This window comes from Nyctereutes procyonoides, unplaced genomic scaffold (genome assembly GCF_905146905.1).
Source record: "Nyctereutes procyonoides isolate TBG_1078 unplaced genomic scaffold, NYPRO_anot_genome, whole genome shotgun sequence".
Classification (NCBI taxonomy): domain Eukaryota; kingdom Metazoa; phylum Chordata; class Mammalia; order Carnivora; family Canidae; genus Nyctereutes; species Nyctereutes procyonoides.
Window position 1 is genome coordinate 10,139,516 of NW_026575048.1, and position 72,089 is coordinate 10,211,604.

Sequence of the window (72,089 nt, forward strand, 5' to 3'; positions counted from 1 at the left end):
CTGCCCTGCCTCCTTGATGATAAATCCACTTCATAATTTATCTCTCTTGGTAATCCTTGATCCTCATAAACCATTAATGCTAAAATTCTGCTTATCTCAACTTCCTTCTCCTTCTTCTTTATTTATTGGTTTGCTTACTTCTCATTTTAGGGCTAAAATGAGATAAAATATGTAAACTTATAGAGTTTACTTACTTATAAAAGGTGTTTAATAACTATTAGCGTGGTCATTACTTTCATGTGTCAACTTGGTTGGGCTCAGATGCCTTGTGGGCAGATAGTCAAATATTATTCTGGATGTTTATCTGAGGGTATTTTTGGATGAGATTAACATTTAATAGACTTTGAGTAAAGAATATTGTCCTAAAAATTTCCCTATAGCCTTCAGTTGAAAGACTGAACAGAAGACCAACTTTCCCCAGCAAGAGAATTCACCAGCAGATGATTTTAAGACTTGAACTGTAGGTCAACACTTGCTTTTCCCCTGGGCACCTGGGTAGCTAAGTTGGTTGGGCACATAACTCTTAGTTTTGGCTCAGGTTATGATCTCAGGGTCATCACATACAGTCTTGGGTTGGGCTCCACTATCAGTGCAGAGTCTGCTTGAGATTTTCACCCCCTGCCTCTCCACTCACTTGAGTTTGCTTCTCTCTCTCAAAAAAAACAAACACACAACATTTTTTTTAATTGCTTTTCCCTAATTCCCATCCTACTGGCTCACCCTACAGATTTTGAACTTGTCATTCCCCTAATCACATAAGCCGATTCCTTAAAATACATCTCTCCCCTCAACACACACACACACACACACACACACACACACACACACACACACACACCCTATTGCTTCTGTTCTTCTGGAGAACTCCAAATACAATTATTTTTCATTTCCATTGGAAAAACTTGGAGATGATAAGCATTGTTTTGTTCTTCTGGCTTATCTGTCTTTTATTTTAGTTTTAGATTTACGGTAGAGATAGAAAATGGAAATGATTGGTCAAGCTTGTGAAATAATGTTTGATTTTTAAGAGATTAAAAAATATAATTAGCCCAAGTACTACTGTATTTCTGCTTGTAGAAATAATATTTCATTTCTTGGTCAAATGTTTACTCTAATTTGATAAAAGTCAGTGAATTTTAGGAGGAAGATGCATTATAGCTTCCTTAATTGTAACGTAAATTCTTAAGCAGTTGAAATTAATGATTTCTCATCTCTTTAGTATAAAATTCAAAATCTACTGGGGCCCATGATACCTATATAATTTGAAATCTTCTTAATATTTTTAATTTCACCTGCCAACACTTTACTTGGTCATTAATTGAAGTCACATGGAATTCTTTGATGTCTTAGGCCATTCTAAGTCAGTTCTTATCTTGAGCTTTTGTGCTGGCTTTGTTCCTATCTAGAGCATTCTTCCCCCAATATCTGCAAGAGTTACTTTTTCACCTGCTTCAGGTCATAAATATCTTAATAAGCATCCCTATTCACATATGGTTTATCTAGGAATCGTTTCTAAAATGACAACTCACCCTATTTCATTCTTCTCTGGTTCCATACTTAGCTTTCCTCAAGACATCTTTCACTGTATCATATTATACATCAAACTGTACATTTTAAAAAATTATCCAGATGAATTGTATCTCCTTTTCTCCACTAGAAATACTCTTCACATGTTTTATTCACATTTGTATCCTTAACACATTGAAAAATAAGTGTTGGTGTTTAATAAATATTTTATAATTTAATTCAATAACAATCTTCCTCTTACTACCACCCTATTACTCAGGGACCATCATGCCTCATGATTTTAAGTGATATTTCATTGTGCACTATTTTTAGGTATACATATTATTTTTTTAAAACTGAATTTTCTATTTCTGGGACTATGCTGTACAATATGGTAGCCACTAATCACAGGTAGCTATTTAAATTTAAATTAACTAAAAAACATTTTAAATGCAGTTTCTCATGTGACTAGTGGTTACTATGTCAAACAACACAGACCATCCCAGAAAGGTCTACTGGATAATGGTGTTCTAGACACAGGGTATCCTCCACTAGAGCTAGCATAAGGTGAGATTTACATTTAACTAGAATACATTCATTGTCTACTGTGTGTCAACTTGTACGAATTTAAATCTTATCTCTTAAGTGTGATCAACTTCAAAGCCTTGCTTTGCTTGCATTATACATTCTTACAAGCAAAGCAACATTAAAAAAATAAATGCATGAGCAAAACATTCCTAAATTGTTACTTCAGAACATCCTCCCTTAACAAATTGCTATTTTAACCTTGAACATAACATGGTAAATAAATAAAGAGGATGCATACAGAGCATTTTTTAGCACTCCATTTTTCATTTTCTTTCTATACTGGCTTTTGTTTAAGGCACATAAATATGCTGCTGTTCCTATGTCTGGCCAATATCCATCTAACCCACTTTGGCTTTTGGCATTAATACATAGATATAGATGATAGATAGATAGACAGAGATAAATATAGATATATATAGATGATATAGATAGATATCTCAGGTGTGAGATCATTTCTATATTAGGTCTGAAAGCAAGGACCTAAATATTACAATCATCTCATCAGTATTAAAACAGAGTGCTTAAAATAAGTTTGTAACAACAGTAAAACGTAGTTCACACGCAATGATCTTAATCTATGATTTGAAAACATTCAAATTGCACCATAGTGTAAATTAAAACTACCTGCTAGTTTCTATTACGTTCTGTGCAATGCTTCAAAAACTTTTGTTGAACATTCCTTCTGTCTATGTCAGTAGTGAAATGACAATTCCATTGCAGTGGTTAAGAGCTTGGCACTAGACTGAGTGGAATCAACTCAGAGTCTTGCCACTTACCAGCTGGGTGAACGTGACCCTAAGATACTTAACCTCTCTGCAAAATGAGGATAAATCTTTTGTATCATAGGATTGTTACAATAAATAAATTGGTTAAGTCCTATAGAGAAATAAGAATGATACATGAGCATAGGAAACAAATGTTAGTTAATAGTTTCATTACTAATAATGGCAATACTATTATCATTATAACTTTAATTATAATTTTTATCTGTTAAGGTGTATCCATTCACTGGCATCCAGATCATTCTTCCCTCATGACACATTTTGAAATCTTCCCACTCCCAGTAATTGCCTCCTATTCTGTACTCCCTCAGCCCATAGTAATTCTTACACATCACTTCTCACAATTAAATAATTATCTCCTTTTATAAATAGTAATTCTTTTTAGATTGTTCTGTACCATCTCCACTGGTTGCTATGGTGGCAAAATTTTTTTTCCTGTTTATATAACGCTGGATGACACTTCTGGACCCGAGGAAGAGAGGGGTCTCACCCAGAGACTACACACTTTGAGTTGGACATAGTAACTGGAAGAGACCACAGGGATATTTTCTTAGGAAAGCAGAAAGGATATCTTCTATTTATGAGAAGAAAGATGTATAGAGATCTTGAGTTTGTAAAAGTGGGAGACTGTCGTAGACATAGCCAGTTGACTAAAAAGCATTTTTTTCCTTTTATTTCTTTAGTAACACACACCCAAACTTTGGGGAAGAACATTGCCTTCTAGAATAATTAATGTTTTTGTCTGTTCTTCTGGGAGCTGGATGGGGCCATCATATAGTCTAAGTTTCATCCAAAAAATTATAAGCAGCAACATTTTGTGCATCTCTCAAGAGAGCTTTTAAAAAAAGAGAGGATGAGATCTTCCCTTCTTTCCTTCCTGATTCTTGGAATTTGGACATAAAGACTGGATCTTCAGCATCACTTATGCCCCATGAGGTCAACCTTGAGGACAGTAGCCAAACATTAGGATAGTAGAGCAGCAAGACATAAGGATGCTAGTGTCCTGAAGACAATGAGCCACATGTTGACCCTAGACTGCCTGTAACTGGAGAGATTTTATGGGAGAGAGTATTAAATCTCCATTTTATTTAATCCACTCTCCCTGCCATATTTGGCTAAGTAAACCAGACCTAATCCCTTTGATAAACATACCTTCCAACACCAGGCACAAGTCCTGCCTCTTTCTTGAGTGCTTCTGTGAGTGCATAGATTTACAGAACTGTTTTCCTTTTAGGCCAGAGAACTATCATTGTTCAAAAAAAAAATTGGCACAGGAAAAGACTTGCTGCGTGCTGATACTCTTTATATATGATTTTCCCCCCTAGTTACATGCTAATCTCCAAATGTTTCAAGTCTGTCTTTTCACAACAGTGAATTCCCTATGATGGTTGAAATGGGCTCGAATATAACCTATTTCATTCCAAGGCAGTACTTTCTTTCAGTTTTATTCTCTGTATGAGAACATGCATGTGTGTCACTTGCATATGCATACATGTGTGCATATATAACATACAAATATGTTCAGAGCTTCATGTTCTGTATTTAGTATTATAAGTCAGTGTTCCTCAACTTTTTTTTATCAATATCTTCCTCTTGAGACTTTATAAATGACTTTTTCCTAATGACCATCTGATGGAATTTTAATGTGACAGACACATCGTTTATCTGCTTATGTTCTATATGTAGATTTATGCTTTCCTCCAAAACCAATTTTCAACCCCTGAATGGTGATACTGCACCTGCTAGACATGTGTGTTGCAAACATATGCCTATGTTCATAAGATATTCTAAATATTTTAATGCTGATAAATATGCTGCATATTTAATATCTGAAACACATTTGTTTAACCTGCATGTGACATAATTTATTTAAGTATTTCTTGATTGCTGAACATGTGCATTGAAGCAATAGTGCTCCTTATTTTGTTACTTGCTCCAAAAATAAACTTTTCTATAGATAAGGGATATCTGCAAGCTGCAATCCTGTAATATTTCATGTAGAATATACGTAAAACAGGGACGCCTGGGTGGATCAGTGGTAAGCATGTCTGCCTTCGGCTCAGGGTGTGATCGCGGAGTCCCGGGATTGAGTCCCACATCAGGCTCCCTGCATGAAGCCTGTTTCTCCCTCTGCCTATGTCTCTACCTCTCTCTTTCTGTGTCTCTCATGAATAAATAAATAAAATCTTAAAAAAAAGAATATACATCAAACATAGTAAAACAGAGAAGAAAATTTTAAAAGTTAAATTATATTTAAATAAGTGAATAGAAAGAAATGCTTCTTTGTGTTCATGTACATAAACTTGATATACTTCTGCTTATTTGCTCAGAGTCTATAGTTAAAATTATTATTGTTATTTATTTTTGAGAGAGAGAGAGTGCGCATGCACATGCACCAGAACGGCAGCAAAAAGCAAGAGAGAGTATTTCAAGCACGTTCAGTGTGGAACATGATCCGGGGCTCCATCTCACAATCCTGAGATCATGGTCTAAGCCTAAATCTAGAGTTGGTCTTTTAACTGACTGAGCCACCCATGTGCCTCGACAGTTGAAACTATTAATTAAATGATAAAACAAAAATACCAAATGTAATTAATATGTTTTGCCAAAATACAATTTAATAAATAAAATTAATTTAATTTCAAGCAGCCAATATTATATGACATTTACCAAAATCCACTAGTATCAAAAATAAAAATAAGATGTATTCATTTGTGATACATTTGAGAGGTGATATTTCATTGTTTCTTTATTTTTTTAAGATTTTATTTATTTATTCATGAGAGACAGAGAAAGAGAGAGAGAGAGAGAGGCAGAAATATAGGCAGAGGGAGAAGCAGGCTCCATGCAAGGAGCCTGATGTGGGACTAGATCCCAGGACTCCAGCATCATGCTCTGGGCTGAAGGGCAGATGCTTAACTGCTGAGCCACCCAGTCATCCCTCATCGTTTCATTAATGTGCATATTGTGAGACTGATATTTTTCATGTGTTTATATCTGCTATGAAATGTTGGTTCTTGACCTTTGCACAATTAAGCAAGTAAATCCCTGGTAAGATAAATACATAGTCAAAAGCAATGAGATAATAAAAGTAAAGAAATCTCTTAATCATCTTAGTGACTAGCAAAAGCAAGAAGAGAATTTTCAGAAAAATCACGAAATATAAATGAAATATTTCTAGAATTACAACCATACTTAATCTTAATTAGTTTTATTAATGCATCGCCTTCTTTACTTTAAAGTGATACTTTAGCTATTTCCTTAGTTTACTCTAAATAGCTTACACTTTAGAATTAAAAATAACAGGGATCCCTGGGTGGCTCAGCAGATGGCGCCTGCCTTCGGCTCAGGACGTGATCCTGGGGTCCGGGGATCAAGTCTTGCATCCAGCTCCCTGCATGGGCCTGCTTCTCCCTCTGCCTGTGTTTCTGCCTCTCTCTGTGTGTCTTTCATGAATAAATAAATAAAAATCTTTAAAAAAAAAGAATTAAAAATAACAAATATATCCTAATTGAATTGTCAATTGTAAGGCCATGGGCATATTAAAGACAGCAGATACAAACAGTAATAATTCCTTTTTATTGAGATCTAATTTCTGACATTAAGTGCAAAAACAAAACTGGAGGAACTCCTGGGTGGCTCAGCAGTTAAGCATCTGCCTTTGGCCCAGGGCGTGATCCTGGGGTCCCGGGATCAAATCCCACATAAGGCTCCCTGCATGGAGCCTGCTCCTTCTGCCTGTGTCTCTGCCCCTCTCTCTGTGTCTCTCATGAATAAATAAACAAAATCTTTTAAAAAACTGGATAATGTATATATTTGGTTTTTATCTACATGAGAAACTTCTAATATGGGTAGAAAACACTTACCATTTTACAGAAAAGGCAACTGTGAGTTCCTAAAGCACATGAAACAGTTGACCTGAAACCCAGTATGTGTGAACCGAAGTGGTAAGTTCTTTTCTCTACTGTCTGGAGCCTGTGGTCATATGAGTAACAGAGTGATATATACCCATCAGAGCATCTGTGCTGGCATGTTAAGAAAGCATGATGAATGAACATGTTAAGAAATGCAGGGCCGTCATATGAATACAGCGTTACAGACTAAACCATAAAACTCTGGAAACCGAAAGTAACTCAAGAGATCACATAACTTAAATCCTTCATTTTATATAGAAAGAAATTAAAAGTGCAAGGGTGGTATCTGCCAAAATTTATACAAACATTGAATAACAAAGTCCAGATTAGAATCCAGTTCCTTAAACTCTGCAAACATGCTTTACCTTATTTCATTCAATGTCTCCCATCTAATCTTGGGCTGGGTTGCAAAGATGTCTTTGAAGACTCCAGAAAACTCGGAGTACTTGTATGCCCTATTTATTTCTTTGTCCTTCTTCTCAAAGCTGTTTGATTACTTCTCTTAAAATTAGACTGTCTGAAATCATTTCTTCTGTTTTCCATACAACCCATCCATTGAGCTATATTCAAATCTACAGGATATAATGTGCTGTAAATAAAACCAGGTCACTGACACTTAGAATTCTCTCTAAGTTGAGAGTGAATGGGACTCCTCTTTTCCTCTCACAGACATTCTTTCACAACACTTGGCTCAACGTTATGCTCTGCAATAGTAGAGAGAGCCCAGAGAAACAACCTTGAAAAGAACAGTATCTCACTCTAAAGATAGATTGACCTTAAAAAAATAACTATCAGAAATAGATAATGTCCAGAGATGATTCAGTTGCAAGAAAATTCGTGGTCATCTCCTTAACCTTAGAAAGCATGTAAATATTGGCCAGAACATTAAAACTAAATTCTCTAAAGGATTTCACAACTTCTAAAGTAATTTATACTGATCTGTTAATCTTTTTCCTCCAACATATTAAATTTAGAATTAAGTTTCTGAGGATAAGTTTTAATAGAGCAAAATTATTCTTTCTTGATGACTAAAGCTATATTTAGAAAATTTCATAAACAGATTTCTTTTCAAACTGCCAACACCAATGACTATTCAGCTGGATGCATACCTCTCATCCCATTCATCAGTTATTAAGTATTTTTTGAGAACCTAGATATGCCTGGCATCATCTTAGATTCAGAATATATGAAGATTAATGAGACACAATGCTTGTCTTTGTGCATTACTTCATTTTATCCTTAGAATGACCCTATGAAGTAGGAAGAACATTTATTTTTAACATAATACAGATAAAACAACCTGTGTCTAGACACGTCTGTAACCCAAGTGAGTAGGCCAAAGTCCTACATCTCTCCTCCTAAGTCACAAAATTCAGTACGAATCCTAATATCTGACTCCTGATTTATGCTTTCTTTTGACTACAACAAAAGTTGATGTTCTTTAACATCCATTGAGCTACAATTCTCAAACTGGGTTTCTGTGTTTCAGAATGTATTCAGAAGGATTCCTGAGCAACCAGAGAAACCACCAGACTATTTTCCAGTATAGTGCTATCTGGTAGATCTTTCTGTGATAATACAAATGCCCTCTTTTGGGGTGCCTTGGTGGCTCAGTCAGTTAAGCATCTGCCTTTGGCCCAGGTCATGCCAGAATCCTGGGATCGAGTCCCACAGGGACTCTGCTTCTCTCTCTCCCTCTGCTGTTCCCTGTGCTTGTGCTCTCTCTCTCTGTCAAACCAATAAATAAAATAAAATAAAAAAATGTCCTTTATCTACATTGCCCAACACAGTGTATACAAGCTGGTTATGGCTATTGAGCATTGTATTGGTTTGAGTATTGTATGGCTAGTCCCCCTGAGAAACTGAAGTCTTAATAGCCTCAAATGTCTAGTGGATGCTCTAAAGGGCAGTACACTCTGAGCATCATTTTTACTTAAAGAACTTTAGCAGAATGGGAAAACCACATAATTGTATACAAAACAACTGCATGAATCATGACACAGATGAAACACCTCGAATCAATATTTAACTTTAAAATCAAGGCACACTTGAAATAGACTTCATATTGCTGAGGATTCTCCTTTAACCTTTTGGGTATTTGATAAAAATATTTGAGAACATTTGAGTGAAATGAGACTTATGTCTTTATTGACAAATTTTTGTTCCTGATTTTCCACAATAGAAGACAGACGTTTATTCAGAAATCAGAATTTGAGATTAATGAAGTCAAAGTAAGTGGGTCCAGAGCAAAATTTACATGTTCTCTATGTCAGTGACCTTATAGCTTGGAAGTAGTCAGAGAAGTTATTGACTTCTTCATATCTAAATTGCTAGTAAGATGCAAAGTCAGGAGGCTGGGTGAGGTCTTCAAGCATTCAGAACTCTTTAGATTATCCCCAGAACTCTACTGACCTTCAGGTTTGTCAAACCTAGGTAGATTTCTTGTCAATATTTCCTTCAAATAATGGAAAGGCCCTTTCTTCAGTCCTTAAAAAGGAAGGAATTTCTGACATATGTTACAAACACAGATGCACTTCGAGGACATTATGCTAAGTGAAATAAGCCATCACAAAAAGACAAACACTGCATGATTCCATATATAGGAGGTACTTAGAGTAGTGAGAATAACAGACAGAAAGCATGATGATGGCCAGGGCTAGAGGGAGAGGGACCTGGGGAGTTGTTGTCTATTGGGTGTAGAATTTTAGTTTGAAAAGATGAAAAGAGTTCTGGGGATGGGCTGTGATGGTTGTGCAATATTATGCATATATTTAATACGACTGAGCTGTATACTTAAAAGTAGTTCAGAGAGTAAATTTTATATTATGTATATTTTACAATTTAAAAAATGAAAAAGAAAGAAAAGAAAAGAAAAGAAAAAAGAAAAAGAAAAGAAAAGAAAAGAGAACCCAGAAGCACAGTTAGGAACAATTTGCATCGAAAACTGTAAAATGTGCACATCCTTTGACTTTGTTATTCTACATCTAGCACATATAGCAAAGAAATTACTAAGGATGCATGCAATATTTAGCTTCAGTTATGATCACTTGATCAATGAGAAACAGTATAATATAACAAGCCTGTGGATAAGATCCTTGTCTGCCTCGATTTTAATCAGGCTCCACCACTTATCTCAGTAGCTGTGTGACCTTAGACAAGTCACTCATTCCCTTTGTGCTTAATTTCCTAATTTATAAAATGAGAAGGTAATAGTATCAAATTCATAAAGTTTTAGTAGAGATTACATTTAAGTAATGTAAAGTGTTTAAAAGAGTACAATGGCAAGCACCATATAAATATTTATTTAAAAAAAATGGAAAAGCCCAAATATACATTAGGGACTTTTCTATGGAACATTCTAAAAATAGAGTACCATACAAATATTAAAAATCTCGACATTTTTGGAAGAATTTTTATCCACAATATCATTAAGTGAAAAGAAAAATAAAGCTGGTTAACAAACAAGAGGGAAGCAGGGGCGCCTGGGTGGCTCAGTTGGTTAAGTATCTGCCTTTGACTCAGGTCATGTCTTAGGTCCTGGGATCCAGCTCCCTGCTCAGTGGGGAGCTTGCTTCTCCCTCTCCCCTGCCACTGCTCCTGTTCTCTCTCAATGTTTCTCTCTCTCATATAAATAAATAAAATATTTAAAAAGTAGGAGGGGGGAGAAGCAAAGGATTTCAATAGATATTTCTCCAAAGAAGACATACAAGTGAAAAGATGCTCAACATTATAAATTATCAGGAAAATGCAAATAAAAACAACAATAAGGTATCACCTCACACCTGTAGGAGAGCTCTTATCAAAAAGAAGAAAGCTATAGGTGTTAGCAAGGGTGTGGGGAAATAGGAATACTTATCCACTGTAGGTGGAGTGTAACATGGGATAGCAGCTATGGTAAACGATATGGAGGTTCCTTGAAAAATTAAAAGTAGAATTGCCACATGATCCAGCAATCTCACTCATGGGTATATACCCAAAAGAACAGAAATCAGAATCTCAAAGAAATATCTGCACTCCCATGTTCATTTTAACATTATTCATAACTTCCAAGATACAGAAACAACCAAAATGCCCATTAACATAGGAATGGATAGCAAAAATTGGAATATACATATAACATGATGTTATTCAGCCTTAAAAAAAGAAGGAAATTCTGCCATTTTGACAACACAGATGAAGCTGAAGGACATTATCCTAAGTGAAACGAGCCAGTCACAGAAGGACAAGTGATTCCAATTTTATGAGGTATCTAAAATAGACAAACATATAGAAACAGGATAAAACAGGGCTGGAGGGAGATAAAATTAGCAGTTGCTGATTAAGGAGTATGAAGTTTTAGTTAAGGAATATGAAAAAGCTCTAGAAATCTGCTGTACAGCCTTGTACCTATAGTTAACCATACTATATTGCACAGTTAAAAATGTGTTTAAAAGTAGATCTCATGCTAAGTGTTCCTAGTGCAATCAAAAATAAGTATGCAAAAAAAAATGATATTTAAAATACTCTTTACCACCAAGAAGGATGATGGATGATTCATCAGCAGGAACTTCCCTGATTCCGTTTGTAACTGTGGAAAGTTTAGAAGTCTCATTAGGACCTAGAGAAGACTTGTGAGATTTGCTGATAGACTATTTTATGGGATCTCTACAGACCTATTATGAAATAGAAGTGAACATTAGCAGATGTGATTTAGCTAATTTGGAAACAGTCACCAAATTGTTTATGTTGCTCACGCTGATTGGCATGAATCTCAGGAGCATTGCTTTGGATTCCTGAGGTGATATTCCTCCTCAGGATTACCATAGTAGCTGTTCCGGGAATGGAAGACATAAACGTAAGGGCATAGTTCCATGAAAGATAGGCAGGTTTTTAAAAATGAAACTGTTATCAGAACAGATGCTATAGTGTTAATCTCATAAGAGATTATTAACACCTTGTGTCACCACAAATTATTCCCTTTTGATATATAAAACCAAGTCTGCATGTAAGAAGTCAGGGAATGATGTGGTCCAACATACACAAGCTAATTGTTCCACTGACGTTTAAAAAAAAATATTTTTAATCAGCCTAGGGCACTGATGTTTATAATTTCTGACCATTGGGGTAAAATTAAGTATTGCCCTCTTTACCATTTCCAGCCTACCTCTTTAAAAACTGGTAAACCAAAATGCCCCAAATACTAATTTCTATGTGAGTTAACACAAATGATAGGATTGTTAAATCAGGCTCAAGCCCATCAGAGATCTTATCTAGCATCAAATTCTACTAACAATCCCAAAGATTCAGGCAATAAATAGGCTGAGGCAAAGCATAGAGAGGTCTGAGTTACCAAAGCAGCTTTCCAGCTTTGTCTTCCCATATCAGGGTTGCACTCACTAGCCCAGAATAAGAGATGGATTCTCCAAGTGCGGATTTAAAGGTCATTACCTAACACAATGAAGAGCATTTAAGTTATAAGACATCCCCATTGTATACCCCAGACCGCTGTAGCACTTATATGACTTTCTCCAGATGAGCCATGCCTCATCAGTTCCAAGTTTATTCCCTATTAGTAATCCTTTATCCAGGAAAGATCCTGCTATGGGCATTTACAAGATGAAGCCTCTTCCCTCAAGCAAATATTATTAATCCACTTAACTAGAGGTCTGATTGACAAAGACACTAGACTGGGCAGGTCACCTGCTTTCTTTTTCCTTACCTGTTCCAGAGATGGACAGCTCCTAAAGAAAGTGAGTCGATCACAGGTCATTTGTTTTAACTTCTCTCTTCTAGTCACCAAGGAAAACAAGCTGCATGAAATAAGATGGTCAATATTTTTAACCAGATGCATATTTTAGAATCACCTTAAGTAGGTTTTTAAAATCCAATAAGCAATGCCTAATATCCAGAGATTTTGATTAGCTAGGTCATTGATGTAATCAGCTTTTTGTTTGTTTGTTTAACTTAATGCGCTCGCTGACAATTGAAAACCATTATAAAATCTACGGGGTGGGGACATCTGGGTGGCTCATTGGTTGAGTGTCTGCCTTTGGCTCAGAGTATGATCTGGAGTCTGGGGATGGAGTCTGACATCAGGATCCTTGTGAGGAGCCTGTTTCTCCCTCTGCCTGTGTCTCTGCCTCTCTCTGTGTATCTCTCATGAATAAAATAAATTAAATCTTTAAAAAAAAATCTAGGGGTAAAATCAGATCTCACTCATTTTTTTTTGATTCCTAATTAGATTTTAATGTGTTCTAAGTTGACCATCATCACTATAAATCTTTCCCTGGAAGGCATTGTCTTGAGAAAACTATGTGGACATGAAAGCAGTCATTGTCCTAGTACAGTAAGGGCATCACAAAACTCAGCCTAAGTCGGAGGACAAATACCTGGGCCTTTCTTCTATGAATCAGCATTGTCTGGTGATGCACTTGATTATGTCCCAGGTAGACAGAAACTGGAAACCTCAAATAGAGGCCAAAGGTTGAGCTCCTTGGATTGGAGAATGTGTTCCTAGGATTATCAATATATTCCTAAAATATGGTCTTTATGGACAACAACAAAGAGGTGGGGGAGCCACCTACACAGAGAAATCTTGTGAGCTCTTCATCCTGATTCAACCATAAGGCAGCCATGATTTAATTTTTATACTTGGTGTTTATCAGGGTTTATTTAAGTATTTCCAACTATATGTTTTAGACAGGCAGTACTTTAAGCACTAAATATGCTACCTCTCGTATTAATTAGGATTCCCTAGAGACTCAGAAGTAGAAGCAACAGCATGTGCATGTGTATATAGGTAGACATTTAGAAGGTTAAAAAATGGCACACTTATTTTAAAGAACCAATTCACATGATTATAGTGGTTGGCAAATTTGACATCTTCAGACCTGACTGGAAGTATGGAAATTCCAGCAGGAGCAGTCTTAAGATAGAATTCCTTTCTCTTTGGGGACCACAATTTTTTCTCCTAAGACCTTGAACTGATCAGGGGCACCTGGGTGCCTCAGTCAACTGGGTTACTGATTCTTGGTTTTGGCTCAGGTCATGATTTCATGGTGGTGGGATCGAGCCCCATGTTGTGCAGTGTAGGGCCCCACACTCAGTGGGGAGTCTGCTTGGGGATTCTCTCCCTCTCTCCTCCCCCAATTTCTGTGTGTGTGTGTGTGCGTGCGTGCGTACAAAGCACACGTGCACTCCCTCTCTTAAGCAGGTAAATAAATCTTAAAAATAAAATAAGACCTTGAGCTGATAAAATGAGGTTCTCCCACATTGTGGAAGGTGATCTGCTTTACTCAATCTACTGATTTAAATGTTTTTCACATCTGAAACATGCCTCCTCCACAACAACATCTAGACTTGTGCTTGACCAAATGGGCACCATGGTCTAGCCAAGTCGACACAGAAAAGTGGCCAACATACTTCCCTTAATCCTTCCAGCAACTCCTTGTTCTTAGTATCATTATTTAATATCATTATCATTTATAGCTAGAAATAGGGAAATTGGAGCAGGCAAATTACTATAGAGGAGGGCACAAGGTATCCTGTGAATACATAGGACTTTAACTGAGGAGTGAATCCTGGCAGTAAATATAGACTATACATATATGACAAAAATGATAGAAGATAATCAGTTTTTGAAATCTTGCTTTATAATAATGCCATGAGAAAAGAGAGAATTAAATTCTGCATAAATGAGTCAGGAACCACTAACTGAATTCACTATGGATGCACTGGATCTGCATATCAATATCCAGAGGCCACCACATCTGCTACACTTTGTCTAGCAGGAGAATTAAGATTTCAGTGACAGGAAAATAGGCCAATACACTCAATGTCCCCTGGCTTGTTTTAACCTTTTTGCTAACATATTTGCATTGTCTTTTTGTAGACACACCAGAACAAAATTTCCTGAAAGAGACAAAAAGAGGGGTGCCTGGGTGGCTTAGTTGGTTAAGTCTATGACTCTTGGTTTCTGCTCAAGTCAAATCTTAAATAAATAAATAAATAAATAAATAAATAAATAAATAAATAAAATCTTTTAAGAAGAGAGAGACAGAAAGAGAGAAAAGTAAAGAAATCTCTGGGGGGGGGGAATATTACGAGCCACATATTTATAGCATAAGAGGTAAAAGAACCAAGCTATTAGAATTAGAGAAAAGATAATGATTATTAGGATACACTGGGGAGCTTCCATGTTCCATGCTATGAAACAGTCTATGTCGTAGGAACATATTAGGCTCTAAGCTATTTCCCTAATTAAATCTCTTACTCTTCATAACAGTGAGATGATCTGTTTATCCCCATTTCACAGATGTGGATGATGGGGGCACAGAGAAGTGAAGTCTACCAAGTTCATCCAACTACTAATCACCGGGGTAGGATGATGCTTTATCATGACATGTGACTGACTCCTGGAGAAGAAGCACTACTTGTGGACTCAACCTTTATTAGCTCTTGATTAACACTAGAGATGGTGAAATGGAAAACTGTGAAAGGAGACGATGTCAGCTGCATCCCAGCTGGGCTATGTGCCACTATGTGACTGGATTAACTACCCCATTGAGCCTCAAAGTCCTCATTTCTAAAATATATTGGCACTTCTATGAGATGCTATACATTAAGTAGCATATGTTATCAATGTAGTGCTTGATACACATTTATTCCTTTCCTATCGTCTTATAAAACAGACACTCTGATCTGTGATCCCCGGATATATTTTGTGCACACCATGAAATTATGTGTAAAAATGCATGCATGGGCATATATTTGCACTTATCTGATGAAAAGCATCATTTTGGGCAAAAGAATCTTTATATTCATAAGATTACAAAGGAAGAAGGGGGGGGGAAGCTACCACCCTGTAGCATTTATTAAAATTACGGGACAAAGTACTCTGAGATGTTTTAAAGTGCCAAAAAAACTTAAAATATTTAACTTTTCCTTCATGGGAAATAATTTTAGATGCCAATTTTATATGACATAGATAATGATGATGGATTCTAAGCTTTGGTTATTCATTTGGTAAAATTTTTGTAAGTTTGTGAGTATATGTATCAGAGAGAGAGAGAGAGAGAGCTAGAGAGAGAGAGAGCACTCCATCAGGAATGTTTTTCAAGTTTTTCGACTACAGGAAAAGTATTCAATTTCAAACCTAATTGGTAGAGTCCTGTATTGTTCAGAGAGTTTTATGTTCTGCGTTTGATTCTGTACACGCATGAAGAAATATATGCAATTGTCATTTCTATTATAAATCAGAAGTAATAAAAATGGTCCTGTTTTATGGGAAATGAGTGCAGTGTGTGCTGTTTCTTTATGGCCTTTATATTTCTGGCTGGCCAAAAGCACCCCTTATTTCATGCTATCCAGCTGTCAGCCTAGAAAGAACTGAGAAGAAGAATGACAGAATAAATGTGCATTGCATCTAGCATTTGTGTCCTTTTGCTAGAAAAGGTGAAGCTGGGTTAAGATCTCGTCTCTTTTTGTTATGAAGAGATCAGAATGAGGTCCTTTTACAACAAAATACCCTAGACATCCACCTCAGCGAAGAGCCAAATCTTCCTGGGAGCCTCTATCCTTGAGAGGATGCAAAAACCATTGAAAAAACTACGTGTGGGAAATGAGTCAGGTAAAAACAAGCTAGAGATAAATCAGATAAAACTTTGACCAAATTGAGAAAAATTCCAAAAAGGACAGAAGAGCCAAGGTTGAAGACCTGCTCTGCCCATACTTGTTTTCTAATCCGAAGTGTCCTTGGGTAGTAAAATGAAGGTCAAAGATGCCTGAGGGTTTGGCAGTCCAGTGGCTTACAAACTGAGGCTGTAAACGTTGTTTTACAAAATTTTTTGAACTGTGCATTTCTTTTTTTTTTATTTATCTTAGAGAGAGAGAGAGTGAGGGAAGGGGAAGAATGAGAGGATCTTCAAGCAGACTCCCTGGTGAGCATGGAGCCCATCATGGGGCTCTATCTCAAGACCCTGACATCATAATCTGAATGGAAACCAAGAGTTGGAGGCTCAACTGAATGAGCCACCCAAGTACCCCTAAATTGTGTATTTCTAAAAAACTGTTCTATGTGCAACATGTGCAGCATAACATGAGGTATTCAATAGAATAAAAAGTTGTTTCCTTAAAACAAGAAAATATGACCCATCTCACATGCACATGCACACACACACACACACACACACACACACAGCAGGCAACAAAACCAGCCCATGAGAACCAACCAATTTACCACGATTTCAAAATAGCCATTATACATATAATAGAACTATAGTCAGAACTAAAGAAGTCAGAACTAAAAGAAACCACGATTACAGAAGTATAAGTGTGATGAAACTGTTGACTCAAATAGAAAATAAAAATAAAAATAAATTATTAGAAAAGATCTAAGAGAAAATTCTCGAGTTGAAATACATAACAGCTGAAGTAAAAAATTTATTACAGGGGCTGAACAGTAAATCTGAACAGAGAGGAAGAATCAATAAACTTGAATATAGACTGACAAAGATGATGTGATCCAAAGAGCAGAGAAAAAAAGAATGAAGAAAAATGAACAGAGCCTCAGAGAAACGTGGGACGCCAAGACTATGCCAACACATGCGTAATGAATCTGACAGGAAAAGATGAAAGGGAAAAAATATTTGAAAAAGTAATGGCTGAAAACTTTCTGGATTTATTGGAAAACACTAATTTAAAAACCCAGGAAGCTCAACATACTCTAACAGGAAAAACACAATGGGATCCACAGAGACTCACTGTGGTAGAAATTAAAAATGTTAAAGAGAAGGGAAAATCTTGAAAGCAAGAAAACGCAGACTTGTCCTTTAGGTTATGGAATAACGTATTCAATGTGCCTGAAGGGAAGAAACAACTGTCAACGGAGTTCTACATCCAGCAAAAGCTATTCTTCATCCAAAAGACTTTCTTAAACAGAAAGATTTTTTCCTCAAGTAAAAAATTGAGACATAATCTCACTTGCCTATTTTGCTTCTGTTGCCTGTGGTTCTGGGGTCACATCAGGGGGAAAAAATATCAATGACGAATGTTAAGAGGCTTCTTATGTATATTTTTCTAATACTTTTACAATTGTAGGTTTCATGTGACTCTCTTCTGAGTTGTTGATTTTTGTATACAGTGTGAGTGTGAGACAAGGGTCCAATGTCATTCTTCTGTATGTGGATACCTAGTTTTTCCTACAGCATTTAATGAAGAGATTATCCTTTCCACATTGTGTATTTTTGGTACCCTTGTTGAGGATGAGTTGACTGTATATGTGTAGGCTTATTTCTGGGCCTTCTATTTTTTTCTGTTGGTTTATATGTCTGTCTTTATGCCAGGAGTGCTTTAATGACTATAGGTTTGTAATATATTGTGAAACCAGGAAAAGTGATGTCTCCAGCTTTTTTTTTTTTTTTCTCAAGATTATTTTGGTGTCAGGGTCTTTTGTGGCTCCATATGAATTTTAAAAATGTTTTTGATAGCTTTTTAATTTATGTTTTTTTTCTTTTTAATTGAGGTAAAATTGACATTGAACATTCTATTAGTTTCAGGTGACAAGATGATTTCATGTTTGCATACACAGTGAAATGATCACCACCATAAGTTTAGTTGTCAGCCATACATAGTTATCTACAGACATACATCACACTTATATCACCATACAAAGTTACAAGAAGATTGGTTTTCCTGTGATGAGAACTTTAAGGATTTATTCTCAGCAACTTTCAAGTCTGCACTACAATATTATTAACTATAGTCACCATTCTCTGCATTATAACCCCATGACTTATTTATTTTATAAATTTTAAGATTTTTTTTCTCTATGTCTATAGAAAATATCCTTGGAATTTTGATAGAGACTGTACTGAATCTATATTGCTTTGGGTTGTATGGATATTTTAGCACTATTAATTTCTCCAATTTATGAACATGGCATAGCTTTCCATTTATTTGTGTTTGAATGTTGTTCATGGTTGTTTTATAGTTTGCAGTGTACTGATTTTTCACCTCCTTGGTTGCATTTATTCCTAGGTATTTTTCAATGCTATGATAAATGGTATTGTTTTATTAGTTTCTTTTTAGATAATTTACTGCAAAAAGCTCCTCACAGCAAAAGAAATAATCAACAGAATGAAGATATAACCTACAGAATGGGAGAAAATATTTGTAAACCATGCATCTGATAAGGAATCAATATCCAAAATATATAAGGAACTCAAACAACAGAACAGCAAAAGCATATAAATAAATTAAACAATTGAAAAACATGGTCGAAGGATCCAAATAGGTAATTCTCAAAGAAGACATACAAATGGGCAAGAGATACATATTAAAGTGCGCTATGTCACTAGCAATCAGGTAAACAAATCAAAACTACAATCAGGGGTCACTGCTTAGAAGGGCTATTATCAAGAAGACAAGAGATAACAAGTGTTGGCAAGGATATGAGGGAAAGGGAATCCTTGCCCACTGTTGGTGGGAAGGTAAATTGCTACACCCATTATGGAAAACAGTACAGCGGTTTCTCAAAAAATTAAAATAGAACTATAAGATCCATCAAGCTCACATCTGGGTATGTGTTCAAAGGAAATAAAATCTGAATCTTGAAGAGTATTTGCACTCTTGTGTGCCCTATAACACTATTCACAAAAGTCACGATACGGAAACAATCTAAGTGTCAATGGACAGATGAATGGATAGAGAAATGTGGTACCTATATGATGGAATATTACTCACTCTTAAAATAGAAGGAACCCTTGCCACTTTGACAGCATGGATTAACCTGGAGGACATATGTCAAATGGAATAAGCTAGACACAGCAAGTTAAATGCTGTATGATCTCACTTATATATGAAACCTAAAACTGTGGAACTCTTAAAAGCAGAGAATAGAAAGGCAGGTAGGTGCCAGGGCCTGAGGTGTGAAGAAATGGAAAGATGCTGGTCAAAGTGCACAAAACTTCAATTATGTATGCTGAATAAATCTCAGAGATCTAAAAGCATGGTAACTAGAGGTAATAATGCTGTATTGTATACATGAAATCTGCCATAAGAATAGATCTTAAGTGTTCTTGTAACACTCTCTAAGAAATGATAACCATGTGCGGTGATAGATATGTTAATTAGGTTGATTGCGGTAAAGATTTCATAATGAGTATATATCTATCAAACATCACACTGCACATTTTAAACATATATAATTTTTATATGTCAATTATACCTCAGTAAAGCTGGAAAAAATAGGATAATTTGTTGCTATGAGACCCACTTTACAAGAAATACTAAGACTAGTCAGAGTAATTGTGTCATTATAAGAGACATGTAAATGCATATTTTTCTCATTCTTCTAAATTTATTTTAAAAGTAATTATAGACAATGAAATGCATACAATGTGATTTTTGGCCCTATAACATGCATAAATGTAATATACTTGTAATATATTTTCCAGAAAGAACACAAAAAAAGATGAGAAGAATTAAAGTTGTATTGGTTTAAGGAAGTGACTCCAGATTTTATCAAATCCATGAGAACAAATGAAGAAAACCAAAAATGATAAATAAGGAAGTTAATGGAACAAAACTATAAACAAATCCTTGTTCTTCTTTATTCTTTCAAGTTTTTTTCAAAGATGTAACATTTTATAAAGTCATGAATATCACAAAGTATTGTTGGTTTCTGCCATATATGAAGTCAATATAAATAATAATAATGAAATAAAAATGGAAACAGGAATAGAGCTATAGAAGAGTAACATTTACATATATCTTTAACTTGGAACACCACTATAAGCCAATTCAACCTGATGGATATCTGTAGAATACTTCACTCAATAACAGCAGAATATACATTCTTACCTCTTTCATATTTTCTGTCTTTATCAAAAGATGTAGGAACTTTATCCCAGTCCCTTGTTTCATTCAGTGATCCTAGATTCATTTTCCCAAAATATATGGTGAAGCAGCAGTATTTCTTACCCCAGAGCATTGAACTTCCAGCTACCTGTGTCTGCCATTGGATCCAAGTTCCAGCTGTCTTCTGACATGAGCCCCAGTTACCAGAGATTTTCTAGGTACATTCATCTTATCTCCAATAAAGGGTACATTAAAAAAAAAGATTTTTATTTATTCATGAGAGACACAGAGAGAGAAGCAGAGACATAGGCAGAGGGAGAAGCAGGTTTGCTAGGGGAACCCTGATGTGGGACTCCATCCCAGGACCCCGGGATCCCCACCTGAACCAAAGGCAGACACTCAACCACTGAGCCACCCAGGCATTCCAAGGGGTACATTTTTATTGATTTTTATTGATTTTATAATTTTAACTGTTTTTATAATGATTGAACAGTAAGTTGGGGTTCAAATCTAAATTTTGAAAACTTACCCTTCCATCTTTTCTAGAACGGTCCTCTACAAATTAATCCCCCTTAAAACACAGTTTCATGTTTAGCAGATACAGTTTACATTTCTTTTATTTTCTTCATAAAATTCCAAGTTGAAATAAACATTCCACTTCTTTTTTTTTTTTAAGTTTCACATACCAAATAGATTCAACAAAGTTTATATTCTTCCCTGATTCTATATTGAAATAGGCCATGGAAACAATACTAGTTCAGTATAGAAAGCTTATCCACACTTGGGTTGAGTAATGTATTAAACATATTTTGTATAAGAAAACTTGCCTTCCCAGGTTTGGAATGAGTGTATAGAGACATCGCTTGTCAGATGCAAGTGACCCAGACTTTGAATAAGGAGTTATTGACACAAAGGAGGAGAAATTGCAGAGTAGCTTTGGGATAGTTCAATAATACGGAGCTTACAGGGCAGCAGGGCAGTTATGCCAATGTAGTGAGTGCGCAGCACCCAGTATAAGTGTGTAAGTGGTGCCATCAGTGCAAAATGAAGCAGTGATTGCTCGGTGTCATAGCCCTGGCTCTGTGGATGAGTGATATCTTAACTAACTGCCCACTCTCCAAGTCAAGCTTTCAAGCCCTCCTGTTGACCCTGCATACTATCCAGTACCTTACATCCTTTTCATGAGTTCATTGTCTGCCTAACTTAGCCAGACTAACACCCTGACTGATAATGAGGGCCACTATTTCTGATTTTATAGAACTGCAATTGGCTGCATGACTGTGTCCTCTTGAATTCATATGTTGAAATCTTAACTCCCAAGGTGATGGTACTAAGAGAAGGGGTCTTCAGGAGGTGACTGGGCTCTACTTTCAGAGTGGAATTACTGCCCTTGCAAAAGAGGCCTCAGAGTGCTCTCTCAGCCCTTTCATCATGCAAGGACACTGTGAGAAGACGGCCCTCTGTGAACCCAGAAGTGAGCCTCACCAGATACTGCATCTGCCAGGGTTGGACTTCCAGCCTCCAGAACTGGGAAAAATAAATGTTTATCATTTTAAGTTACCAGTTAATGGTATTTTTGTTATAGCTGCCCGAATGAACTAAGATATGAACCTTGACAAAGGAGCTCAAAGTATTTGAAGAAGGACTGTAGGAGATACTCTGCAGTTTATATTAATATCCTAGCAAGGCTCACTTAAGATATGTTATTTATGTAATATTGGTGGTACTTTTGGTGTACGTAACGAGTCGTGGAGTTTAATAAATACAATGAGCACTGTGATAATAAGTTGAAAGATATATCAATTTGAAAGAAATATAGGGGAATCCCTGGGTGGCTCAGCAGTTTGGCACCTGCCTTTGGCCCAGGGCGTGACCCTGGAGTCCTGGGATCGAGTCCCACATCCGGCTCCCTGCATGGAGGCTGCTTCTCTCTCTGCCTCTGTCTCTGCCTCTCTCTCTCTCTCTCTCTCTCTCTCTCTCTCTCTCTGTCTCTCATGAATGGATAAATAAAATCTTAAAATAAAGAAATATAAATAGGGATCCCTGGGTGGCGCAGCGGTTTGGCACCTGCCTTTGGCCCGGGGCGCGATCCTGGGGACCCGGGATCGAGTCCCATATCGGGCTCCCGGTGCATGGAGCCTGCTTCTCCCTCTGCCTGTGTCTCTGCCTCTCTCTCTCTCTCTCTCTCTCTCTCTCTCTCTCTGTGACTATCATAAATAAATAAATTAAAAAAAAAGAAATATAAATAATTAGGACTGGGCTTTATTCACATAGGAATTAAGTTGTTTGAGGAAAGGAAATATTTTGCATTTCTTAGCTGTCAGGCTTCCTTACTGTGTCTTCAAGGTAACTACCTTGCCCATCCCTTCCACTCTTTTCTCAAGGCATCCACTCATTTCTCTAAGGTATTCACTCAAGGGTCACTTCTGCCAAGAGTCTTTTCTTGTTTTCTATAATGTTTCATCAATTCCTTGTTCACTGTGTCGCTCCTCCAACTTGCCCACTGATCATGGCACCATGATCTATTGCATGAATTTATGTGTCTGCCTCTCTATTAGAATGTGAGGCCCCAGAGGACTGGGAATGTATCTTATTTGAATCCATAGAGAATCCATAACTTAATGCTATGCCTAATTTGACTTGTTTAACTACCTGTAAATGTATCCAAAAAAGGATGGTTATATATACATTATAATGCCAGAAAAAATGCTGATGGATAGAAATCTTAGCATTCTGTGAATAGACTGTTCTGGAAAGGGAAGTCATTAATTGGTTAGGTATTTGGAACTTTTAATTTTTTTCTAACTTTCTAGAATCATCAAGATGGCCAATGAGACCTCCAGGCTACTCAGCAAAGTCCACAGTGCTTCTGTGAAACCCATGGTCGTGGAAATGCATTGATAGAATTCCTTAACCTCCACAAAGACAGTGTGCACACAGGTAACATCTTCCATGAGAAACTTGAGCATTCACAAGTCCTTTGCTCTATTTCTGTAAAACTCTATGATCAGTGTAATAATAATAATAAGTTGGTCAACAGATATTAATGAAATTGAACAGAATAGTTTCTGAGACTAACTTTTTTACATAATTTGTCTACAATGTTATGAGAAGATACTCTGAGTCTACAGGTGTGTGTATGGGTGTGCATACACAGGGGTGTATAGACACAGGGATGACACCATAAATAAACATATGAAGCCATGAGCTGTACCCACTGTCATCTATTTTCTATGTTATATTACACTAGTCACATTTCATCTTACATTGGTCATTGTAATTTGACCATAACTGTTAGGATTATTTATAACATCATAAGGAAACAATTTGGATACACACAAAGCTGATTTCGATGCTTGAATTTTGATGCAATTGTCAGAAAGACAGCCCCATTACACTGAAGCCATATTTCAAAGGTCTACACTGCATCAGCCTGTCAGATGCAATTACAAACTTTAGAAAAAACAACTGGAAAGATTTTCAAGACAAAGCAGGGTAAACTCAAATTAGTCACACCAACTTTTTATGGGTTCATAGTACCCATCTGTGAAAAATCACGGCCCATTAGAAGTGAAAATGGGTACGTTACAGAGTAAAGGAGTGCTAATAAAATATTCTAAAAATGAAAGCAAAATCTCTGAGCATTAATTTATTTACAGCATGAATAATTTAATATCCACCTCAAATTTAATTACAAGCCATGGTCAATTAACTAATTTAGTAACAATGTGTAAATAATGGATAATTTCTATGCAGTAGATGAAACTTTAAAAATTGTTATAATATCAAAAGGATTGTAAGGTATGGGATTGTCTTCTCAAACATTTCTGACAATGAAACAGAATATCATGAGGATTTAGAACAGATTTTTTTGTTTTGTTTTAACTTTACAACTGGGATTGAATATGAATATTATCCATGTAATTTATTTACACATTCTGGAAAAAGTCAGAAAAATATCAGTGAATCCACTGTCTAAATTACATTTTTGTTGTAACAACCTAGAAACATAATAGAAGGCAATATTTGACTTACAATATGAAAAACACTGTTCTGAGAGCTTTTCAGTTCTAAAGTCATTAAATTCCTACAATAATACTTTAAGGTAGATACTATTCTAATCTTTGGCTTGCAATTCAGAAACCAAGGCACAGAGATTATACGAACATACCCAGCTTCACAGAATAAATAGCAGAGCTGGGGTCATCTAAAAAATTCTGGTTCTAGAGTCTGTCCTCAAAACTGACGGTCATTTACACAGAGGAATTCAACATCCTTACTTAAAATAGAAATAATAACAAAGAAATGATAATATATTCTGATCAACATTAAAAGATACTTTTAAGGTAGGCAGTTATTATCACTCTAATAGAAACGTAATTATCACTCTAATAGAAAACTAATCTGTCAATTTAGAAGCTTCATTATTTCCCAGGTGGAACACTGGGCTCCTGGGAAAGATGTCTGCTTACTTGGGTATGAATCTCTGAACTCTAAGCAACTCAAGTGCTAATTTTCGTGTTTCTTTATGCCCAGCAGAAATTAGCAATGTGTCAATTGGAGCAAGCAATGTTTTAGAAAGTTTGTAAGGTCTGCATTTGAATCCTGCCTTTTCACTTACTAACTTTGAGATTTAGGTAGACTTCCTTTGGTGTTTGACATAATTTAGTTTGCTTCCCACACAGTGGACATATTTGGAGGAGATAAACACTAAATATTCTTTGCTCTGCTCTTTCAATCTTGCAATTATGAGAGTTTAAAAATGCAATTATTTGCCATAACACAACAGGGAAGTTGTAGTTGACTTTTTAACACTGTTTTGATTTCCAATATGTTTTTGGTTACACAGTTTATACAATAATTTAAAATGAGCAAAACAAGGTTTTTATTTGTTGGTTTAGTCTTTATCCTTTTAAAATGAATATTTAATCTCATTCAGAAAGAAATCAATGAGTTGCCACTGGAAAAAAAATGCTTCTTAAATGCTCATTCGAATCAAAGCTTTGAAGCAGAATTTAGTTACCTTGCTAGTTAATTTTTTTTTTTCATTTATACCCCCCTGCAGGGCACTTTATAACCAGGAACTCAGTATTTTGTGGAACATTTTTGTCCTTACTAAGTAAAAATATCTCTTATGCTCTCAATATAGCTATTGCTAAGAGCAGTTTGCCCAGCCATTCCCTCTAATACCTTTTGTCTAAATAAACTAATCCCCAAAAGTCTCTCTGTGGCATCACTGAGCCCCAGGGGAATTCTGAGTCAGGATGTTTCTGGCTCCTGCTAAGAATACCTGTTTCCTCCATAGAGTAAAATTACAAGGCCTCTCAAGAAATGTGCTACATGTTAGATTGGATTTCTCCATCAATGTGTAGATATCTAACTGATGTCTTTGCCAGGATGGCAAGCAGAAAATTTAGCCATAAAAACATTCTACTTTGGGCAAGACCATGGATAAGGACTCTCTCTCGTTCAAGTAAATTCAACTAAAAATTTACACATACACGTTATAGATACAGAGTAGCTACACAGAATGAAAACTACAGTATTTGTTCTTGTTTGTACAGAATATGTTTTGGGTTCTTATCCTTTCCCCAAAGGGGACATGACTAATATCCAGGTCAACTGTTACATACAATAAGAAACCTAAGTAGACTCTGGTACATGTTATTAAAGTGGTTCACAACAACAGAGATCAGAAAATGTATAATTGCAATTAATAATTGAACTTAAGAACCTGGGTTTTGGAGTAGAAACGATTGGGTATAAATACCACTCTTTCATATAGAAAATGTTTAAACCTAGCAAGGTTTTCAACCTACACAAATCTCAACTTCATGATATACAAAATGAGCATACCGATAGCTAATAGTTTGTTGTAAAAACAAACAAGATGCTTAGTAATTACTGGAGTGCCTTTCACACAATAAACATTCAATAAATATTAGCTATTCAATCTTGGAAGGAAGGGGAATAGGAAAACTTCTTTAGAGGTTAAAGCATCTTAATTAATTGGGTCGGAATGGGCATGTAAAAATATTGGGAGGGGCTTTCAAGAGAAAGGAACAGTATTGACAAGGACTAGGAGGAAGGTTTATGCTGACTTTATGCAATAAAGGAAGAGTTCAATCAGGCTAGATAGGAGGCCACCCAAATACATGCTGAAAGAAATTTGTGGCACATCGTTCCATCAGTTACCAAAAGCTGTATTAAAACCTTCCTTCTTAACAGTAAGATTTTATGATTCTATATGGCAGGTAAACACTCAAATAGGTAACCAAGTAGAGAGACAAGAATAGGATGACAAGCACCAAAAAAGGTTGAATTGGTCCCATGGGGATAATAACCAAGAATATTGCATAGACCAGTATCCTTAAAAAACATTCATATTGCTAGAAACCATTAAAATTCCAGATCGGCATTCAATAATGGAATAAAGTGTAACTAAGCATCCAAGCTCAGAAAATGGTGATGGGGGACAGCCGTATTTATTTTATTGCCCACAGAAAATTCACTTATTTCTTGGAGGAGTCATGCTGACAACAGATACTTTCATTAGAACAATTGTAGTACTGTGCAAAAGTGTGTGAGACAAACATTTATAAATAAATCATGAAACAGAATCTCTACATTTCCAACAACTGATATGCATAGAAAAAATATTTCTGAGTGAGATATCTACATATTTTCACCATGCCTTGCTTCTTTCTATAAAATTGGGAAAGCAAAAATTGGCAGAAGATTTCCTTAATCTGGCATACATTTCATTAGAGAGTCTAACAGGCTCATATATGATTCACTGGAAATGTTGAAGTCAATGTGCGAAAGATTCTGACTTGGGTTAATATGATCTTTGTTCTTTCAACATGGCTTTTCAAGAAATTCTATCTATATCTGTTATGAGGATATGAACTTAACTCTTTAAAATTATCATTTCTGTGCATTTAGATGTCCTTTACTGGTGCCAAAACACCTCGTAAAAAAAAAAAAAAAAAAAAAAAAAAACTCCTCCAAAAAGCCAACCACTGAATTTAATCCTCTTTTTTCTTGTTTGCTTTCCATAAGTAATAAACATTTCTCCAGATATGTCTACCGAACAATTTTAGCATGTATACATCTTTTTCACTGAACATAATCACACCATCTCCTTACTCACAGAGAAACTTCTAATAAGCCCCATCTCACTGATCAGAATTTCTGACTTCAATTCATTAAAAAAAATCTCATTTTGAAGCAGCCTGTGTCCAAAAGGAGTTTTACATTTAGAATTACGACAGAGCCACTGCTTCACTTTCTGATAGAAAAATCTGTAGGTTAACCATCATTTAATTTTTTATTTATAATATCTGCTTTATAAATATCATAATTTAATCAAATCTTTTGATCACAAGGCTATAAAAGGCCTTGAAAATCTAGAAACCTATTTTTATTGTGAGGTTGATTCATTGAAAAGTGCATGTTAGAAGACAGAACACTGTATAGCTATAATTTGATTATAGCAACAAATAAAACATGGCACAATTTTTAAGAAGCTTACACACTGGAAGAGAAGATATGCCAATAACTTAGCACTATTTGTAGGGATGAAAAAGTAGACAGTAGAGTCCTATTTAAACTTTTGCGTTTGACTTATGAAGCCAGAAGACTTCAGAACAGTCATTCTTTTCACTATGTATGTCTATTAAATTAAACCTTTGAGTATAACAGTTAGAAATATATTTAGAATATATGCCCCATTAGTTGAAATTTCACATAATTTTAACAGATTTATACATTACAAATAAAAGACAATGTGTATATACTTCATTTATTGCCACTGTGATAACTTATCTTTAAACTGTATCTTTAGGTATGAGTATGTGTATATGTGTGTATGTTCACTTCTTCCTAGTTTTGAATTTTAGATGGCATGTAGAAATATTATGAAAAAATATTTAAAGATACTGAAGTAATGGATGCCTCAGTGGCTCAGCAGTGGAGCATCTGCCTTCTGCTCAGGGCGTGATCCCGGAGTCCCAGGATCGAGTCCAACATTGGGCTCTCCTTGAGGAGCCTGCTTCTACCTCTACCTATGCCTCTGCCTCTCTCTCTGTGTCTCTAATGAATAAATAAATAAAATCTTAAAAAAAAAAGATACTGAAGTAAAAGAGAAAGACTGGTGGAAAAATAAAATAAAGGTGACATAAATAAATGAATGTCATAAAAATCTTATATAGTACAAAGGCAGGGTAAAATAACTTCCCTTATAGCCACATCATGTGATCATTTAAAAGAACTGCAATGTCTAAAAGGAACACAGGACAGAATAAAGGAAATAACACTTTCTGTTGTTCAGAAAAAGTACACATGCACTTTCATAATGCTGTACATAAAATTATTTGATAAAATAGTCAAATGAGGGCCGCCCGGGTGGCTCAGCGGTTTAGCGCCGCCTTCAGTCCAGGGTGTGATCCTGGAGGCCTGCAGTCGAGTCCCACATTGGACTCCCTACATGGAGCCTGCTTCTCCCTCTGCCTGTGTCTCTGCCTCTCTCTTTCTCTGTGTCTCTCATGAATAAATAAATGAAATAACAACAACAACAACAACAACAACAAAAAAGTCAAATGATAAATCTTAACAAAATTCACTGATACAAATGTATTTGTATATACTAATGCAAGGATTTCCTTATTCATGCCTTACATCATAAATAAAAATATTTATTAATATATTCAACCATTCATTCAAGAAATCTTGATTGAATGAATGCCTACCATGGTACCAGATGCTTTTCTAAGCACTGAAGATACGGCGACTGCTCTTACAGACTGCTCAGTGGGGGAGGGAGGGGAGAGAGAATGACAACAAACAATCAGATCCCTATATATCAGATAGCAGGACAAATCAGATTAAATGGGAAGAGAATAGAAGGGGAAGAAGTGTGTGGCTGGGCATACCAGGTAACTGGATTGCTTGGGATTATCTTGCTGATAAGAGAACATTTAAACTAGCATCATTTGAGAGAAAGAGGCATATAAATATTTGGGGTAAGCTCTTTGGGGCAGAGTTAAAAGTAAATGCCAAGTAACCAGAGTACAGTTTGAATTTTGAAGAAACTACCAGGAGCCCAGCATGGTGGAGGGACGTGGAGAAGAGTAAAAGTAGCAGGAGGAAATGTCAAGGTAGGCACTCTAATATGTGGATCCCAAAGTGCATGTCAAAAATGTGGAGATTTACTCTGCCTGAGATGTCATGCCCTTGGAGTTCTGAGTACAGTAGTGACATGAGGTGACTTATCTTTAAAAGAATTAGTTCAATGATTTTGTGACAAAGAAAGGCAGTTAAAGAAGGAGAGAGGTGGAGTAAGGGTTACAACACTGAACCAGAGAGAGATGATGAACTCAGGTGAGAGAGAGGGAGAAAGGTTTATCCAATTCAGGATCTATTTTAAAGTTAGAGACAAGATTGAGCAAGGCCGGGATCCCTGGGTGGCGCAGCGGTTTGGTGCCTGCCTTTGGCCCAGGGCGCGATCCTGGAGACCCGGGATCGAACCCCACATCGGGCTCCCGGTGCATGGAGCCTGCTTCTCCCTCTGCCTGTGTCTCTGCCTCTCTCTCTCTCTCTCTCTCTCTCTCTCTCTCTGTGACTATCATAAATAAATAAAATTAAAAAAAAAAAAAAAGATTGAGCAAGGCCTGAGTGTCAAGTGTGAGAGGAATGGAGAAGTTAAAGATGTCTCTTTTTGAACAGAAAGATGGGTGCTGTGACTAACTCCAGGGGCAAGTTGGGAATTAGAAAAGCAAGTGTCAGGGTCAAGGTGCACTTTGGGCCATGCTAAGTTAAGGTCAATTAGACATTTTTCTTCAGAGTCTAGATTTCAGGGAAAAGTTGATCTTGGAGATACAACTGAGCATCATCAGAATATACTGGAAGTCTAATGGGCTGGATGAATGTGTGAGGAAATAGATCAGCATATGAAGGTAACTAAAAGTAGGAGAATATCATCCAAAAGTTAAGGGAAACAAAAATCCCAAGGAGGGATAATTCAGTATTGCTAATAGTTTTAATAAAATGAAAACTTGCTATCATCTCTTCTCATCTGGAGAAAATTGGTGACATTCCAATAGGGTCTCAACTGGAGTTGTGACAAAACCCTTAAGTGGTGTGCAAGTCCAGGGAAGAATGAGAATATTGACCCCTTCAGTGCAGTTAATCAAATCAGGTCTTGTTTCATTGACTTGTTCATTCAAAAACTCGTGCCATATTTATATTATTCATTGTGTTGCATTGACTTCCATGCTTCACAATTTTAAGTACTTTGCCTATTTGTTTTTACATTTACTTTATTCTGGTAGTCATATTTTTTAAAAATAGAACACTAATCAGAAAGATGCCAAGATAATGCTTGTTTTTAAACTGAATGTGTTGGGACGCCTGGATGGATTTGGGTCAGGTAGTGGTCCTGGGATCCGGGATTGAGTCCTGCATCAGGCTCCTGCGAAGAGACTGCTTCTCCCTCTGCCTATGTCTCTGCCTCTCTCTCTCTCTCTCATGAAAAGTACGTAAATCTTAAAATAAATAAATAGCTAAATAAATAAATAAATAAATAAATAAATAAATAAATAAATAAATAAAATGTGTTGAGTCAGCTTGTTATGACTGTCTAATATTTGTTTTAGTTCTTGTCCTTAATTCTAAAATTTGTCCTTTAAATGGCCAGAATCTGTTTTGTTTTGTTTTTTTCTTCAAGGAATACCTTTCAGGTAATATTAATCTTTGATATTCAAATAGGAGCATATTATTTGTCTACTGCACAAGTGGCACAATTGAGTCCAAGTGAACAATCCATGGTGTGTTTTATCTTCTTCCAGGCCAATGTACTGGTTGCCATTGTATTCCCCCCCAAAAAAAAAATTTTCAACACACAAACATGAAAAAGGAAATCTTTCTGAAATCATATAATAAAATTTTGTAAAATAATAAAAATGTCAAGCCTATATGAATAACAGTAAAAAGCACTGAATAGGAAGACTTTTAATACATATTAATGTCTATAATTTGAATCTCATATACAGTTGATTTTATGTAGCTTTTTTTCCTCATTTTAAAAATGAACATTCTATGTATCTGGTTCCACATGCTAGAAAGCGCATCCTCGAAACATTCCCTCTAGGATTTATAAGAGAAGTGAGGACTCAGGGCAAACAAATGGTGTTCCCCTAAATTAGAGAGAGAGAGAGAGAAGCACATATAGGGAAGGAATCAAGGATTACTGGAGCAAAGAGGTACCAGCAGAGACTTAACTGGAGCCAGTATACTGGGGTAGGAAAACCTGAGCTATCATTCATGAATTGCTGGAGGCTCCATGTGGACAACTCTGAGAGTGAAGGTCTCCAGGGAGACCCAGTCATGAGGAGCACCCACAGTTTTGTGAGAACTACTTTCTGGATCTCAACCACTCTCTCACAGTAAATATTGGAGAAAAATCCACTCATGCTTCCACAGGGGGAGGGAAGAATGAACCATTTTGAAATAGATCACAGCATTCTTTTCTTAACAAGATCTGCACTCAAGAGAAACTAGTTAACCAGGCTCTAACCTACTGGATAGGTTATCAGAGCCTTAGTGGCCTGGAAGAAAGGAAATACCCAACTCCAGCCCTCTTAGCCTTCCAACCTCAATTAACAGGGTGGAGTGAGGGGTCCTGAGAACATGAAGTTCACAGTTTAGAGGCACAGTCTCACTAAAAGCCTGATTCTCAATCATAGGACTGTAGAACTCATCCCTTCTCCCAAAAAATCACCACTACTCTCTTAAAGGTCAATTTACACAGTTTCTTTTGGGCAGTACATCATGTCTGGCTCTCATATATATATATATATATATATATATATATATAGCTTCTCTCTACTGAAACCAATTCAAAATTCCCCTAATTATTCTGAGAGATTTCCTTTTAATTTTTTTTCACGAGATAACTCTTACAGAAATTTTATTTGATATAAAGTGACAGATTGAAATATTCATATGTTTGTTATACAAGCAATTCCCTTCCCCAACCAATTTACTATGAAGTGAGTTTAACAGTAAGGAATTGTTGATACAGAATTTTGGCGTTCTCAGGAAGCACATTTGTAATAATTCACATATTTTCTGTACATGTTCTCACACGACCAGACGTTATTCACCTTTTAAAATTACCCTTTTTGTTTTCTCACGAGATGGACATTTTTCCACAAAGAGCCAACATTTAGAACACTTCCCAGTCGATGAAAAGACAGCAACAAAGCACTTTTCAAATGAGACCAGATTTCTAAATGATCGGCCGCCTCACAAAGCTTTGTTCAAATTCATATCTCAGAATAATTGCAAATTACTACATGGCATGAACTGTCGGCGTATAGGAGAGAGATCATTAGGGCATGAATTAAGACTGTGGTTGAGGGGAAAAGAGGGGAGGAGCTGGATTCAAAAGATATTAGAATATTCTGAACCCTTCTCCCTCTAGAGATCTGCATATGAAATCCCTGTGTTCCTATTCTGTGCCCTCAACAGGCCTGACAATTTCTCCAGCATTATTATCACCCTGTGTGAGCTGCTGTGGTTAATGGTGCCACCCACCTTAAGTCAAGGTTTCTTCCTCCATACTTCTGTGTTTCAAAATTTATAGGCTTTATTTTTCTTTCCCTTCCCACAGCGAAAAACATTCATGAGGGATTTTTGTTTTCAGGACTAAAGCTCTCCCTCCATTCACCTCCAGTAATGCTGGCTACACTTTTATGGGGTGTTTTGGAATTTGGACATTAGTTTGGGAAGTACTGATACCTTTAGAATTGCTATCCAATGTTAAAATATGACTCTTAGTCTATATTTTTGTAGTTTGTTTCCAGAAATGCCTGCCTAAAACATTCAAGGCTGGATACCTTTCTAATTTATGGTTGTTTTTGATAGTAGAAAATATTTAGTATATGTTTTGCCATATAGTTGTTTTTTAGTATTATAAAAGCAACTGTTTTTCAGAGTAAAACATTGCAAAATACTGAAAATATAAAACAATAAAAATGGCATCTCAAAGAAAACCACTGAAATCACTATGAAGTGAATATTTCCAATTTTTAATACGTTTCTGTGGTTTCTTATTTTTAACTATTATAAGTGAAAATGTTGACAATAAAACATTTACTTAAATCTATGTCTATATCTTTAATTACTTTCTTATTTCTAATTCTCCCAAATGGAATTACTAGTTCAAAGATATACACATATTAGAGCCCTTGGTTCATATTTCTGAATCATTAACTGCAAAGGTAGTGAGTGTCCGACTTCCTAGATCCTTGCCCAAACTGGTTATTACCATTAAATTTTTTTGCCCATCCATAGTAAAAACTAATAGATTCTCTTAATTTAAATTTTGTTGGTTGGGCAGTCTGGGTGGTTCAGGGGTTTAGCGCCACCTTCAGCCCAGGGCCTGATCCTGGAGACCTAGGATGGAGTCCCAGGTCGTGCTCCCTGCATGGAGCCTGCTTCTCCCTCTGCCTGTGTCTCTGCCTCTCTCTCTCTCAATCTCTCTCTCTCTCTCTCTCTCTCTCTCTCTCTGTGTGTGTGTGTGTGTGTCTCATGAATAAATAAATAAAATCTTAAAAAAATAAATTTTGCTGCTTAATCAGATTGAGTATCCATCATATCAACTTTCCATTTATCTTTCTTGTTAATCAATTTCCAACTTATATGTAGAAAGGGGAATTTGTAGCTTGAAAAAAGCCCTCAAAGGAGAAGTTTGTGTAGCAGAAACTGAATTTATCTACAGGTGAGTGTCCTACCAGCTTATGCAGTGTAGAGGTGATTTACCCCGCAAATATCCTCGGACCCAACCTCTTCACTCCTCCTGGGTTATCTGAGTGAGAAGCAGTGAAGCAGACAGGCACTGATTATCCAGGGACAGCCGATCCGTGGTGCAGAGCTGACATTTTCAGTTCTGTGGGAGAGGGCGGCTTGTGCTCACAGTGATCTAGATGTGCACTTTCCTTGAGATGTGCAGATGAATTTTGCAACAAGGGTTCTATAATAGAATCTGAAGTTCTTAATTGCCAATTATAGCCTGGTCTTCATTTCACTCCAGCAAGGGAATAGGAGAGATGGGGTTGAGGATCCCAGCCTGTTCAATTTAAGAAGTGGAAGAAATTTAATTTGTTTAAATCACATTTCTCCTAAGGATAGGCCAGACACAGCCTCATCAATGACAGAGCTCATCTTTGCAAAAATGCGTGTCTTCAGTAGAGAAGGACTTAAGTCAAAACAGGAATGAATATGCCGAAGTGGAACTTCTGCGGTTCCAATCCTCCTTGTAATTTCATTTCCAAGTTCATTTACCACCTGCATGCATCCTGTTTAGATCAGGGAGTTTTATCTTCCGATACTAAATTAATTCATTTCCTCACAGGACCATGGTTTACAATACAATAAGTTTTACATACTTCTCTCTTTATGTTACGTCCGGTGACATTAATCGTGATCATAACAACAAAGAATTGCACGACAGCAAGTGATTCTACAGCTGACTTGACTCGTTGCCTGGATTTGCAGGTACCAAAAGAAATCCTGAATCAGATGCATTGAGATGGTGACTTGCCTGTGTTCCACAATAAGCACTGCTGCTTCTTAGAAACTACTGTGTCACATTTGTCTGTATGTCCCTAAGGCTTAACATGGCACCTGTCACCCACCTAGAAGGAGTTAATAAACAGCTACAGAATATGAGAGTTTCTCAAAGTTGAATAGAACTTCCTGGATTGTATCAAAATTAGAGTAGTATAACAGCAGATATTTTATTACTATGACAAAAGCAATTTCTGTTTATAGTTAAGAAAAAACTATTAGATACTGAATGGAGTTAGATACTGAATGGAGTTCAACATAATAGGCACATACAAGAATCCGGCTTTTTACAGAAAACTACTGAAATCATCCTGAAATATTCCCCGTTTTGGTTGATATCTTAATGGTTGTATCATTTTCCTTCTTGGGAATATAAAGGTATTAAATTAAAATCATCCTGATTCTACCCCTGGAAAACTCGTTCACATTTGAAATTTATTTGTTTATCAAAAACATGTGGAATTTCAGTATGTAAAAAGGAGAAGGAGGGGAGTTAGTTTAAATTAATTATGCAAAAAATAATAATTATGCAGTTTCATGCTTTTCATATAATGTTTGGCTTGCAAGATAAATTGCAGAACAATTCCAGAAGAATGTTACAGATTAATCAACAGATCAAGGCCTGGTGGAGTAAAATATCTTAGCTTTTCTCATCTTGCCTAGTAGATCTTACTGTCATTCCTTGTTAAATGAATAGTAATTTTTATACATAGATACATTCATTTATTCAACTAATGTTAACTGAGCACTTACTAGGTGCCAAAGATTCCTGAGATACTATAGCTAGAGAAGTGAATAAAGCACATTTAGTGACTTCAAGAAGGCTAGAGTATTTTGGCAGCAGGTAAGCATTTTAAAAGATAATTACATGGTGTCTGGTAAGTGCCGGAATAGCAAGGAGTAGCTGATGTTATGGCAGCACCTAATCCAGCTTGAATACATTAATAAAGTCTTCTCAGAAGAACTACTGCTCAGCCAAGTCTTGCAGGAGATGAAATGGCCGTTAATTGAACCGTAAGTGGGTTCGCATCATATGCTCACACTCTGTGATACAGTGTGATTCAGCCGTGGAATGAAAACAAAACCAAACAAATTACAAAACAATCACAACTTGTTCAAAAGTGTTAAGCTGCAATCAGACCGAATTCTAGAACTGGTAATGAGACCTTGGGCAAGTCACAGACTCTCCGAGCCAAGGTTCCTGACTGGCAAATGTAGATAATATTATATATCTCACAAGACTGTTTTGTGGATTGAAAAAAATAGCAAAACTGAAGATGACTAGCACAATTTCCTCTTCTCGGAAAATGGGATCAACTGAATAAAACTTAAACTGAGCTAAATCATATAAGTAAGATGCAAGATACAACAGATGTATAAGGCACGGAGGACTCTTTCTTGTGAGTACATAGAGGCTAGGTCAAAAGATATTTAGTGACATAATAAAAATACATAAAACACAGTATTTCCTACGATACATAAATGGAGTATGTTAATATATAACATTTGTAATGCAATTTGACATTAGGTATATACCACACACTATATGTTTAATACTAAATATACTTCATCTTCTGTAATTGAGTGCTGTCATGTAATAGTGAAAATATTACTTTAAGAAATCAACAATATCACTAACATCAAAAACAAGAAAACCAATTGCTAGTGTTTATTGAAAACTTAATATATATCAGAAACTGAGTTTGAGAATTTTACACAGTGTCTTCACTTGTTATCACACAAACCCTGTGAAATAGATGTTACCTCCATTTTACAGATAAGGATATTGAAGGTCAGTGAATTAAAATACAACTCTAAAAACTTGTTAAATTTCAGAGCCAGAATTAAAACCCAGGCCATACCCTTAACTATTCTGCCAAGTTAAAACAAAGGCAAAAACAAACAAAAAACCAAATGGAAAAAGGAAATCATAATCGGCTGGCAGAAGAGGTGGGATTCTGCCCTCAGCTTCGGGGAAAATGGTTTCCTCCTTCCTCTCTGACTGCCTATGCTCCTCCCTCTTCCTTCCTTCCTTCCTTCTCCTTCCTTCCTTCCTTCCTTCCCTCCTTCCTTCCTTCCTTCCTTGATACAGTGTCATTGTTCATATTCAAGGGCTGTGATTTAGAAATTTATTCAGCATTTTTAAATTTAATCTGGGGTCCAAATATCAAAAACCCAGAATTAAGATGAAGCAAGTGAAGTCTTCGTTTTGGAGGCAATGTCAAAACAACAACAACAACAACAACAACAACAACAATAAAACAAAAAGACACCTCAGTAACAAATTGATATTTATTGCAATATTTTACAATATAAAAAAAAATAATAGAGTAGGTATGGTTTCTTCTATAAACATTTAATAGAATTCCCCTGGGAAGCCATCTGGCCCTAGACTTTGTGTCTTGGGAAGTTTTTGATGATTGCTTCAATTTCTTCCCTGGTTATCAGCTTGTTCAGGTTTTCTATTTCTTCCTGTTCCAGTTTTGGTAGTTTGTGGTTTTCCAGAAGTGCGTCCATTTTTTCTATATTGCCTAATTTATTGTCATATAGCTGCTCATAATAAATTTTTAAAATCGTTTGTATTTCCTTTGTATTGGTGGTGATCTCTCCTTTTTCATTCATGATTCTATTAATTTGAGCCTTTTATATTTTGTTTTTAATAAACATGGTTAATGGTTTATCTATCTTATTAATTCTTTCAGAGAACCACCCCCTGGTTTTGTTGATCTGTTCCACAGTTCTTCTAGTCTATTTCATTGAGTTCTGCTCAAATCTTTATTAACTCTCTTCTTCTGCTGGGTGTAGGTTTTATTTGCTGTTCTTTCTCCAGTTCCTTTAGGTGCAAGGTTAGCTTTTGTATTTGAGTTCTTTCCAGTTTTTTGAGGGATGCTTATATTGCGATGTATTTCCCTCCCAGGACTGTTTTTGCTGTGTCCCAAAGATTTTGAGCTGTTGCATATTCATTCTCATTAGTTTCCATGAATCTTTTTAATTCTTCCCTAATTTCCTGGTTGACTCTTTCATCTTTTAGCAGGATGGTCTTTAACGAACAGGGAGTAGTGTAAAGGGAGGTGGGCAGGGGGTTGGGGTGACTGGGTGACAGGCACTGAGGGGGTCACTTGATGGGATGATCACTGGGTGATATACTATATGTTGGCAAATTGAACTCAAATATAAATAAATAAATAAATAAATAAATAAATAAATAAATAAATAATCCATATTCCATGATGAACAAATTGTCAAAATTTTAAATAAAGGTAGGACCAACACTGTATTTGTATGATCTTACCTCACTCATGCTAATGATGGCCACAGTTTCAATAAAATTTTTTTAACAAAACAGGTGGCTACTCTGTAAGTCATAGGTATCCTATTGATTACCTTTTTTTTTTTAACAATTGCATTAAATATTCCTTATGTCAATTACTGGGTTTTTTGGCATCCCCTTCAACCGTGTGCCCAGGGCAAATGCCTCACTCATTTCATCCTTGTCCTAGCTCAATAATTTTAAAAGAAAGACCAATGATAACACTGGTGCAAATGTAGTGATTTGAGTTAAAGTGGGGTGGGGGACCCAAAAGCTTCACCAGTGGAACTTGGCTCTCTTTTTTTTTGCCCTTTTCTATTCCCTTTACCATGACACCACTCCAGCAGCAGCTGATGTCCTCAGACCCTAAGATTGAGGAACTTCAGGGAATATCTAAACCAGGATAGCATTCAATCTGGGGAAATGGAGCTCTTTCATTAGAATTTAAATACCTAATTATGAAAAAAAGTATATTATGAGAGTAGTTTAATTCCTTCCTTATTACTCCAATATGGCAGAGATGAAATTTAACCCCTAGGTAAAGAGTTGCTTTCCAGATACATCTTGAGTCTCAAATTGCACTTCTTTTTGTCCTGCTGGCATTTTTGCTTTGTTTTGTCATGGTGTTATGTTACATTTTTATTTCAAATGTAATAACTGGTGCATGTGTGCATGCACGCAGGCGGTCTGAAACTAAGATTTGTGTAATCTCCTTAAGGTTGTCATTTACTTAAAGTTTAAAGAAATATTAGAATTATGAGTGTATTTTCTCCTCAACAATCCCTTCTTGAGAAGAAAGAACAGCAGCTCCAAGAATAGGCCAGAGGTGAGCATGCCTGAGCTTTTTGGGCGACCCTTGCACTTTTATCCCTGACACTCAGCAGAGCACTTGGTCTTTACTGCTTCTCTCTGGGACTGGCTGATACTCACCTTTCTTTTGTTGAGTAGATGTTTCCACGCGACACACATAGGCCCTATCCCTTTCCTAACCGCAACAACCCACATATGCACCTAGAGAGAACTGCAAAGATGAGATCTTTAGGTGAAAGACTCTCAGCATTTTTTTTTTTTTTTTTTTTTGCCTAAATGCAGTTTTCTCAGCCAAGAGTTACCTATTCTGGTCCTAAAACCCCTAAACTCCAATCCTTGGAACCTTGGCAACGCAATTTCCATAATTAGGACATGCTCTCCCATTCGTAAGGGTCCTGTTACAAGAAAATGATACCACGCCCTCTTAAATAGAACTATAATAACTTTAGGGAGTTTCATTTCCGATGTACTACACACCACAAGTTATCTCAGTTTCATAGGCAATTTGGTGATTTTTTTTCCCCTTGAGCCAAGATCAGCCTGCTAAATCTCTAGTGTGCAAAGCATGTGTATCTATCCTCTAATACAAGTAGAAGAAACACCACAGCTCAGTTTGTAAATAGTATATAGAGTGACACAATCTATGCTCTGGTTCATCTCTTAAAAGCTATGTAAACTTTGAGAATTTTCTCAGAAAGAAAAAAGCCAAGGATGTTATTATACTTCCCACAAATGATTATTATGAGTATAAATTGAGTTCACATGAATGATTTAAGGGCTGAACCAATATACTTGGGGATATTTAATTTTGTAATGACCCTATCTTCAAGGGGCACGGGGGGACGAGTTGCTGAGTGTGTGTGATGTCGTCTTGAAGCAATGAGATCACAGTCTAATCCTTTTCCCCATGGAGAGGGCTTTTGATAGTTAATACTGAATGTACAGTTAGTACAGAGAGTAAAGCTGGCAACAACCAGGAGTAATTCCTAACCACTGAGTGTCATGACCCTTTAGGTTATTTTAGTCTTCACATTTTGGGGAGAGGGTAAAGTTATTATTCTGAAGTGTACACACGTACTTCATGTGTATAAATGGGAAGCTATGGAGCAAGAAAAAAAAAAAAACATCTGCAGGTGTGGATCTCCCTGGGTGTGGCAAAAGATGCTCTTAACCTCACTGCCATGCTTAGTATTTAAAATGTGTATGCCTCATAGTAAACAGGATCCTCTTTTCCGGTGGGGAGTTGGAGGAAATATAACTTCTTATTTATTGTCTGTATTCATGTAATAACCATTTTTTGAGCTTCTCTACCCCTCAGGCTGTTAAATAGGCAGTAGGGACATAAAAGCTGTGAGTTTCTTATCCTCAATGAACTAATAATGCAATAATGATAAATGACTTGTAAGTGCAGTAAAGATAAAATTGAATCAGGGAATGATGAATAATAATGCAAAAATTTATCTTTTTCAAAGGACACCCGACACTATGAGGTGTACCATGCACATTCACTCATTCTCTGTGGTGGCCATTTGCTCTACTTTTTAGCTGTCTCACAACTTTGAATATCCTCTCACATTTGGGAAGCATTCCTGTCCTGGTTTATATTTTCATTTTTCTTCTCAAAGGTTTGAGTTAGGTGTCATGGTGAATCTAAAATATTGATTGATGTCTTTGTGTGTTTGTTTTGTTTTTCAAAATGAGGTTTCATAAAAATTCTTTTTGTAAAAGTATTTTATTTTCTTTCTCCCCAAGTTAACCTATATTTGCAGCTTTACTGAAATATGATGGGCAAATGAAAATTGAGTGTAATTGTGTGGTCTATTTATAGACCACTTTGTATACCTTAAATATATGATTAGCACAATGAAACTAATTAACATATCTATCCCCTCCCATAGTTATCTTTCTGTGTGTGGTGAGAACTCCTGAGATCTATTCTGTTAGCAAATTTCAAGTATATAATATAATACATTAGGTCTCTAACACTTATTCATCCTATAATTGAAACTTTATACCCTTTAGTTCACATCCTTCTTCTCCCCTGCTCCCCACCTCCACAACCCTGGTACCACCACCACTCTCTATTACTATGAGTTCGACTTTTTCTTTTGTTTTTAAGATGCCACGTAGAAATGAGAATGTGATATTTTCTGTATCTGACATTTCATTAGGCATGATTCATTTCTTCATTAAATCATCAGAAATTTGTTGAACACTTACTCTGTGCTGAACACTGAGAGCCTTAGAAAGAAATTCAGCGTGAATGTGGCCTTCCCATCTGTCCTTACTATCCATGTGACCTTGAGAAAAGTTATTGAATCCCCAGATTCCATGTCTTAGCTTACTAACATCCTTATTGCTCTCAAAAGTGTTTATATATATAGTTTATATGTTTAAAAAATAAAGATGGTTTCTAAGGATAAGTGCTCCACAAATTTCTGTTAATAAAGAAATAGAGACAGATTATGAGTATCCCCAACATTTAACTCAATCCTTTGGGAAAGAAAGGACTAGGGATAAGTAGAAGCAAAATCAACAGGGAATTCCTCACCTGAGGAGGGTTTTTTTCAGTAAACTATGTTTTCTGTAAATGAGGTATTTTTTCCTGCCCAGTGTAACATCCTTGGTATGCTGTGTTATAGGTTGTTTCTAGAACTATCACAAATATACCTACACACTCTCTTCAAACCTAAAAATGAGTAATCTTTTCAGCATCTTCACTCCAAAATCAGATACTCAAACTATTTGCTATTTGTTTATCAAAAGGAAAACTTTTGGGGAGAAAAAAATGGAAAACTTTTGTTAAAAATCCTTGATTTGCACATTTATAATTGACTTTAAAACTTAATGATATATTTCCCACTTTGTCTTCAAAGTGTGTCAGTCAAAAGTAATAGTAATTTGTATACAGTGCAATTATATTTTGACAAATAAATTAATAATGAATCATCCAAGTTTTTTGTAAACAGAAATTTCTTATTTTTTCCATAAATAACTGGAAACTCTGTCTTAACATGTCCATGTGTTTTTTTTCTGTTAGGATGTCACAGAAATCTCACAAAGAAATATCTTTTTTTTTTTAAGTCTGAGAATGAGCAAATAGACTAAAATAAAGGAGATTTAAATAAAATTAATGCAAAATCCAAATTGACTTAAATTTGTGTCTTTATTCAGGTTAATATGCTAAAAAAGAATGGCTTTACTTTCTCATGCCAAAATACTCTCTCTAGATTCACAAGTTGCTCAATTGCTTTGAGTTCTACTCTATGTTTATGATTTATGTCTTGACTGCTTCCAAACTAGACGAGAGGCAGCTTGCCACAGATATAAGTGTAAATGTAGTTGTAGAAACACATAGAAATGTAGTTATCAATGTAGATATCTATATATCCACACAAAAGTTAAAATGAAAGAAAGGAAAAGAAGAAAATTTATGAAGAAAAGAGATGATAGCTGTGTCAGGAACAAATGTAAAATTTATTCAGGACTCCCCAGCAGCCAAGATAAAAAGGGAAAGAGAATTGATTATATAGTAACAAGGTTTCTCAAACGCATTCCACAGAGTATTAATCATAATCTGTTCTAACAGGCGGTCCATCACGTACTGCATGGAGGCAAATTTGGATTGCCAATCTTGTCTTCAGTGTTCTCTCTAGAAGATAACAATGATCAAGTACATGCATTGTCTCCAATAAAAGACAAAAATGAGAATTTATATTCCCAAAGTGATAGTAACTTGACACCAGTCAGGCCCCTTTTCTGTCCTTATGACCTGGATGTTCTTAGGACAACCATCCTTCATTTAAAAATTACTGGGCAATAATAACAATTCGATGGATTATTATCAGACCCATCATGACCATGAACCAAGAAGTACTTTATGAGCTATCAAGTTTTGTACAGATATCAGAGGCTGTTAGGGCCATTGCTGTGCTTATGAAAGCATGTGGGTGGGGGAGGTCAGAGGGAGATGAACACACAAAACTGACACATATTTCCATGGTCATCTGAGCCAATTTTTCTCAAGCACTCCTCATTCAACATGTGTCCTCAGCACACTTGACAAAGCCCAGACTCTAGTGAACACCATGCTGAATATTTCACTGAATTCTTCAACCACACCCTTCTCTGAGGAGATGCAGGGCTTTTGGTAAGTCAATTCATTGGGGGGGGGGGGAGTAACTTCCACTCCTTTGGAATGCTGGTCAGCACAGAAGATGGTGGAGAGCAGATGAGATTCTGAACAGCACACAAAGTCTGCTCCTGCCTCTGCTTTCCTGATTGTCTCTCACTCTGTCTCACGTCTCACTTCCTCTCATGTGTCTCTTGTCTTAGAAGGAGCTGATTCAAATTACTTTTCAATTTTTAAAGAAGCAATTGCTTATTTCTTTATTCGGTGTTCAGTAACCTAAAGATTTTTTAAACACACAGCCCTACATCACAGTCTGGTTGTACCTCTGTGAGTTTCAGCAATTTTTATTTAGGAAAACGTGTAGGGATATATTCTATAAACCACAATATCAATTTAATAATAGCACTTACTGAGAATTGTCAGGCACTTAGCTGAGTTCTATACAGTTATCTCATGTAACGCTTTCAAAAGTCCCATCAGATGGGGTCTAGTATTACCCCATTTTACATATTTGTAAACGGAGACTTTAAAGAGTGCCAGACCCACATCTTAGTTTTAATGTCACTTGTTAAGAGAAACTTTCCCTTATATCCTCTCTACTGTGGCACCCCTAAGTTATTTTGTAGCAACTCACCCCACTTACTGGCTTTACAGTATTTATTAGAATCTGCATTTATTTTTGGGTTTACTTGTTGTATGTCTTCCCCAGAAGAATGTAGGTTCCAGAGGCAGGAATCCTGCCTGTCTTGTCCACCTATCTCTACAGTGTCTTGCACCACGATGATATAAGCACAAAATAAATTGCTGAATTAATGAATGAATAAATAAATGAATAAGTGACTCCAAAGTGCAGGCATTTAAGAATTCTCCTTCTGCAATCTGTTAGGTTGTATGTCTGTATGTCTGTCTGAATGTATGTATTGCAGCACAAAGCAGGCATTAAGCAAATTATGAATGCCTCTTGTGTGCTAGAATCAGTTTATTTCAAATTGAGAGCAAGAGCATAAAATCATTTTCTATAGGTCACCAAAGACACTCGTAATAAATTCTTGAAATGAAAAATAGCTTTGAAATTTATGTGGCCACTTCATGATATTTAGCCCTTTGATCCCTGAAGTCTTTTAGCCCTATTCGATCCAAATCATGGCCAGAAAGCATAAGACGAAATGAATTGTGCCAATAAATATTTACTTTCATCTCTTTTCTGTATGCCTAGAGAGCCGCTTCTATCTAAACTATTCTAAAGGTGGAAATTAGGTTCATCATTTGAATGGCTTTGTGAAAAGGCAAGTGAAAGAACACATTTCTAAGGCACTGTATTCGTTTTTCTGCTGTGTTACTATGTATGAATTGCTTCTGAATTGCTTAAAATGCGGGCATCTGATTTTAAGAAATTCAAAAGGCTGAAGTTAAAAAATCAACAAGCTCAACTAATACATCATTATACAGCTGGTGAAAGCACTTCTCCTTCCTATTATCTTTTAGTACAGAAAGTGCTGGGCTACCTTTTCATCACTTTCCTCCTGACTTGTACATTCCTAATGACCAGCCCCAACCCAATACACACACACACACACACACACACACACACACCGTGCACATGCTCGCACATATAGCATCTTTCTCTGGCTCATCCTTCTCCGATTCATGGTATAAATCATTTGTGACTTGGACAACAAAGTGCCCTCGCCCACACTTTGCAGGTTCCTTGCCTCCCTGTTTCCGAAAAACTTTTTTCCATTGCATGCAGCACACTCTACTGATTTTATCTGTTTCACCATCTCACTCACTCATGGGAGGTGAGTTAAAGCAACACCTATATCTTGTTCATATCTATATTCCTTGTACCTAGCTGAATGCTTGATGAATAATAGGTTTTAATAAATATCTGTTGAATAATTACTGAGTGAGAGGATTGAATTGCATTCCTTTCTTGGAGAATGGTGAGTGGCCAATGAGTCTGGGTAGCAAGTATCCCATGAAATACCTCCTGGCATGACTTGGATGTCCAGTCCCTACCACCACCCAAGCTTGAAACTCTGAGTATACCCACAAGTACAGTGTGAGGTGGGAAAGGCAAAATGTAAGCAGAACTTATTAAACTCAACACCAAAGAAACAAATAATCCAATCATGAAATGGGCAAAAGACATGAAGAGAAATCTCACAGAGGAAGACATAGACATGGCCAACACGCACATGAGAAAATGCTCTGCATCACTTGCCATCAGGGAAATACAAATCAAAGCCACAATGAGATCACCACCTCACACCAGTGAGAATGGGGAAAATTAACAAGGCAGGAAACAACAAATGTTGGAGAGGATGCGGAGAAAAGGGAACCCTCTTGCACTGTTGGTGGGAATGTGACCTGGTGCAGCCACTCTGGAAAACTGTGTGGAGGTTCCTCAAAGAGTTAAAAATAGACCTGCCCTACGACCCAGCAATTGCACTGCTGGGGATTTACCCCAAAGATACAGATGCAGTGAAATGCCGGAACACCTGCACCCCGATGTTTCTAGCAGCAATGTCCACAATAGCCAAACTGTGGAAGGAGCCTCGGTGTCCATCGAAGATGAATGGATAAGAAGATGTGGTTTATGTATACACTGGAATATTACTCAGCCATTAGAAACGACAAATACCCACCATTTGCTTCAACATGGATGGAACTGGAGGGTATTATGCTGAGTGAAGTAAGTCAATCGGAGAAGGACAAACATTATTATATGGTCTCATTCATTTGGGGAATATAAATAATAGTGAAAGGGAATATAAGGGAAGGGAGAAGAAGTGTGTGGGAAATATCAGAAAGGGAGACAGAACATGAAGACTCCTAACTCTGGGAAATGAACTAGGGGTGGTGGAAGGGGAGGAGGGCTGGGGGTGGAGGGTGAATGGGTGACGGGCACTGAGGTGGACACTTGACGGATGAGCACTGGGTGTTATTCTGTATGTTGGCAAATTGAACACCAATAAAAAATAAATTTATTATTTAAAAATAAAACTAAAATAAATTGCTAAAAAAAAAACAAAATGTAAGCAGAGTTTCGGAGGAATATTTCTTTGACAAAACAAAACAAAACAAAACAAAACATGGGAACTGAAGGGATCCATTACTCTTGAATGGTAAAAGAGACGTTTTAGGTAGAACTTCACCTAGGAAAAATGTTTTAGCCAAACTCCAAGAGAGTTTATGCTACCACCGCCAGGGCCACTGCAATGGGACAGCTTATTGCTTTGAAGAATATGCATGTTAAGGAGAGGCTCCTTAAACCTCAAAGAGAGTGTGACTCCTTAAACTTCAACTTTCACAAGGGAATCTATGAAGAAGGATAGGAAAATAAATAAGAAAGGCTTGACATGAGATGAGACTATTAGGGAACATCAGACAGAAGGAACGTGAATCCTTTGGAGTGAATCCTCTACAAAGTGGTCTAGTCATCCACAAAGAAATAACAATTCTAGAACATACTGGCATGGGACATAGACAAGAACTGAACCCTGAATTGAAGAAGCAATATCAGATAACTAAGGCAATAAAAGAAGAGATAACTTTCCAGTAGCACTGCATGGTTAAAAATTCAGTCAGTTTTCTAGGGATAGGGAAATATGTTTTACAATAAACGTGCATACGTGCCTACTTTATGTGCTTATCTAGTACGTAATTTGAATACAATGCACTCTTCAGTGTAGTTTCTTGCTTGGTGCTGGATCAGTCATACTTTGATTACATGAAGTACTTTTTTCTTTTTCTTTTGATTATATAAAGTTCTGAATCAAGTCTTCGAACCTCTTCTTCCACTCTTCTATATACATCACTTGCTCCAGGTTCACCAACCCACAATAGAGGTATTCTAGTCAATCCTGTTTGGATTACGTCTATACAACTTTCTGTGTGTTGTTTCTTCCTGAAAATGCCTACCCTAACCCATTCTTCATATGACTAATTCCTACTCACTACTCTATCATTTATTTCTGGGGAAATTTTCCTTGGTATACAATTTTGGAATAATGCCCCAATTTCCTGGTTCTCATACTACCTATGCAGATGAATCTCAGTTTATTTACCTGTACTTTTTCAAAGAACATCTATATCATTCTTACATTTTCATTATTACAATTAAATCTGCAGTGAATCTACTTATTACTCATACATTTGCATATTTATATAGAATGCTCTGGACCAGCTTAAGTGCCATTAAAATCACCTGCTTCATGAAATAAATTTACATGTGAGGGTGTCTGGGAATGCTTAAACATTATAATTGCTTCTTTGCTATTTGGAAGGTAGTTATTTCAAGGTAATTTTAATTATTGTATTTTTATAGAGAATCATGTATTTCATGTAATCTTTACATTTTTTATTAGATTCTCTGGGTCTGTGTTTATTTTCTCACTTAATTCTTAATTTTGTATATTTTTTTACTCTTCCTTTCATTACTTGCTGTGTACTTGTTTTAGTAATTGTGGTATTATTTATCAATCCTACCATTTTATTATTTCCTAATAAATTAATTTCTATTTTTATCTTTATCGATTTCCTCGTATGTTTTCCATACATAATCTTTTTTATTGTACTAAAAAATCTTGTTTGAAGGTCAATTAATTCATTTTTGTGATTTCCTTTTATGAAATTAATATCTTTAAGTTACATATTTTCCTCTGAATATAGCTTCAGTTTTTATAGAATTTAGAGGGTTTTTATTATTGTTATCACTCAGATATTGATCTACAGCAGTTTTAATTTCCTCTTGGACATTAGAATTTATTATGATTTTTTGGAGGGTTGCAGTATTTTCATGTTGATATGTTTGTGCTTATTTTCACATAATGTACTGTATTTATTAATACTATTTTAAATCTCATCATTTACTTGTGCTATAGTTTTGCTCATTTTTTATCTAATTGGTATTTCAAAGATTGAAGATATATTGATATCCTGTTTCTCATAGGTACACACCCACATACACACATTTGGGTGATTATATGTGTGTGTATATACAGGCAAGTCAAAAACTGAAGAGTAATGTAGCAGTGATTATGTTTAAGGAGCCAGAGGAAAAAAAATGCTTTCTCCTAGCCACTTATACCTGTGTAGAATAATTTTTATATATTATTTCTTATATACTGTATAATATATTCCTTTGCATGACATTTAAAATATCTTTTCTGAATAGAGAGAATTATTACAACTCTCTTCTCTTTCTGTATATGATTACCACTATTATTTCACATTTGTTGCCTTCATTGATATGTTAATTCGTTCAACAAGTATTCACTGAGTGCCTTTACTGTGTCAGGTACATTGTACAGGGGGAAACAATTAAGAGTACAGTGGACATCATAGACCCCATGGCCCCTGATAGTCTTTTAATGCCACAGATTCCACATCACTGAGGAGTATTTGGTTTGCATGGGTTGATTTTGTCCACGTTTTTGTTAACTGAATGTCTGTATTGCCCCCAACACTGAACAAGTTTATTCCTTTGTCTTATGTCATTTCTTGTGCAAAATGGGAGGGGAAGGTGTGTATCCTCTTTACAAGTGACATGCTTCTTCTATAGAATTTTTGCAATCTTTATTTGTTCTTGAGCTTCATTAACCTCACCAAATTATGTCTCAATCTGTGATTTTTAGTGATTTTTTTCCCCAAAAAGCCATTGATGTCTTGTCCAATATCCCGTTGGTCTACCTGAATTTATCTGTAGGAGCAGAAAATTCTCAGAATGTTTGCATCCCAGAATTTTCCATCTCAAAACTTGAATTTGCTCCTTTTTTCTCTTCTTGAAGGCTTCCTCCAGTGCCAGGAGTTTGCTTGGTTGCTCACCATCATAGCATGGCGGAGTTGATGCCCCGAGAATCAATCTCAACAATGGAGGATGGGAGTTAGCTAACTGCCCCAATCTCCTGTTTGCAGGTGGGATTATTCGGAGGTGTGTTACAATCTTGCACCTCTGACCTAGGGGCTCACAGGAGAAACCAGCTGATTAACATATTCTTCTTTTTCCCACTTACCCCTCTTCTTCCCTTGTGTCCTGAGATGATCTCTCCAATAAACTATGTGCACCTATATTTTTGTCTCAAACTAATGGAAACATTAGGTGCACACTTAAAGATTTATGTATTTCTCAACCTCAGAAAAAAGTTTCTACTCTATATTTTTCTGTGATTTCTTTGGTAATTTAATAATTCCAATCTTCAAGCAAGCACCTTACTCCCATATAGTTCATTTCGTCTCTGATTGCTTTCCTCTTGGCCCATTTCAATTGCATTTCGTAGGTTGTTTTTCAAACATAACTGATCCTATTTTCTGCAAGTCAATTCAATTCATTGCTGCTTCTGGTGTGTTTTAAACACTCCAGCATAATCTGTTCTAATTTCTTTCCTTAATGCTGTCATTTTCCACTTCATCTCAAGCTCTTAATTTAGTATCTCCTGTGGGATAGCTTGCATTTTGTCTCAGGTTGGACTCCTTGGAAAGCAGAGTCTGAAAGGGAGTTTAGCGTGAAGTATGTTTCTTAGCAGTACTGTTGGATCAACACTTGTGAAAGGTGAGGGAGTAAACCAGGAGTGGGCAGAGAGTATAGTCAAAGTCAGGTGTAGTCCCAAATGACAGCATCAGCCAATCTCAAGGGCAGCTCTGAAGCTACAAAGACTCATTACTGATGTCCCCTGTGAGGCAAAATAGCCTGGCCTTTACGCCTCTAGCTGGGTTGTTCAGTGGCTGTTGGCCACTGTGGGGAGGCTTCAATTAGGGCTAAGTGGCCCTGGGGCTGAGGCCACCCCAGGCTCCCAGCTCTCCCTGTTAGCTCCCTCTCACCAGCTCCAGGATCAAGTCCCTACTGGGGGAGAACTGGATGGCACATCTCAGAATCCAACATTCTTCATTCTCCAATCATCTTTTTTTAAAAATATTTTATTTAGTCTATTCATAAGAGGCACACAGAGAGAGGCAGAGACCTAGGCAGAGGAAGAAGCAGGTTCCCTATGGGATCACGCCCTGAGCAGAAGGCGGATGCTCAGCCACTGAGCCACCCAGGTGTCCCTCCACTCATCACTTTTAAATCATATTCACTTTCATTTCTTTGAGGATGCTGGGGAGTATCTCATTCATATTCTATTTCTTTCAATATCCCCTTGGGGGGCATTGGTTTTCATCTTTATTATGGATTTGGTGTTCCCTTCTTGTGGGCACACGTGTTTGGTACATTCTTCTAGAGTAATCATGTCTGCCTGTTATTTATTACTGAATGGGCAGCTTTTTCTGAGCTATCTCTCCTCCGTGAATGCTGTGAATGGAATCCCTTTAATTTGCTCTCCATTTGCCTGGGCACTGTTTCTATTTTTTTCTCTGGACATTTATACTGAAAGGCTGGGCATGGCCAGTGTTGAGTGTGTGTGTCATCAGATCTTGGGAGGGGATGGTGTGCAGAGAGCAAAAAGTTAAGCGCATGGATCCTGCTGCCACAAGTCAGGAGGCTGCATATTTGCACAAGTCTGGCTGGTGCCTCAAGTACCTGCCCTTCTGCAATTTACCAGATACTTGCAGATTCATTCTTCAGCTCCGACTTCAGAAGTTACTCCTCAGGAAAGTTATCCCTGATCGCTGGAACCAGGTGAAGCTCCCTGTTGTAAATACCAATAGCAGATCTTGGTGAGAGGTTGAAAATAATTAAATGGACCTTTAATGAGAATTATTTGCCATTCAGATTGTCCTTAGGCATACAAGGCTGACTAGGACACAGAACATGTTTTTAACACTCTCTGCCATTTTAATTTTATGTGCTTTTACAGCACCTAGCACAGTCCTGATTTTACTGGTTTTAATATAATTTTTTATCGATCTAAGTCCATCACTAGATCTTAGATCAGAAACCAGATCTGTTTACTCACCACCGTGTCTCAGATCCTAGTGCAATGCCCAGTGTCTGTGGGTGCTCAGTAAATTGCAGTGGAATGTAACATATGAATAAATGAAAGAATTTTTTAAAAATGTGCTGGATACCAAAAGTTGGTGCATAGATTTCCACATCCATATAACTCTTTATGAATGCTCCTGTTTGTAGGCTTTGAAATGCAAATGTTTTCCAAGAGCTCCCAAAGATCTCTGGCATTCACTATTAGCAAGAGGTAAAATACATAGTCCTTGGCTTTGAGGGCTTTCAACCAGAGATGAAACACTTTCCAGACCAACATGTCTAAAGAAGGGCCCGTCAGTCACAATATCAGAAAGTTCATGTGTATCGTCATTCTGGTGAATGTTTAAGGTGAGTGGATGGGAAATGTACTCATTTCTCATCAATATTTTCAGGCTAGTAAGAGAGAATTGGGATGTTTTAACATTAAATCAGCTCATCATAAAAGTGTCAGAGTGATTTTCCAGGTGATCAGGAAAGTGTACTTCTGCCTTTTTGTTTTGTTACATCTTGCGGTGAAACATCCTAAAATCACCTGAGGGGAATTAACCTTTCAAATTTCACGTTTGGAAAAGAACATTCAGCTTCTCCCAGCCTTCAAAGAGTTTTTATTGGTGAAATCTGCACACGCTAATTTGTTTCTCCTAAATTTGCATGTTTTCAAAACAACTACATGTTCTGCCCATTATAAAATCTATGCCCGAGCTGAAGACAGATCAATTATCTTCACTGGTAACTGTCTGAAATATATTTATGTTCTGGTAACCTGAGAAATCTCTCACATTGCCCATAAAGGTCTGTGAATGTCAAACACTTTGAAATATTTTCCAAAAAAGAAACTGATGGTCTTATAAAAGCCTTTATTTTGTTCTTAAAAAAAAAAGAAAAGAAAAGAAAAGAAACTCAATTCTCCCTCCCCTAGAAAATAATTGAATGCTCAGTTTATATGTTCTGACTATCCGTCCTTTTTCCCCTGGAGCACTTTTTCTTCCCAGACAGCATCTTGCTTCTTTCATTATCTCTCAGCCTGAATATTGCAATTCCCATGGAAAGTGTGATTTTGTCCACAATGGTAAATTACAAACCCCTTTAAAAAATAAAACTCCTTTAAAGAACTTAGATCCTAATACTTCTTCAAAACATAAATGTTCTTCCTTCTGTGATAAGCACACTTCTAACATAAGCAGGAATTCACTATATGGGGTAAGAAGTTCGCTGATAGGGTATTCATCATTTTAGTACCAGAAAATAACTAATGAGTGTGACATCACTTCTGAGAAGTCTCAATGAGCCATTCTGTGGTTTGTTATGTCTACTTCAAAGAACTCTTATTCTCCTTTCTTTAATTTTGAGCATAAAAATATTTTTATGCTCTTGATCAGTCCTCTTACAATGCTAGACCAGCTTATCAAAACATAGAGACTAATCAGCCAATTTCACAGAATGGGGACTTGAGTCCCAAAAAGATGAAGTGACTAATCCAGTATATTCATCAGGGTTCTGAGTTGCAAGCAACAGAAATGAAATAGAGCAAATTTATTCATAACAAAGGTTTTAAACAGCTCTCTGGGAAGGTTAAAAGCCATATTTTGGGGTAAATAGTCAAGGCCAATACCCAAAATCATGTCACAGAACTGGTCCACTGGAAATAACTATTGTCTGTGCAGCTGGGCAAATGTGAAAGAGCTTGCATTGGCAATCTCCTCCCAGGTCCTCACCTAACCTCTGGACTCTGGGCAGATCCTGCTAGAATCATAGGCATTACCATCCCTAGAAACCCTAGCATGGCTGCTGCCCCCTCCTCACTGAGACAGAGATTCTTCCTGTTGTCTAGTTCGCACATCTATAGTTGGCATTTCAAAATCTGGATCAGTCAATCCTGTTTGGCATAGTCTGGGTTTTGTATCATGGTTACAAATAAAGCTAAAAAAAAAAAAAGAATCTGGGAAGGAAACTATCCATAAGTGGTTAGTGAGAGGCAAGTTTTGTCTCAAATTCTGGGAATTTCATAAGCATGGAAAGGGAGTTAATATACTGCACATGATTACATAGAATGTTCTCTGTCCATCTTTCTCTCTGCCTTTCTCTCTCTCTCTCTCTCTCTTCTCTCTCTCTCTCTCTCTCTCCTTTCATATCTCTAAACAGTTTGTAAGAATGAGACATGCATATAAAGAGATGCTTTGCATTAAATTTCTCCTAACCAAATCCACAAAGGTTATTTCAGAAGTCTCTTGGAGCCCCAAACACATCCACAACCTTATATTTTGACTGGCCTGACCACTACCTTATAGCTCTTTTATGCAACTAGGGAAGGAAAGCCATTTTAGATCTGACAATTTGATAATGTGAAAACTGTCCACATCAGTAGAGAATACCAAACTAGATGACTATGCAGGGAAAGAAAGCCAAGAATGATGTGAGGATATGGGAAAGAAAGACCAACAAATTCATGTAAGAGAATCACCTCCTTAACAGATAAAACATAAAATTCTCTTGGAGGTATCAGGATAAAGGAATGCTGTCATCTACATCAGTGACCCTGAGACCTCCCCTTGGAATATGCTGTTTATTTAATTAAAGAGTTGATTTCCTTACAAGTGATAGCACCAGTGAGATAAAGAATAGGCATATAGAAGGCCCTGTCTTCTGGCTTTGTCCTCACACCATATCTCACTTCCCTTTGCCCCTCAATGTTGTGTTCTAGCTCTCATGTAATTCCTTGGGCCTTTAACTCACTGCATTGTCATCCACACATAACATTTCTTACCTGGCTTCCATTGCCTTGGACTTTTTTTTTCCATTCTTTTTCACTTGTTTAACATCTACTTATCAGACACCTTCCCACAGAAGACTTTTCTGACACATCTACCTCCATACTAGGTGAGCTGCCTAAGACTTGGAGCTCTGAGTGTTTTTTGGAAGTTGTGGAGGCAAAATGACAATGCACTTCATTGCATTGTGCCCTCCAACTTGTCAAATCATGTCAGAAAAACTTTTGCCAAAACTATTCTGAAGTTTTGTCAAGTCTGTGATTGAAGGAAAGCAGGGACATTGGCTGATGGGATGAAACAAGAAAACATATTGGTTTCACCATTTGGCTGAGGAGCCAAACAGAATATGTAAGTTCATCCAGAAACTAGCTGTAGTGGGTAAACTAAATAGCTTTAGAAATGGGATTAGGTTGGCAAAACCAGGACATGCATTTGATTTTTCAGGCCCGAATCTTCTTATTTTCTTCTTAAATTATTTTCTTCTTAAATTAAAATGGCAAAAAAAAAAAAAAAAAAAAGGAAACAAGGGTGGATAACCCCAGGATATTGATGGTCACCTATTTCAAATCTGTCCACATATGTACCTCTCCCCCAATTCCATATCGAATTAATAAGGACAAATAAAACAGCACTTGACACTTCTTCACTAACACAATTTTTGTCAAATTTTGATTTTACCTTTGGAGCCATGCAAATGTTTAAATTATTCAAAATAAATCAATGAGAATTAAAAACAAATTCTAAAACTTGATGCAAAAACACTCAGATGGCCTCCATTATATTTCAAGTGAGTAGTATAATCATACTTTGGAGGCAGAAGGAACTAAGTCAAGAAACTTCAGAACTCAGTACTTTGGTTATACGGACTCAGTCAAAAATAAAAGTATAAAACACCAAACAAATTCTGAAATCTTATTAGTAGCCATGTTACCAAGTATGTGTAAAGCATATTCATGCAGTATGAATAAAGCAATTTAGAAATTGTTAACAGTGTACTGGATGACCGAAGAATGAATACACTGCTATTGTTGAAAACCAAGATTTTCACCATAGAAGGAGGAAAATAAATGTGAAATGTGAGAAAACATGGAAGAATGCTTGGGTTTGAATTAGAATTGGAGGGAGTTCTACCTCTGTCCATCAAAGGGGATAGATCAACAACACTCCCACTAATGAAGACACAACTGCCCAGATTATGGTTTCTAATTACCATTCTCCACTAAGAGGACCTGGGTCTTTGAAAAAATGGCCCTTTCTAAATTTGGGAAACATAAAAGCGGATGAACCTGGACTATCTTGTTTCACTGGAAAGCAAAAGAATGCTCCAAAAAAGAAATATAGGAGATGAGGATGCATGGAGACATGGAAGTCATGTTTAAGCAGCTCACTCGGTTGGTTCTGGGAAAATTCTAGCATCAAAATAAAACAGTAACACAATATAACTTATTGAATAAAATAAAAATCAAAGAGGAAATAAAAATAAAAAGATGATGTTACATGGTAGATAGATGAAAAGAAAATGATCTCTTTTTTATAGTCAGAATACCAATTAATAAATATGCAAGAATTATGAAATTAGAAACTATTTTTCAGCCATCATAGTAAAAGTGAAGCAGGAATGAATCATCAATAAATGCTAAATTTATGGATGATTTTGATGTTTATATATAGTCTCAATATAGCTTTCTGGAAATTACTGTACAAAATGAAAAAATTGTTAACTCTACACTGAAGAAAACAGAGAACACTTATTACCAGGAAGGGGCAAAATGTTAGGTGCCTGTGGTTCTCTGAGAAGGACAATATCACTTATGTAATATTTTCACCAAAGGTGCTGGAAATTCCAAATTAATCAAAAAGTATTGGACAACCCAGAGTGTGAAACAATCTACAAAATAACTGCCATGTTGTCTGTTGTCTTAAAACATGTCGATGTTAGGGATTCCTGAGTGGCTCAGTGGTTGAGCATCTGCCTTTGGCTCAGGTCATGATCCCAGGGTCCTGGGATCGAGTCCCACATCAGGTTTCCCACAAGGAGCCTGCTTCTCTCTCTACTTATATCTCTGCCTCTCTCTGTCTCTCTCATGAATAAATAAATAAATAAATATTTTTTAAAAAAGAAAACTCACTCTTTAAAAAACATTAGAAAGATATCAATGTGATAAAAGCAAAGAAAGGCTAAGGAAACTATTCCAGATTAAAGAACACTAAATAAATATGATTAGTAAATGCACTTTTTGTGTGATTCCACCCAAATACTACAATGGGTAGGGGACGCTATAAAGGACATTAGTGGAAAATATTTTTTAATTGGAATGTGGACTATAGATTAAATAAAGACTTTGTATCACTGTTAAATTTTTTGAATTTTATAACTTTATTGTTTTTACATAAAAGAATACCCTGGTTCTCAGAAAATACCAAGACATAAAACACTGAGGTAATAAAATAAGAAAGACAATAAAGATGTATTCAATCTAGATGCCAATGTTTCAGAAAAAAAATTATGAAAGACACAGAGAAAAAGAAGTGAATCTGAAAAAAATGTAAGCGGAATAGGAGTTCTTTGTATATTCTTTCAGCTATATTATAAGCTGGAAATAAATTATTCTAAAATTAAAAGTTAAAAAAATGTGTTGGAAAACAAGAGTGCCATTAGAGAAAGAAAATGTTAACACATCCTGGAATATATGTTAATGTAGTAAAAAGTATTAAATATATATGGTTAAAACAAAACAAACCTAGAGGAAACCACGGTCCAATTCTGCTGCTACAGGAACAGCTCAGGAAACATCAAGCCAAGACACAGTGGTATGTGCAGGGTTCCTGGGCATTTCCAAAAGTGATTAATTAGGCAGCAGCTTTTGAACAGTTGGGTTCTCACCTCTTTCCCATAGCATATTTATGTTCGATTTTTAAACTCAGACAAGGACAGTGCATCTGGACACAGGGGCCACTACCTCTGTATAGGCTGTAAAGGCAGTGTCCCAGGCAGCTATTGACTTTCAAAAGTGAGTCATCACCAAATCCAGGTGAAAAGAAACCAGAGCCATATTCTTCAGGACAGTCTGTAATCATTGAAGCCTGAATACAATAATCAGAAAGAAGATCCTCCTAAAGGTCAAAAGGAAATCTCAGATAAAATGGCAAGCAACAAATCAAGAATCACAAAATATTTAGGAAAGAATGATATTATGAAAGAAATAAACTAAATTCAACAAGCAGAAAACTAAAGCTTTGAATATTTATTAGAGAAAAAATAATATGGCCTTAATAAAGCTTTATTTTTAGGGATAATGAGATATCTTCATCAAAAACAAGACTAGGTTGATATGAAAAAGAACCAACTAATGAAAGTCCTTGGAAATTATGATTATATATTAAACAAATAAATATGCACATAATGGCAGAATGCAATATTTAGAATCATATTATTGATTAGGAATATGAAACAATGAAAGATTGTCCTTATATATAACTTCATAAGGTAAATGGAAATTATAAATGGAAAGTTCAGAACATAATATAGATGCAGAAGTTCCAAAATTTGCCAGTAGAAGTTCCAGAAATAGAAAATGCCCCCCCCCCAAAAAAAAGGGAAAGAAAAGAAAGGAAAAAGAAGTTCTCAGAGAATAATATTTGAATGCAGAAAAAAAATTTCCCTAAACTATCAAAAGACCTCACTTTTTAGACTGAAAGGACCTACCGAATGTAAAAAAGGATGAAAAGAAAACCAGCTTCATATTTTATAGTATACATGTGATATTAAGAACAACAGAGATAAATATCAATTCCTAATAACCAGTAGACATATGTGAATACAAATGATATGGCCTTTTCATGAGCAACACTGGATGCTAGAAGACAAAAAAAGCAATTTCTTCATGGGAAAAAAAAAAGGATTTGAATCTAAAATTATGTTTTTACCCAATTGTGAGTTAATTTTGAGACAAAATAAAGATATCGTTGGACATTCAATGACTAAGAAAATTTATCATTAAATAACACTACATCTAGAAAATGTTCTTAAAAATATTCCACCACAAAATGGGGGAGAGGAGAGTCAAAAAGAAGGGGGCAGAAACTGAATAAAGAAACAGTATATTAATGAGGAAGCACTAATACAATTTATTTTAAATATAAGTATTAACACAAGATGGTAAAAATTTAATAACACTCTAAAAATACATTTTCATACATATAATATATAATATATATATATATATATATATATATATATATATATATATTTACTTTTAAAATTTTAAGTAGATTCCATGCTGGGCCTGAAATGGGTCTTGAACCCTCAACCCTGAGATCAAGACCTGAGCTCAAGATCTAAGAGTTGGACACTTAACCAACTAAGTCACAAGGCACCCCTTTTATCATATATTTTCAATGGGAAATGCAGGTACAAGATTCAAGGGAGATTAGACAAATAAAAATCCATTCACGTTTTTCATTAATAATTACACTTTTATGTGATAAAAATTTAAAGGTAGCCAGGAGAAGTGTAGAAATATATCATTTATAAAACATTAATATGTTGTATTAGGGTTCTCCAGAGAAACAAAACTGATAGGAGATACATACGTGTACACTTCTATGTACACACACATCTATACACACACAAACATATATATACAAACATACATATACACATAAATGTATATAGAATATATACATGTATATAGAATATATAGGATATATATAAAACAATAGTATATATGTCCTCTATATTTTATATAATATATAGGGCGCATTCTATAGGATAGTTTTAGAGATTTATTAAAAAACATTTATTAATCAACAATATCTTTTTTGCAATAGGCTTGAGCTCATACAAGGCTATAGGTCTTTCTGTGGAATCTATTCTGCGTAATAGGTTATGGTGGCTCACTGTAGATTTGAAAGGTTGGGGTTATTCAAGTCACTGTGTGGCACCTCTTAAGGTCACTCCCATATCACAGTCATATAACCCTTGCCAATCCTCTATAGGAACTAGAATCACCTCAGCTGCTAAAGTTAGATCCCTGGAGACTACAGAAATCAACCACAAACTCACAGAGCCGTGTCAATAATTTACATGATGCTATGCACTCATACAGCTTTGTGTTTAACATAATAAACAGATACCTTTTTATCTAAAGCTTTCCAAGCTGTGTTCCTATGGAGGTTTCTAGGAGCTGCTACGGTTGGGTGAAGCATTTCCACGGATATCAAGGATTGTAAGAAATGTTTTTATTTTAAGAGGATTCTTCTAATACTCAAAAAATGTGTTGATCAATGATCAAGTCGAACATCTCACCTGACAACTGGAGTACAAGGAACTGGCCAGGAGACTAATTCGTTGAAGGTCATGCAAACAGCATTAGAGGCCGAAGTATATGCGGATCTCCTAGCCTAGCTGTATATAGCGGGTACTTGATGCAATTTCTCTTATCATCTTTTATTGTAAGTGTTCTCCCAATCTAATTCTCTATTCGAACACTCTTTGTGCAATCCTCCCATGGTGCTTGCCACCAGGGCATCAGTTGGAAAAATCTAAACCCCACTCCTTTGCAAAAGCCCAAAGCCAGTGCCCCTACCCCAAGGATGAAGTAATAATAACAACTATAAGAGTTCTTCTTCATAAAATATTGAACATATATCAGGGACTCTTCTGAGGACCTAACAGACATTAAGGCATCATACTTCACAAAAATTGTGTTAAGTGGTTTCTATAGTTATCATTGTCATTCAAGGTGAGATCACTGGAGCGTAGGGAATCTAAGTTACTTGCAAAAAAGAAGTAGTTAGGGGAGAAGGGAAGGCTTCTGATGTATATAACAACAACAACAAAGTTATTGGGGGAAGTGCTAAGCACCTACTTGGATCTAGTTTACAACAGGTACTACATAAATGCTCGCTGAATTAAAGGTCATAGGAAAAAGTTGCAAGATATTTTAATTATCATCCTGGATAGAAGCACAAGAAGGAAATTAGGGTTTGTAGAAAGGATGATGCTTTAAAAAAAAAAGGGGGGGGGATCCCTGGGTGGCACAGCGGTTTGGCGCCTGCCTTTGGGCCAAGGTGTGATCCTGGAGACCCGGGATTGAATCCCACATCGGGCTCCTGGTGCATGGAGCCTGCTTCTCCCTCTGCCTGTGTCTCTGCCTCTCTCTCTCTCTCTCTCTCTCTCTCTCTCTCTCTGTGACTATCATAAATAAATAAATAAAAATTAAAAAAAGAGAAAACTTTAAAATATTAAAAAATAATAATAATAATAATAAAAAAAAAGAATTTTGACTCAGGTAGATTGCTGTAGTGTCTTCAGGGCCACACCATGCCCTGGAAGCTTGCCTTATGAAGAACCCACAGGAAATACTTTATGGTATCATCCAGCATGTGTTCCAGAATATCTTGTCCCCAAACCTTTGGTATCTTCCAAACATGTGGCACCAATGCGCAGCCTTTGTATTTGCACATTTCACTGAGCTTATTCCAAAACCCTGTGAGACTCAGGGAATCTCTTTTGTGTTCTGATCAGCCACTGACCTATCTCAACTTTTCTTTCCAGCTAGTAAGACAAAATCTTGAAAGTCATTGTCATTTAAAAGCTTTTTTTGTCATGTTCTTTTAGATGAAAAAGTGCGGGAAAATGGTAAAGGGAAAGCAAATCAGGAACATAAGATAAATTTTATTTATTCATTTCATATATCAAATAATAAATATATTTCATATGTTAATTTCATACATCAAAGAATATGAAAAACACTCATGCAGTTTAAAATTTACCCCAGTTTAAAAATTATCCTACAAACAAGCAGGAGAAAGGCTTTTTGTTTACCAAGCTGACCAGTTGCCCTACACAGGAAAGCCAGCTAGAATTGTTTTTTCATATGTTAAGGCTCAGCCTCTTCATCTGTCCAGGATCAACATTGATTTTTCTTTGCATTGCCTAGTGTTGGCACTTTATTATTATTTTTTACACTATGGTAGTTATATTTACCTTTTATTTTGTGAGCGTGTGTTTCTTTCATTCCCGAGAGCTAAAAAGTCTATCAAGTGCACTTGAGATCTACAGTGTATTCCTCCCACACCACACACAGGTAGCTATCAAACTTCCAGCACCATCCATGGCAACCTACAGGTATTCAGTAAATTTGTGATGTGACATACCCTTGGAGGAACTTTGAACTTGCTGCATCTCACACCAAAAAATCATTAGCATTGTTTCTGCAAGGAGAGAGAAAGGTGATGTTTTCCTACTTTGTATCTTCAAGTGACACATCATTGCCTGCTTCCGCCAATTAATGGAGCTGCTATCAGCATTGAGGGGTAAAAGGGAGAGGAGGAGGGAACAGCCACTGGAGAGTGCCAATGGAGCTTGGGGACAGGTGCCAATGGGAGATGGGTTCACTCTTGAGCTCCTCCCTGCTCATCACTTCCTGGAGACTTAGGAATTTGGCTTCCCTAGTAGCTAGACAATGACTGCTGGAGTTTTTTTTGGGGGGGTTCAATTTGCCATCATATAGCATAACACCCAGTGCTCATACCACTAAGTGTCCCCCTCAGTGCCCATCACCAAGTCAACCCCACCCCCCGCCGACCTCCCTTTCCACTACCCCTTGTTCGTTTCCCAAAGTTAGGTGTCTCTCATGTTTTTACACCCTCACTGGTATCTTCACTCATTTTCTCTCCTTTACCTTTATTCCCTTTCATTAATTTTTATATTCCCCAAATCGATGAGCCCATATAATGTTTGTCCTTCTCCGATTGACTTATTTCACTCAGCATAATACCCTCCAGTTCCATCCACGTCAAAGCAAATGGTGGGTATTGAGATTGCAGGAGTTGAACAGGGAGGCAGCAGAGAAAAAGCCAAAACCAAAACACTTTGAAGGAAGTATATAAACGCCAGAATTATGGCGAGGTAGAAGGATCCCAGAGGTGTTGCGGAGATCTGAATCACTTCAATGACCTCTGCATCAATTTCTTGCTTAAATGTGGGCATAAAGTATTCACCTTTCAAGACTCTCGAGAGGGTGAAATGGATAAGACCCATGGAAGGAACAGGTCACAGCACTTGTACTCAGTAGGTGCTCAGAAAATGCTGCTTCCCCCACAACATCTGTTCCTGAAGTGAAAACACTGATGCCTCAAAAGCCAGAGACTGTTTCTTTACCTTTACATGATCATTTTTTACTGATGTGCACCTGTAAGGAGCATCTTCTGCTGTCAGTGTGAAAAATGTTACAATTAACAGTCACCTGTCATGCAACGTGAGTCCCATCCACCGAGTCCTGTTCCGTTTGGACATACTCCCTTATCCATTGTCCTGGAGCCTTTCTGTCGGAAGGAAGGACTCTGGTGTCTGCTCTCTGCATTTTGGTAAGCTGACTTTTAGCTCTTAGATTGCTGATACAAATCACTTTGGCTTTTCCCAGAAGTCTCTCTATTTTCACCTCCTCTCAAGAAAGGTCTCACGGGCTCATTTCTAGCCTCTTCAGAATGTAAACTCTGCAAGGTGGTGAATTGTTCCTTAAAATACTTCCTAAATGTGCCTTGTTGCCTGCTCGGCCCGGGATGTAATAACTCATTAAGAATTGCAGCTGGCAGTGCCACTGGGGAAAAGCACAGCTACAGTCTCTGAATCCATACAGAGTGAGCTCATAAGCCCACACTGGCCCCTTTATCACCCTCCTGGCCCGTAACAACCCACCTCCCACCTTCCTAACCAAATGTGCTCTTCTTTGGCCACTGCAAGTATTTACAATTTATTAACCTAACTGTGAGTTTGCTGCATGGACTGCTAATGCTATCATTCTTTTTGTTGGTTTGTTTGCATGCCCAGGAGCTTTGAGCAGTGGAGACATTTTCCCCCCATTTCCAAAAGCAAATAAAATCACAATGGGCCAGATTCCCTTCCTGTCTACTAACACACTGGAAAAAAATCTTACGTGGGGAGCCCTGGATTCATAGCATCATATTCATTCAACACACTCTAAGGAACGATACTTTCCATCAGAGATACATGAATATTTTGTGTTCAATAGCACATCAGTATATTTCAGAACCTTGCATTTAATGAGGCTTGGGGGCTTGCTATCCTCAGGATCATATTTTTTACACTGCAATATACACAGACACATAAGGACAGACATATACATACACACATATGACACACACACCGACTACAACTGTACTAAATACAACTGTTGTATTTAAAAAGGCATCCATCTCGGTAAGTGTCCCATTTCATCATCAGCTGTGTACTACATGCCCAGGCTTCCCTTTGCTTTATGAAACTTACACACATTACAAATCTTATTTGGCATTGTGACTTTTTATTCTTTCCACAACACTGCCTGCAGCTTAGAGAAGTGGTTAGTAATGAGAGTAACAAGCCAGGCTACAATGCTGTGGAGGATGAAAATTAGCCATGACTTGTTTTCTTTCATGTGGCAGCTGTTCCTATAAGAATAGGTTGTTAGGTTGGTCCTAAACTCAAGCCCTGTTCTGCTACCTTCATTGTGTGAAGGATGTTGAAGGATTGACTGATTCTTTCTCTCAGTGGTCTCATCTGTAGGATGGGGATGATATGCACTGTACTGCCTTCATCATGGATCATCGTGAGGACCAAATTATGCTGTACCTGGAAATGTTTTCACACTATAAATGGCTTGACTAACATTAATATCTTTATGCTATATAGTATCTCAATATTATATATTTTACAAAAATGTATTCATTGCATCAAATTATATTAGTTACTGTCTATCACCGTCTATTGTTTTATGCTTTAAGTAGATGAATGATAATATAGTTTTTAGAATTTGTGTGAAGATACATTAAAACTTGCAAGGTGTGATCACAGCTTGTCTCCAATTCTTGGGTCTAGTAGATTGACTTAATTTCTTTCTTCTGCTCATAGCACCTTGAGCCTAGTAAAGAACTAAATCTTGTCCTTTCCATGATTTTTCTGGATTAAAGGACACAGACATCAAGACATGTAATCAGAGAGATATTAAGTTCTAGTCACTCTGAACCCTGTTTATTTTTCTGTGGACTATCGATATTCTTTTGCCCAGTCTTGGGGGATATGGCTTCATGTAGGAAACCCAAAGGGACTGCCACTTCTGACCAATGCACCACTAGCATCAATTTCTTTCCTACCAATGAAAGGGGAATGCCATCATCGAAGCCTAACATGAGACAAGATGCTTTTTCCCATTAGTCAGTGCCAAAAAGGAAGAAAGGAAAATATAGAACACCTATCTTCAAGGTAGAAATAAAGATTGATTTTGGCTCTTACAACATTTCAGAGTAAGTTAATGACTACCCTTCACCATTCATTACACATTGCGTCTCATTAACCACATCTAGGTAAGCTGAAAAGTTAATTTCTACACAAAGAGAATTAGAGAATGTCTTCTTAATAAAGTAAGTTCAACCCATAGTTTATAATTGAAGATATTGCTCTTCTAAGACCCACAAGGGTAAAATAAGCACTTTACTCAGCCGAGCCAATGGTGTATGCAACCCAGAATTTGATTTCTAATAATTTCAGTGAGACTTCCTGGGAGACTTAGGGTTCTGGAACCACCCACTGAGACAAGAAAGCCATTTGGTTTCAAAGAAGGTTGCTGATGTGAATCATTTAGGTCTTGGATGAGAGAGTTGTGCAAAGAAAAGAACTAAAAGGAAATCTGAACAATTTGTTGAGAAAGGGGAATGGGCTTAGATCAAAATCCTGTAGTGTTGAGTCATGAAAGAAAATATGGAAACAGAACAAAGAAAGAGCCAATGTGATGATTTTATTCTCACATAGAATTTTGTTGAATTAGCCTGTAGATCGATTTAAGATAGAATTTTATCTAAGTCACCCAAAACTGCCATCTGGCCAGGACCATTGTCTCAGTGAAGAGTTTATAGTTTTCCTTCACAAACAGTTCATCTTCTTACCTGCATTCTTATTAATCTGGATCTTTCTAAAGAGTGAACCTTTGATTGCATTATGCTCTTAAGGACAACCCATGCTGTTTATCTATCTTATTATCCCTAGGAATAAGGGAGTCCCTGTACACTTAATAACAACATAAAAACACACCCTTTAGTTAGCATTTGTGGACTAGATTACCTTTTACAAAATACTCCCCCCCCCCAACCATTATCTTATTTAATCTTGAGCCTGTGAGAGGAGACACTTCAATCTCCATCTTAAAGGAGAGGACAGCAGGACTCAGAAATAAAAGGAAGGAAGAAGTGCCGCCACCCAAGCTTGACCTGTGACAAGTCTCGTTTTCCCATTATTCACTGCCAGCATGGTCAGTTGAGAGTTGAATAGAAAAGAACTTATTCTCAGTCTTATAGTTAATAAGAGAGGGAAGTTAAATCCATGTCCACTGATTGCAATGCCCTCGATCTTCTGAGCATGAGACGATGGAGGGGCAGGAAACACAGGTGAATAATGTAGTGCCTGAAATCTGAAATGCCTCCACCCAAACCCCAATATTACCTGTTCTTAATGTTCTCTACTGTACTATATCACCTGTAATAATCTCAGATGGAAGCAATGTCTGCCTCTTCTAAACCGCCGTGCACTTCACTTCTCTAGTGCTTTAGTGGGCCCTTTATGTCATTATCACAAACGACTTTGGAACAGTAATAGTTAACATTTATCTAGAACATACTGTTGCCAGACACTGTAATAAGTCCTATATGCTACAATAGACCAAATAATGGCCTTTAAAGATAGTCACATCCAAAAAATAAAAAATAAAAAAAAAAGATAGTCACATCCCAATACCTGGAACCTGTGGCTGTGACCTTATTGGTGAAGGGACTTGGCAGATACAATCGAGTTAGGGATCCTGAGATACAGAGATTTCCCAGGTTATCAAGTGAGCACAAACATGGTTACAAGTGTTCTTATAAGAGGGAGGCACGGGGAGATCTACCACAGAGAGACACATCAGTGAAGAGTGAGGCGAGGTGCTAATCTGCTGGCTCTGAAGATGCTCAAAGGAGTCCTGAACCAAACAATCCAGGAATGCAGTTCTAGAAGCTGGAAAAGACAAGAAAACTGACTGCCTTCAGGGCGTCCAGAGGGTACACTGCCCAGCTCATACAGTGATTTCAAAGCAGTCATCCTGTTTTCAGACTTCCAACTTCCAGAACTGTGAGAGAATAAATATTGTGTTAAGCTACTGAGTTTGTGGTAATATGTTATAGTAGCCATAAAATGTTCATACACAGACATTGATTTAATCCTCATAACAATTTTATGAGGAGGGTACCATCATTATTTCCATTACACAGATGAGAAAACAGGTATTGAGAAATTAATAAATAAAATTGCTTAAGGTTATATAACCACTTTGTGCAGAAGCTGGAAGATGAATCACAGATAACCTGCCTCCAGAGTTAAAGCTTCCAACCACTACACAATACAAACCTTTTGAAAAAAATGTGAATTTGGTTTATGAATGTGTCATTCATCTGTCCTGCCTCCTATTCTTAGAGTACTTATCAAAGCATTTCAGGTATTAGGACCTGTAAGCTTGTGTCTTCCCAAAAATCATGTGTTGAAATCCTAACCCCTAAAGTGATGATAGTAGGAGATAGGGTCTTTGGAAGGTGCTTAAATTATGAGGCTACAGCCTTCTTGAGTAGAATTAGAGCTTTACAAAAGAAGCTCCAGAGAAAGTATTGTTACTATTGTTTCTAAACCACCCAATCAGTGATATTTTTGTTACAGCAGCCCAAATAGACTAAGACATCCGGCAAATTAAATAAATGCTTTACAAACACTGTTTTAAGTTCTTTTTACCACCATAAAATGTTTATGTAACTGGGTCATTATACAATATTTGGGAAGTACAGAAAGAAAAAAAAACACTCATAATTTCCAATACTCCTGTCCCAGAAGTAAGCATGTTTAGTACTCATGTACATATGTTTTATGCTTATAGCTTTTAAAAAAGATTTTATTTAATTATTCATGAGAGACAGAGAGAGGGAGGCAGAGACACAGGCAGAGGGAGAAGCAGGCTCCATGCAGGGAGCCTGATGTGGGACTAGATCCCGGGACTCCAGGATCACAACCTGGGCTGAAGGCGGCACTAAAACGTTGAGGCCCCCAGGTGTCCCGCTTATAGCTTTCTTAGTTTCAAATAGTTGCAGCCTTAACACAATATGGAATGGTTCTATTTAATATGTACTTAATGATTTTGTATTCTTCTCTATGCTTAAATCAATATAAGCTTTAATAATTACATTATAGATTTCTCTTCAGAATATGATTACTGTTCTTTTTATTATTTATGATAAGATTATATATTTCTTATATGATATATATATATATATATATATATATATAATCGTAATGTGAAATCCCTCACCTCTTAACCTCCCTGATTCTTAGTGCATGTTCCCAGATAGGGATGGATAAATAGATGATTGATGACTGATGATAGGTAGATAGATAAAGTGAGATAGAGAAACAGAGACAAATGGCACAAATATAAATCCATACTCTATGTATCAACTTGCAATTTACTTTTTGACTCCATCAGCATATCATGGATAGCTTTCTACATTAGTAGGTAAAACTGAGCTTATTTCACCTAATACGTGTATAATATTCCTCAAGTAGTTGTATCATAATTGATGTACTAATGGACATTTAAGTTCTCTCTAGTAATTTGCTATCCCCAGGCTGTAATAAATATCCTTGTCAACTCTTCCAAGTTTTCTACATGAGACTTAACTTAAAAGAAAATTTTGCTGGTCAACAGTTTTATAAATTTTTTATTTGATTGGTACTGACGAGTTGCTCTCTAAAAATGTTGTACCAATTTATACTGTAATCTATAATACATTGGAGTACTGTATTCCTTATAGCCCTAATAACAATAGATATTGTGCTGTTTCTTGATATTTGAAAATAGGATAGTTTAAAAAACAGCACTCTACATTTTTATTTATTGAACAATACATAGATTGAGCCTCTTTTCATATATGTATTATTCATTTCTTGGTAAATTGCTATTCAAATCTTTTGATGATTTTTCTGTTTTTCTTTATTACCACTTTGAATCACAGTATAACATTCCAAACAATAGATGCACTACTGAATTCTATCATTCTGCATTATTGACAAAAATGATAGGTTAAGCGTCTGTGTGCAAAAGCTTTTGTACTATGATAGATTATATACTTAGGATAGATATGTTTAACCTAATTTGAGAATGAAAAAAGTTCTTGATATTTGTCAAATAATCTCCCAACAAAAAATGATAACATTACTTTATTAAAACTGTTGCTGATTAAGCAGGTGAAACTCTGGTTTTCAGAAAAAAATATAGAGAGTGGTTGAATATTCTTTGCATTTGTTTGTTTTTCTTCTTGTGAATTACACTGTAGGATCCTTTGCTCATCATTACATTGGAATCCATTGCTACTGCAAGAAGTCCCACTGTTTAGTGTCTTTTTGGGTTACTGGAGCATTAAAAGGGAAGAGCAGGTGGTTCCTGATATAACTTGATGTAAGAGACTTTCACACAAATGCTCAATAGAAGTTTTCTTTTCCCAGCTTTTCCTTATGTCACAATATGCACAGGTAATCTACATCTTGCTATTAATGGAGTTGGTTCTCTTTAGAGAGATTAGTCAGAAGCCAGGGCGTTCAAAGGTAGTTATTTGGAACACAGGGAAGATCCAAAGCTCATTTGCAAGTGTCTAGTCCTTCAATGAGCGGCTCTAAAGAGGTTAGGTCAGATAAGTAGCTAAAACTTATTGCAAAGTCTTCCATCTTTCACTCCAATTTCTTTTAAGAGTTGTATAAGAATGACTTTATCGGGGCTTTGTGGCCTGACATTTATTGTTCTTAATAGATTTATAGGCTTAATAATATTAACTCTTAAAATAATATTAACTCTTTCTCTTGTTGCGTGGGAGCATCAAACTTTTTGTTTACTCTATACTCTTTTGTTTTTTAAGTATCTAGAACTCTTTAATGTTTTCCTAGTAAAACATATTTATTGTTTTTCTTTCACTTTCTTTGACCAACTTTTAAACCAAAGAAATTCTCCCCATATAAATTTCCACATGCTTGCCAGATTTTATATGAATTCATTTCTATCTTTTTCTAAGTTGTTTATTGTTTGATTTTTAAAAATATTTAACCCTTCAGTTCATCATGAATTTGTTTTGGCCTATGTTGTTATGTGAGGCTTTAAATATATTTATTTTTCCAAAGACTACTTACTATATCACCAGCATTTATTGAATATTTGTATTTACTAATTGAGCAAATTTTTTATGCTATGGTTGAGTTATTACTAAACTGCCTTCTGTTCCAGCATTAGCCATATTCCTGATTGCACTGATTTTTTTTCCTTTTTTTGTATCAATATCCTATCATTTTAATAAATGTAACTACATAACATATTTTAATGTTTGTTCAAATAGGCCTCCTTCCTCACAGTTCTTTTCCAAAATTCGATTTTCTAGTTTTAGCTATTCAGTAAACACCTCAAGAATGGATGAAGAGAGGAAAGGATAGAGCATGTCAGTAAGTGAGTCAAGCCATTTAATGGCTCTTTTGTCTATAAGGTAGCAGCCATGGGAGAGAGAATCATTTCCCGGAAGCTACTAGGCAGTAACACAGCAGCAGCAGCAGAGCATCTGTTGTGAATTGGTTTATAACTTCCAGTCTTGCATAGTAATCCTGGGAATTACACTAATGACCAAAGAATCAGTCATACACATACAAGTTGGAGTCAAGACAATGATATAGTCACACAGCAAAACACATCTCCAGGCCCACTTTACTTAGTTCCATTGAATATTTACTTGGACAGTAAATTGTTTGGCTATGTTAGCATGAATCTGCTGAAGTAATGGAAAATGTCAGGAAAAACTGCTAAACAAACAAATTTAAGCTAATAGCAGCTTTTTCACATGATAAATATGTCTATCATCTTATCATTAAAGAAACTAGAAAGCAAACCCTTGTAAAAGCAATGATAAGAAAGTTGCTCCTGGAACCCTTTTACTTGCACAGTATGTAGAGGAAATGTGTTTCTTTCAAATTCCCAAAACTTAAATAAGGTTTCCTTATTTAATTTGGAGTCATGTTTTTCAAATGCAAAAAAAGAGAAACAAAACAAAAACAGACTTGTGCAATTGTCAAGAACTACAGCAATTTAGAGATCTTAATTAAAGTTCTAGCTGCTAGCTGTCATGAGGGCATAAATGTATAACAAAAATAAAAGTTTTAAGCCAGGATTTAAAGGCTATTTACAAGTTGAAGTAATGATATCTTCTTGAAGCAAAATTACTCTATGGTCTGGCCCTGTGATACCAATCCCAGCCATCTGTGGTATTGTAATAGGAAACACTGGAAATTTCCCCTCAAAACAGAAATTGAGTTTCTATTATATGTTTTCATTAGCCCCATGGCCTATCCACTAAAGCTAAGAGGCAACCATGCAATTTTCAAAGGTTTTTAATTATTGGAGAAACAAGCACAAACAGAAATACACAAAAACTCTAATAGATAAAATGCAAAGAAATCTTAGATTTGGATGATCTAGGTTTTAGTGAGTTTTCCTTTCTTTTTTTTTTTTTTAATCTATAAAATCTTGGACAAGGCATTTAAATTCAGAGACTCGAGTTTCTCCATCTGTCAAAAGTGAATAATAGTAAGTAATAATTATTTGAAACAATATCACTGGAGTTACTAAGCATTAAATGAAAAGATATTTGGTAAAGTATAAAGATTATGTGAAAAAAGTTATTACAAAGGCAATGTATAATTACTGATATCTATTAAAAATGGTCCCCTTAAACTGAATCTTTATGATGAGAGGTGTATTTGCCAACTGTATTTACTTTCCTTTCAAATATATTTAGTTTAGGGATGCCTGGATGGCTCAGTGGTTGAGTGTCTACTTTTGGCTTAGGTACTGGGATTGAGTCCCACATCGGGCTCCCTGCATGGAGCCTGCTGCTCCCTCTGCCTATGTCTCTGCCTCTCTGCATGTCTTTCATGAATAAAAAAATAAAATCTTTTAAATATATATATATATATACATATATATACACACATATATATATACACTTACATTTATATATATAGTTTACTTCCCCCAACCTTTTTTGAACGATTTCAAACTTACAGTAAATGTGAAAGAATAGTTCAAAGACTATTTATGTATCCCTCACCAATCATGTTATATTCACCAATTACTCTTTTGCCATATTTTTTTCATCTATCCCTCTCTATCTATATAGGTGTTTCTATGTATTTTATAAGTTTGTGAAAGTAAATTGCAAACATCATTCCACTTCGCCTCTAAATATCATCTCCTAGGAACAAAGACTTTCTTGTGTAGCCATAATACTATGATCACAAATCAACAATCAAGGAATCAAACACTGATATAATATTATTAATAGATAATTTAGATGAAAATGGTTCTGTCTAGAATTTAATAAACAATTACAAAATCTTTGGTGTTTCTTTAGTTTCTTTTAATTTTAAATAATACCATCCTCTTTTTTTGTTTGGTCTTTTACATCAATGACATTTTTTAAAGAGGCCACATGTGTTACGTTGTACGTAACCCTCAATGAGGACTTGCCTGATGGTCTGTTATGTTTATATTTTAAACATTTTCAGCAAGAATGTTTGAGCATTCTTGAGCATTCTCATCCTCCCCAGGGGATGCTATATGCTTTCCAGAATGTGTCATCAGGAGGGATCCAATGCCAGTTTATCCACTATTAATAACATGAAGCTTCAGACCCCAGTTAATGCACTATCTACCAGAGCTGTTCATTGTAAAAGTATTTTTTGCTCTCTATAATTAAAAATTTGGGGATGCAATCTCTTGAGTGCG